Source organism: Triturus cristatus, chromosome 2_1 (assembly GCF_964204655.1).
Source record: "Triturus cristatus chromosome 2_1, aTriCri1.1, whole genome shotgun sequence".
Classification (NCBI taxonomy): Eukaryota; Metazoa; Chordata; class Amphibia; order Caudata; family Salamandridae; genus Triturus; species Triturus cristatus.
Window position 1 is genome coordinate 534,072,403 of NC_140581.1, and position 72,089 is coordinate 534,144,491.

Below are 72,089 nucleotides of genomic sequence, written 5' to 3' on the forward strand. Positions count from 1 at the left end.
CCTGTATTATCTTGGCTTTCCCTTAGAACGGTGCAATGTGGGATCATTTGCACTAAGGCAACTGTGAAGTAGTACAAAAGTTGGAAGGGGTGGCAGACAGAACACTTTCCTGTTTGGTTATGACGTGTCAAGGTGTCATCTCCACCCACTGGTTAATACACCTTCAAAGCTACCACCTCACCCACAGCACCTCAAAAAACGTCCTGGATCTGCTGAAGTTTAGGAGAGAACTGGATCTACTGTATATGACCTGAGAAGAGCACTAAAGGACTGGACCTGATCCCTCTTGTACCCAGGAGAAAGAAGTAGAGTCCAGGGTACAGCTGTCAGATCTCATGTGGCCAAACACAAACTGGAGAGGGACTAGAGAGTGAGCCTTCCTCGTTCTCCAACCAGACTATTAAACTCACAAACCGGGAAGGACTGAAAAAAGAAAAGAAAATAGGAATTATATTCTCAACTACCAATTGCCTGAATCGGGACATAGGAAACTAGGGTATACAAAAGGTCTGGGGGAAGAACTAACTGGAAAACCCCTGACTGCCCACTGCCCATTCGCTGATCCTGCCTCCCGCCTCCCAGCTGCTCCTCCCTCCCATCTCCCCATATATGCCAGATGCTGCGCGGTGAGGAGAGCGACCCCTGACCCTCCTGGTAGGTCGCTCCCCCTCAGCACAGCTCCGCCTGTGTGCCTCTGCCCCAGCTGCCGCTGCTAAAGATCTCGCCGTAAGTGTACCTCCTCCGCTTCTGTGCCCCGTTGTTTTCGCCTCCTGTGCCACTGTTTTCCCCCCTTTGTGTGCTCTGATTCTTGCCTTCTGTGTCACTGTTTTCCCCCCTTTTCTGTGCCCCGATATTGACTTCTGTACCACTGTTTCCCCCCTTTTTGTGCCCCCATTTTGCCTTTTGTGCCACTGTTTTCCCCCCTTTTCTGTGCCCCGATATTGACTTCTGTGCCACTGTTTTCCCCCTTTTGTGCCCCATTATTCTTTCTGTACCCTCGTCTCCCCGCCACTGTGCACCCTGCGGCCCCGCCCCCTGACTGCCCACTGCTTATTCGCTGATACCGCCTCCCGCCTCCCAGCTGCTCCTCCTTCCCACCTCCTCATATATGCCGGACGCTGCGCGGCCGCGCCGCTGGCGCGCCAAAGGCACGCTTAAGGCAAGCCCGTCTGCGCCCGTCCGCGCCTGGATCGTGCCCAGCGCCAGGAACCCTGGCCCCCGCACACACCACGATGCCCACCTCTGCTATGACTCCAGCACCCTCCATGCACTCAATGCTGGGCGATCACGCACCTGCTGCCTGGCTGACCTGAAGCGCACCCAAGGACCCTTCTCCTGTTGGAACTGCAGCTTCACCAGCATCCGGCCCGCCATCCCGCCCAACATGGAAACCAGCTTCTTCAGCTGTATCCTGCTCAACACCCACTCCGCCCGCAAACACGCCATCAAACTCTGGGACCTACTCGACTCCACCTCCCCAGACGTCACCTTCCTGACGGAGACCTGGCTGACCCCCTCCTCGGCACCCAACATCACCATAGCCATCCCGGAAGGCTACAAGATCACCCGCAAGGACCGCACCAACGGAACAGGAGGAGGAATCGCCATCGTCCACAGGAACACTCGCAAAATCTCGAAACACGCCGACGACACCCTCAGCACTGCCGAACACCTGTACTTCCAGATCCACACCGACCCCAACACCACCCTCAGAGGTACCCTCATCTACAGACCCCCCGTACCCTGACCGCAGTTCAGCGACTCCATCACCGACCTCGTCAGCACACACGCCCTTGCCTCCATGAACTACATCCTCCTCGGGGACCTGAGCTTCCACCTCGAGAACAACAACGACCCCAACTCCTCCACCCTGATTGACAACCTCAGCAACCTCGGACTCAGACAACTCATCACAGCATCCACACAATCTGCCGGCCACACGCTTGACCCCATCTTCTCAGCAAGCACCCACGTCTTCTTCGACCACACCACTGAACTTCACTGGACCGACCACCGCTGCATCCACTTCACCTTCCGAAACCCACAACACACCACCACACCCAGCAGATGCCTCGCCGGAGAAGGGGCAAGATAACCGAGGACCAGCTAATCGCCGCCTTCACCCAGAGCCCACCCACAGACCAAACCGACCCCGACGCTGCAGCCCGCACCCTCAAACAATGGATCAACGACTGCGCCAACACTCTCACCCCGCTCAAGAAACCCCCGAACACCCACACCAGCAAGAGAGTCAGCTGGTTCACCAAAGACCTCCAGGCCTCCAAGCGAACCTGCCGAAAACTAGAAAAAAACTGGACCCACGAAAGAACACCAGAAAGCTACACAGCCCTCAGGAAAGCCACCCACCTACATTACCAACTCATCAGATCTGTTAAAAGGTCTGCCTTCAGAGACCGCCTCGACAACAACGCACACAACAGCAAAGAGCTCTTCAGCATCGTGAAGGAACTCTCCAACCCCAACTCCAACACCAACGACATCCCACCGTCACAAGAACTGTGCGACTCGCTGGCCACCTTCTTCCACCGCAAGATCGCAGACATCCACGACAGCTTCGATGCCGTCACCAACCCGACAACAGCCGACACCCCGCTCCCACGACCACCACCCGCACCAACCGCCTGCTCGCCTGGACCAACACTAACGACGACAACACCATCAAGATCATGAACACCGGTCACTCCGGATCCCCAGAAGACCCCTGCCCACACCACATTTTCAACAAAGCCAGTAGGACCATCGCACCCCATCTTCAGAAAACCATCAACATTTCCTTCGAGACAGCGACCTTCCCGGAGAGCTGGAAGCACGCAGAGATCAACGCCTTACTAAAGAATCCCAAGGCGGACCCCAAGGACCTCAATAACTTTTGACCCATCTCCCTGCTCCCGTTCCTGGTGAAAGTTATCGAAAAGGCCGTCAACAAACAACTGACCAGCTTCCTCGAAGAGAACAACATCCTAGACCCATCCCAGTCAGGGTTCCGCAGCAACCACAGCACCAAAACTGCCCTCATTGCCGCCACCAACGACATCTAAATCACGCTCAACAATGGAGAAACCGTGGCCCTGATCCTCCTGGACCTGTCAGCTGCCTTCGACACAGTCTGCCACCGCACACTAAGCGAATGCCTCCACGACGCCGGAATCCAAGAGAAGGCCCTGGACCGGACCACCTCCTTCCTCTCCGGAAGAACCCAGAGCGTCCACCTGCCCCCCTTCCGCTCCAAAGCCACCGAGATCATCTGCCGCGTACCTCAAGGCTCATCTCTCAACCCAACGTTATTCAACGTCTACATGGCACCACTCGCCCACGTCGCCCGACTGCACGGCCTAAATATCATCTCCTACGCCGACGACACCCAGCTGATCCTCTCACTCACCAAGGACCCCCACACCGCCAAAACCAACCTCCACGAAGGAATGAAGGCCGTCGCCGACTGGATGAGGAACAGCCGATTGAAGCTGAACTCGGACAAGACAGAGGTCTTCATCCTCGGCTCCACCCCCTCGACCTGGGACGACTCCTGGTGGCCGACAGCACTAGGAGCACCCCCTACACCCACCAACCACGCACGAAACCTAGGGGTCATCCTCGACTCCACACTCTCCATGACAAAGCAGGTCAACGCCGTCTCCTCCTCCTGCTTCAACACCCTCCGCATGCTTCGCAGGATCCCCACTGAAACTAGAAGGACGGTCACCCAGGCCCTCGTCAGCAGCAGACTGGACTACGGCAATGCACTCTATGCAGGAGCCCCTGCCAAACTCCTGAAATGTCTCCAACGCATCCAGAACACCTCCGCTCGCCTGATCCTGGACATCCCCCACCGCAGCCACATCACACCCCACTTGAAAGACCTACACTGGCTCCCCATCAACAAGAGGATAACCTTCAAGCTCCTCACCCACGCACACAAGGCACTCCACGACACCGGACCAGCGTACCTCAACAGACGACTCAGCCTCTACACCCCCGCCCCGCCAGCTCCACAGACAATGCCCTCGCCACCATCCCCCGCATCCGAAGAATGACCGCCGACGGCAGATCATTCTCCCACCTCACCGCCAAGACCTGGAACACCCTCCCCATCCGCCTACGGCATACCGAAGACCTTCTATCCTTCAGGAGACTCCTCAAGACCTGGCTCTTCGAACAGTAGTAGCTTCCCCCCCTCCAGCGCCTTGAGACCCTCCCGGGGATGTAGTACGCTTGACAAATGCTATGATTGATTGATTGATTGATTGATAGAGTTATTAAAATTGCCCTCACCCACTAAGTAGCGGCATGATTTATCATAGGGCAGCTTCTACACCAAGACGTACACCAACGCTCGAGGTGGAGCGCATGTATGAAAGAAAGAATATTAAAACTGTCGAAGTGGGTGCCCCTCTAACTATTTATTCCGCCCCCCCCCCTTGGCAGGATTGTAATGTTTTATAGAGCGGTTGTATCGGAAAGTCTAAATCTCCATCACCCTATCCGCTAGTATCAACATGTTTCGGGCTGTTTTTTTCTCCCTTGTGTGTAGTCGGCCTTCTTCAGGATAGAGATCCCTTAAGAAACACTTATACTCCCTTCTAATTTCATCCTCAATGGTAGGGATAGATACACTGCAGTACTTGCCTATGGAGGCACACTCTTGCAAGGTACATACAAAGAAAGGGTGTAAATCCCGGCATTAGTTTTGCATTCTTTCATTAGTCAGGATCTCCTCCTAAGTTATCAGTATTAACCTTCACATATCATTAATAAAAATATAAATTATATAAACCTATCACCGTAATGTGGCACAAAACACACAAAGTGAGACACTCATCATAAATGTAAATGAAAACTATTCTGTTTGTCTTTGAAAGTGCAGATAAAAGCATAGGAAAACATTCCTTACCCCAACTTCATTATTGCCATTCCAACCCTGGGGCCAGAGTGGGAACGTCGCCCTATAGTCAAACTCTACAAACAAAGCCATAAAAAACTGCTTGTTTATAAAAATTGTACCAAACTATACGACTTGCTCTTGCATCAACTCTCCTTTTTATGAGCATCTGCCCGCCCACTTTATGCCGATCTAGTGCCCTTCAATCTCTCGTATCTGCGAGCGTTTTATTTAAACATGTAAGACGATCGAAGTTCAGGGAGTAGCGTAATTCTCATACTCCTCCATCGCCATGGGTCATTGCTAAACCTCTCTACCACACACAATCACCTGGCCCGCCATCATAGGTTAGTGTACTGAGTTCTTTTTTTAGCCCTGCTCTGTTATTGTAAATATAGGAACCCATCCAAACTCCTAACTCCTCTTCTTTTCGTATACTCATTGGAATAATTTTAACTCTGCAGTCTCGTATTCAAGGAGGTCCATCTTAATTTTATAAGTAAACCTCGCAAACCTAGCCCCGCAGGTGTTGCACTTAATTCTGCAAGGTGCAGGGTGCAAGATCTCCATGTAGACCACTCGACACCCTCCGACGTTGAAGTTGCTTGGTCTGTGCATCATTTAAGAGCCATCTGTGGCTGCCAGCAGTCTCCTTTGGGACTTCCTGCTTGCAGTCCTGGCTACGGTGTTAGAGCGGGACCCTAGTTTCCTGTATGGGAACTATGACGGCCATTTTGAGAGGGTTGGGGAAGTGTTTTTTTAGAACTGTGAGTCACTAGGTGTTTGCGAGTCAACTGTTGTTATGATCATTTCCACTATGCTAAACAGGGGATTTATCCCAAATTGTGCACATTTAACCCTTAGTTGTCATAATACGTGCTCTCTGTGTTATGTATGCCCATTATAACTACTAAAGTTTGATCCGTTTTCATCCAGTTACTGGGTCTACTATTCACACATATAAGCATGTGCATCCACTTAGCTGTGAACAGCTCTTATCCTATGAAAATATATGTCATCAGAAGATGTGTTTTAATTATAGATGACTTTACAGTCAAGGCTCCTCTTCTACTACCAGCACAGTTAAGATGGTGCCAAGGAATTGAGTCATTCTCTTTCACTGCTTTGGATCCTATGTACTCATCTTTGCTCTCGCTGGAACAAGAAATGTGTAACATCTCTAATTATAGTGGGAATATATGGTTGGTCTATAACTACCCATCGAATGTCTCCTTTTAGGTGTTCTTTTTCGTGAAAGTGCGTAGTAAACTTTGTCATCATTTTTTTCACCTGATATTACTAGAATTCTAGTAGTCATACCTACATATTGGTAACCACATGGGCATTTAATCAAGTAAATCACGTTTTCTGAGTTACAAGTTGTGTGATTCCTTAGTTGCCCTGGGTACTTCAGTCCAAGATCCACTGTTTTTGTTGTCAATGCGCAGGCTTTACATGCTCCACAGGCGTAATGTCCTATGATGGAAGGTAGGCCCCAAGGTCAGTTCTAACCTTTGGTTTCTTATTCTGAGGTCTAGTGTGAACCAGAGCATCTCTGATACTATACCTCTTTTTAAAGGAGAAAAGTGGGCTTTTCATATTCAATTCATTCAAATTCAAGATGTGCCAATTTCTCAAAATGATTTTAGTGCTAAAAGTGGTGACGCATATGTTTATAAAATCTCTCTCTCTTTCATGCGTCTCCAAGATGTTGTTTTTAGCTCTCTTCATTGCCATCCTTACCCCATGCTCTGGGTAGTCCCATTCCTGATCTCATCTGGCTACAGAGGAAAAACAAGCTGCAAGAAGCCTTTTTCCCAAAATGATCAGTTGACCAGTTCCAACTGGATCTGGACTGAACCTTGCTAGTGGGCTCTGCTGGAGTGAGCCCTGTTGCCTTAGTGCTGGCCCTGAGGTAGTTCATTAGAAGTAATATATAGGAGCTTCTTTAGAAACCCTGGAAAGCTGGGACTTAGAAAACATTTTGGACTTCCAAGAACTCTGGAGCCATCAGCGGGGCCTAGAGGCAAAAGTGTAAAATTTCAATGCATCCTTATCGGATACAGCTTCACACTTACTCTGCCGAAGGGGTTTGAGCTCTATGAAAAAGGCCAATGGCCTGATTTCCAGTTTGGCGGTGTGGTGTGGAACGGGACAGCCCAGCGCCCACATCACCAAACAGGTAATTGAACTGCCTGCAAGATTAGGAGTTTTCTCCTGGTCTGGTGGGCAGTTCCTTGGCGTTCCCATCGTGGGCACTGCAATGGCAACATCAAAATCAGTAGCTGCACTGCATAGACTGTTGCTATCCATGCCATGCAGGTACTGAGGTGCATGCACACAGAGGGGCACACATGTGCTCCCCTGCATGCACCCTATGGCAATGAAAATCGAGACAGAGAGGAAACTCCTAATATGCTTGGTGGGACAGCGGAGGTCCCACCAAGCATATTGCGGCCTCAAGACCATTTTTATTTTATTTATTTATTTAATGCGTTTTTATATAGCGCGGACTTTACCCGAAGGTGTCAGAGCGCTTCACAATAGGAACAGTAATGATACATAAGGAGAAACATTACAACTGAGCATGTTACAAAATCAAACGGTACGTTACATGAGGCAATAGTGACAATTGTGCAAGTATCAAGAGCAAACAAAATACAAGAGGTAGCAAACAATACGTTACAAAAGGAAAAAGTGACGTGTGCAGGTTACAAGAGCATACAAAGTACATGTAGAGGTAAAAAAATTGCAATACATGGCAGACACTCAAAACATTAAAAACACAGTTACATTACAGGAGGCAGTGGTGGCCGTTGTGCATGTATCAAAAGCAAACAAAATACAAGAGGTAGCAAACGATACGTTACAAAAGGAGAGGTGACGTGTGCATGTTACAAAAGAGTAAAAAGTACAAGTAGAGGTATAATACTGCACTAAATGGCAGACACTCAAAACACAAAAACACACTGGGAAGGCACATATATAGGCATGGAGAACAGAATTTCCCTATAATGGAAGGACTTCCTTCAGAAAATAGAGGGCGTGAATTACATTTGGAAGTGTCTTTGAAGGAGGAGAGCTTTGAGGTCAGTTTTGAAGGCCTGGGAAGAGCTGGTGGTCCGGAGCTGAGGCAGAAGTGAGTTCCAGATTCTCACCGCGTTACCTGAAAAGGATTGGGCCATCGATATTTCCTTCTTGAAAGTGGGAGGTTCAAGCAATACATTTTCTGCATTACGTGATGGTCTGGAGCCTCCAGAGAGTTTCAGTTTATTCACCAGGTAGCGAGGGGAGGAGGAGTGCAAGGCTTTGTGGGTGATACAGGCAGTCTTGTAGATAGATCTTGCCTCTATGGGAAGCCAACGGAGGGTGGATAAAATGGGTGTGATGTGGTCGCTTCTTTTGGCCCCATATATGAAACGAGCTGCTGAATGGAGAACAGACTTCAGGGGGGACAGGTGGGATTTGGGGAGGCCAGTAAGAAGAGAATTGCAGTAGTCCAATCTGGAGAGAACCAGCGATTGGACCAGGGTTTTAAGGTCGTGCTCCGGGAAGAAGCGACGAATCCCCCAAAGAAGGCGCAGTTGGTATCGAGCAGACTTTGCAATGGAATCGATGTGGGAGAGTAGATTGAGTTTTCTGTTGAGTATGAAACCAAGGGATTTTGCGCTCTCGACAATGATGGGTTTATTGTTCAGTAGATTAATCTGATCCATCCATGATTGCACTAAGGGGGGAGAAAGTGAGGAGGAGAGGAGGAGGAATTCGGTTTTGGAGGGATTCAGGATCAGTTGATGAGTTAACATCCAGTTTTGAATGGAGTCGAGAGTAGAGCTTAGGAAGGAGAGATCGTGGGTGGAGGCCACCTTAAGGTAGATTTGAGTGTCGTCCGCATATAGATAATAGTGGATCCCGGATTTACTCAGGAGATTTCCCAACGGTTCTAAATAGAGATTGAACAGTGTGGGTGCAAGTATAGAGCTTTGAGGAACACCTTGACCGACCGCTAAAGGAGATGAAAGACTGTTCGCTATTTTGATCATTTGGGATCTATCAGAGAGGAAGGAGGCAAACCATTTGAGCACAGTGCCCTCCATGCCCATTCTCTGTTGAAGAGTGTTAAGGAGAGTGTTGTGATTGACAGTGTCAAAGGCTGCAGAAAGGTCAAGAAGAATTAGAAGACAAGACTCCCCTGAATCGAGTATCCGCAGCGCGTCATCAATCACTAGCAGCAGGGCTGTTTCAGTGCTGCAGTTTTGAATGAAGCCGGACTGGACTGGAAATTGTCCAGAAGATCATTGTCCTTGATATGGCGAGAGAGTTGTTTCGCTACACATTTTTCTGTGATTTTCGCAAGAAAGGGTAGGTTAGTGATGGGACGGTAGTTGTTGGGGTCGTTTGCATCAGCGGTGGGTTTTTTAAGCAGAGGGGTGACCTGCCCAGTTTTGAAGGAAACAGGAAGGGAGCCTTGACTGAGGGAGAGGTTGACCAGAGTGGCCCAATAGGAAAGAGAATGGGTATAGAAGTCAATGGCAATGGCACTAGGGATGGGGTCAAGAGAATGGTTAGAGGGCTTTGTATCGAGGATGCATTTAAGGAGGGCATCATCACAGATGGGGTCAAAGTTTTGCCAAATGGTTAAGGATTTGCGCTCCTCTGTAGGGGTAGGATGAATGACCTGATCTACAAGTGATTTCACCTTTTCGTCAAAGAATATAGCGAATTCCGCTGCTTTCTTTGTGGAATCCTCCAATTTGGAGGTTGGGGGAGAGCTGTTTGGGTTCTTGATGAGGTCGAATAGTTTTTTGGGTCTATTTTTGGCTGAGTCAAGGAGGGATTTGAAGTGCAATGCTTTTCCAAGGAAGATGTGCTTGTGGTACTTGGATCTTGCTGAACGAAGCGTGGCCAAATTTTCGGTGGAGGGCGCTTGTCTCCATTGTTTCTCAAGGACTCTTAGGTACTTCCTTTCTTCATAGAGGGATTTGTTGAACCAAGGTGTTGAGTTAGTGGGCCTTTTCTTTTTGCTTTGGAGAGGAGCGACATTATTGATTTCGACTGCAAGGACTGTGAGGCATTGGGAGGTGAGTTCGTTAACATCTAGGTCCGGGTCTAGCCTTGGAAGTGATAGCAAAGCAGAATCACAGAGGGTACTGAGGTCAATATTTTTAGTGTCACGGAACCAGGAAGTAGCCCTCTTAGGCTGGCCAAGCGTTATAGAGTGTGATAAGTGAATTCAAAAGTGTGAAAGAAGCTGTTAGGAAGAGCCTTAAGTTGAAGGGAGTTTCTAAAGATTACTGCAACACCTCCCCCAACTTTGTCAATTCTGTCATTTCTAAGTATAGAATAGCCTGTGGGTACAAGGAGATCAAACATAGAGTGAGAGGTATCATTGAACCAGGTCTCTGTGAGGAAGAGCATGTCAATATTGCGCAAGTTGATGGTATCGGAGATTTCAAGTTTGTGTTTTATTGCAGATCTGCAGTTGTGGAGCATACAGCGCAGTTCTGTCGCAACTGTTTTGGTAACGGGGGCACTTGGGCTATGAGGAGTGATGGGGATATTGTACTTATATGAGGGCGCTCAGGAGGGTTTAGGTGGATGAGTGGTTCTGACAGAGGAGATGGTCGGAATAGTGTAGATAACAGGGTCACTGGGAAGTGAAAGTGGAAGAAGGGTGGCGTTCGAGTGCTTGTGTGAATTTGCCGACGACAGGTTATGCTTAGCTATTATGGGGTGTGGGGGCAAGGTGCATCTCGTGGGAGGGTGAGTGTTTTCCAAAGGAATTGAGGTGTATGGAAAAGTCGAGATCTTGGAGCTTAAGACTAAAATGGTAGCTTCAAGTTTGGAGATGGAGGTGATTAGAGAGCCTAGCTTATTTTCCAGAGAGAGTAAGGCAGAGCACGGCATGTTGAGTGGCTCGATGGAAACAGGAGGGGGTGCACTTGGCGGTGGGAGGCAGGGAGAGTGGGGGAACGGGAGGGGAGTAGGGGTATAGGGTTCAGAGGTGGGGAAAGGTTTTGGATGAGAGCAGGAGTTGGTGCACCAGGGGTGAGAGGAGAGTTGTCGTTGTTGGCATTGCAAGAAGGATAGGAATTAAGGCCAAAATTAGGGGGTGCAAGGAGAGGAGTGGGGTGGTGGGGCAGAAGGAGAGTGGAGGAGTATTTGGAGTCATAGGGATAAAGGAGGTTTGGCAGGAAGAGAGGGGAGGAGGTTTGAGAGGTCCTGGCAGCTAGGTGAGGTGGCTGTGAGGGAGCGGGGATCAGGCAGAGTGGGGGGATTAGGAGATAGGGAAGTTGAAGAAAGGAAGTGGTTCTGCTCGGTCCGAGGGAGGGAAAGGGTTACCAGGGGGGGCAAGGGGGTAGCACAGCATTGCTGGAGGAGTGTGGGGAAGGAGAGAGATGGAATGTATTTGTGGGGAAATTGGGATACATAGTGAGGGGAGGAGTGGGAGAAAAAGCAGAGAGGAGGAGGGAATAAGGGGAACGTAAGGAAAGTTAACTAGGGGAGAGGGCTGGAGGAGAGGTGGTCTAAGGAGGGGGGTGGCCGGTAGGGATAGGGGGAGGAGATGAGAATGGAGTGCCGGGACGGTGCAGAATGGACGAGGCACGTGTTAGCTAGAGGTAAGGCTGAAGTGAAGAGTGGGGGCATACTGTGAGGGGGGAAGAATGGGAGGGGATTGCAGAGGGGAGAGAAGAGGGTTGACCTGTGCCTCCCAAGGGTGCAGCCTATTGGAGAGTGGGGGGTTCAGGTGAGGAGAAAGGGAGTAATTGGTGGAGCTAGATGAAGAGTCAAGGGATAGCCCGGTCGCAGGGGAGGGGAGTAGGGAAGGGAAGAGGTGGTCAAAGAGAGAGACAGGTGTCTTTGGCTTGGATCATGACAGTACTGTTGTTATAGAGTGAGATAGTGAGGGAGCCGTTAAAACCCGCAGAGGGGGACATTTTTAGCTGTTTCCCATGAGGGATAGAGGAGGAGGAGGTGACGTTAAGGGAGTTGTAAAAGCTGGTAGACCAAGAGGTTATGTCATGCGTGAAAAAAATGAGATCGTTTTTGAGCCTCCCATAACGACCATTGTAAAACTGATCAACAAAAAGGGAATCAGGGAAACATTCAATGGTGTTATGCATCAAGCCACCGCCATTGATCTCTGATCCTCAGTGGATGCTGGGGTCCCATGGTTGCACGACAGCCCTTGTTGTCATAGGGCTGTCGAAAGTCCGCCGCACCCCTGAGAGTCTGCGGGTCCATGGACCGCCAGACTCATAATTATCCTCTAAGTCAGAGGTAAAATCTTTGAGTAGGACTAACCCCCTTTGTTTTTTCTGAGCAGCACTCCATCTTGGTTGGGCTGAAATTCTCCCTGAGTCTCGGACTACTGCTCCCATGACTATCCTTGGCACTCAGTGCTTTCCAGTATTATTTTTACTTACACATTTTAAAAATTCATATTTTAGGATTACCTTATTTTAATTTTTGTGATTTTGATACTGTTTTGTTTGTTGAAATTTACACTGCTTTTCTAAATTGGAGTGGGATATGTATTACTTAAAGGTTTTGATTTTTGAACTGTTTTGTTACTTCCAAATGTTTTGCACATTTTCACTAAGTTATGCCTGTCTGCATTGTTCCAGAGGTAGCAGGGGCACCCACGGCCCTTGCAGGTAAGAGTGGTGGAGCTGGGTGATGGGGGGGTTCGATAGACCACAACAAGGGGAAATTAAATAAATAATTAATAATTAATTTTCCCTTGTCGAAATCCCCCTCCACCCGGCCCCACCACTCTTACCTGCAAGGGCCACGGCTGAGAAGGAGTTTAGCTCAGATTTAAATGAATTAAACTTTTGCCTGCTCCTAATAGGTTTGTGACTTTATGGACTATGATCCACCCCAATGAATAATTCATTTTTTAGACAAGCCCTTACTTCAGTGGACTTAATGTGCTTTTATTAACATCAAAGGTGGATCCAACTGTAAGTCTCACTGTGATATTTGCATGTACCTCACACACTGCTGTCTGCTATACACATATGAGTGATAGTGGATGTCAGTAGTAGCACAATGAATATTGTATTAAATTAACATGACATTGCAGCTCTAATTTACAGCAGTCAATGACTGCAGGTCTTTTCCAGGCAGGTGATTATAAATTCATAATGCACACTAAGCTATCTCTCTGCATGCTGTGTTGTCTGCTGATCACATACTGACACCTCACCATACAGATGTCATGTAGACAGACCTGCAAAATATTGTTGTGGCATATTTGCTGCTGTTAGAGATGTTGTCTTGGTTGTGCTAAGGCATGACAGCTTTATGGGATGTTAGTTCGACGCTGCTGTGACCATGGACTTTGAAGATGACAGCAATCTAACAATATATTGATGATATGCATATTAAGGTGGTAGAAGGTCAATAGGTTTGACAAGGTTGTCGTCAGGAATACCGAATGTGATGGACCAACATATCTTAATTTCAAATCTTTATACTTTGATGATATGTCTATCATCAAGGTACATATATGTGGATTAGGTACAGAAAATCTTTATATTCTTAATTGTCTTTGCCTTCGGCATTTGGGTTGTGATATTTGGTTATAACAATATTGTCTACATATTTGGGAACTACACCGTTAGACAACACATCAACTGGAACAATGGTATCTGACAAGTGTGCAATTTGAAACATTAAATGGGCAATAAATGAGTGTCAGAAACATCACTTTGAATTCTTAAAGCACAAGTTCAGTTGATTTTAGTACTGGAGCCTACAGATGTTCAAATAGTATGTTGACTCACTGTATGTTTTTGGAAAACCCCTGGCAGTTATCTAAACCCCACCTAATAAATGTGCTTCTGAATGGAGATACGAGTTAGTGTTACTGCCAAATGTGTCATTTGGAAACTTTGAAGTGATATTTAATATTTTGATAAGAGTGAAATGAGCATGCAGAACAGACATATGCGCTCTGAGCTTGTACAGTGTCAGCTGCACAGTAATCGTGGACTCCAGTGGAAGTTTCTGAAAGGTAAAGCCTCTAGTTGCATTAGCCAATATATTTCTTTGATACAATGATTCTCAGCTTGACATGTTGGGAACTTATTTACACATCATCGACTCACTTGTAAAATAATTAATCGTGTCATCATGGTTGCCTAAAGTTTATGCTTACCAAGGGGAGGGAAGAAAGTGAAGCATGGTTATTGACTGCAAAACACACCATGATATGCACCCACCCCTTCCAGCACTCCAGCAGTGTTTTCTGTGTTCTAATATTGGCAGCTCGGAGCTGTTTTTTAGCAATTTCTTTTTCACACTTCTAGGCCTTATTATAGAAGGTGTCCCTGGGACACAATGTGTATGTGCACCCACGGGGCACTTTGGTATTACAGAAGGGGGCACAGACAATTATGCACCCCGTTCTGTAATAATGATGGCACTGGCACACATGTGGCACAAGCGCTATCTTGAGAGGGTGTTCCCTCATATGCACAGGGGTGTTGCGCCATGGAAATGAGGGAATCACTTTGCCTTTGCACCCATGGCATATTACCGACATTGGCACAAAGGCAAACATGCCTTTAGGAGGCACGCTGAAAGTGCCTCTCCTAAAGGCAGCCCTCTGGGGATGAAATGGGGGTCCCATGGATCCCCACAGAAATGCAGGCAGGTGCAGTCACTCACTAAATCAGTTTGCAAGGGATCTCTAGTCTCCTTAAAAGCGCAGGCTGGTTGCCGTCTTCACTGTGAAACAAAGAGCAGCTTTTGAACTGCTCTGTATTCAATGTGAATATGCTGTCCCCAAGGCTAAGGGCAGCGCATTCTTGGAAATATGGTGCACTGTGTTGTTTGCGCGCGGTATTCCTTTTGAAAGGAGCGCCATGGTGCAAACACGAAAAGTGTGCCTTATTCAAAGTGCGGCCCTTGGTTTGTCGTGCATTACTCACAACGTACTAATGTATTTCAGAAGACATACACACATATTTTGCATGTTTATTTTAAAGACAGCATTTAAAGACCCATTTAGTCTAATTCCCAATAAAATCTAACCCATAAGGATTCTGTGTATTGCTTTCCTGAATAAACAACTGTGCACCAGTATGGACTGTGAGAACATGTGATGTATGTCACACCACAGAAGAAAGAAGGAAGCATTTAAAAGAATAAGAGGAATATTTATCAAGGTTTTACATTGCCCTTGTGCCATTCAAGGTAATGAAAAACCTGGAATGATATTTACCAAGCCACGGGAACTTGCATGTCTTGGTAAATCTTGAGTAACCCAAGGCAGTGTAAGTCACAGCCTTGGTTACCCTGCCGTGGGAAGGCGTTCCATGGGTGGGGTGTGGGCATTCCCACAAATCCACCCATGGATAAGGGTGCATTCCCAGATTTACCAAGACTGGTGAATCTGGGAATGCATCAAAATACTATGCCTTCCCTGGGAGGCATACTGAGGAGAAATATCTTTGATTCCCCTCATTCTTTTCTATTTCTATGTGTACTGCAGACAGTTTTTGTGAAGGAAGTTCCCCTTCCTGCACAAAAACAATCCTGTGTGCAACACAGGTACTCTTGCAGCATAGTGCGAGGTTGCCTACATTGGCATTAGGCAGCACTTTGTGTGCCAGTGTAGGCAGAGAGTAGGATTGCACCATGTCTTGATAGATATGGAGCATTCCTGCCCTCACACTTCACGCAGTGCAGCACAGCACAGTTTCTTTCTGCATTGCGTGAAATAAGTATAAATATAGCCCTAAGTGCGAGTCCCATTGAAAATCCTTTTTTATGTGTAGAAAGAGCTTGAGAGGAGGCAACAATCTGATTTCCTAACTTCTGGTCAGGGAATTATGGATGAGAGAGGGTCGGTGAAATTAAGGGAGTACATTACTAAATTCATAAGACTCCAAAGTACGAGATGGATAGGGGGATGAATGGGAAGGGTGTATTTAGGCAAGTGGGGGGGGCACTCAAAGAGTGAAAATGTAGGCAGTGAGACATGTTTGTTGGCATTTTAGTGGATATCTTTTAGGTTTGAAAGATTGGCGGAAGGATTAAACAGAAGGTGAAAGACAGTGGAGAGGGATGATTGCTCTTAGTGGGGAACTTTTAAAACTCTTAATTTGGATTGTATATAGCCTTCACAACAGACAAAAGAAAACCTTAGTTTTTAATTATCATTCAGTATTAAAGCACACAATGCGTTTGCTGCAGGAGACACCTGTTCAGATGCATTTATTAGGTCAACCTTCTGAGCAGATTGGATAGTGGATCCAGTGCTCTCATCTGAATCCTTAACCATCAAGGTTGCATCAATTCTAGTAGTCTAAAGATAAGCAATAATATTCTCAAGCATCTGAAAAGATCGCTGTGGAGAGAGAAAGAGAGTGAGCGAAAGCACTGGTAGATATAGGGTAAGGAAGGGGGTTAGAGGGAAGAAGGGTGGTTGCTGCTGGTGGCCGCTTGGGTTCCTTCATCTTTCTGGGCAAAGCCCTGCTTCTGGATGGGCTTCTACATGTGTCTGGCTGCATGGCTCAAGGAAACAAAACTCCACACACCTTTATTATGCATTTTTTGATGATCACATGTTTGTGCCTATCTTAGCACGTATTGTGGAATCATCAATGTAGAGACACTACTATTTTCCTAAAAGAGTCTTATTACTCCCTTTGTTTAGGCCATATTTGTGCAAAGGTCTGAAGATACTACGGGGATATTCTCAAGAACGTGTGATAATTATCGCAAAATTAGCTTAACGCAACTTTACATATCGCAGTCTATCGTGGGAAAATAACACAGTGTTTACGTTGTATTCTCATCCTAGCGGCACTATGTGATAGTCTCACAATAACGTGCCAAATAACCGCAATAAAATCAACGCAAGGCCGAAAAAATGAGAAATATGAACGCGAAAAAAGTTGCGATGCCCCAAATCGGGATACAAAAATCTGCGATAACCAGCAACAGGCCTGCAATTCCCTCGTGTCATGCGGGAAAATGCACTATAAAAGTAACAAAAAAAACACAACTAAAGCAGAAGAAACTGTGTAGCACCATTGATGCATCTGCACCGAGTGCAGAGGGCAACTCGAACCTCACAAGCCCCACAGAGGACCAGCCAGGAACCCCGTGGCTGGGCAAGGGCAAGGAGAAAAGGAAGAGGAAGACGAGGTTCAGTCTGCAGGAAAACCGGATCATCGTCACTGCGGTGATAGAACACTGCCAACAACTGTTCGTCGTCTCCACTGTGTCATTGGCAACACAAACGGCAATATGGCAGTCCATCGTGAACAACGTGAATGCAGACGGAGTGTCGAGGAGGTCAATAGAGGAGGTCAAGAGGCGCGGGCATGACGTGAATAGCCAAACCAAGCAGAAGCTCGCTGCCAACTGGAAGGCAGCAACGGCGACTGGAGGTGGGAGTCCTGCGCCACAGGAGGAGCTGGATGAGCTGGATGAAATGGTGGCCACAGTCATCAGTGTAGAGACGGTGGCAGAAGTTGGGGGTCCGGACACAGCTCTATATGACCTGACCCAACATCAACAGGGTGAGTAACGATCTGGGTCTGGGGGGACGGTGGGAGATGGGCACCATGGCACACATGCGCTGCAGCAGACATAAAAACACCAAATAGGCCTCTGTCCACCATGTGCACAAAGGGGCCCCCCTTCCCTATCACCAATCTCACAACCTACCCATGCACATGTGCTGAGTCCAGCAAAGCAGCGGCTATGTGACCCACACTGACAATGCAAGTGATACTGCATGACCAATAGCATGGCTGCAGTCAAAATACATGAGATGGTGCACGACACGACACTGAGGTGGCCCAGTGTGGATCACATCCTCAAAGGAGCAGGTCACACTCTGACACATCCACGTGCACATACAACCCCTGACGTCAACTACACATCTGCAGACAAACAATGCACAAGAGTACAAAAACCGTCCAAGAGCACAAATGACCCAAGTCGCCAACATTTCAGCACCGTAAAAGCACACAAGTCAAACGCACACCACCTCAAAGGGATAAGGGGCCCCTATTCATAGCTGCAGGGGCGACTCTCCCACAATGCAGCACACACACATAGCAATCACAGCACATCAACATTGACGACAATGTGGTACAAAGTGCAACACTCTCACTACAGGACAGTGGACACAAATGGTGACGCCTGTGCGTATAAACTGGTCAATCACTTCTGGCATAGCAGGAAATTGTGATATTAGAATGTACAAGTACAACCTCACATCCGTCATGTAGTCGAAATGTCCACTGTCTCCCATCAAATAGCCAGCTCCTCCAAAACAGTCACAATGTACATTGTCATGCAGTCTGTATGTAAACATGTAGAATGTGTCAACATACATGGGACACACTGTTAACCTGCACCTCCCATTTAGATTGCAGAGGGACAGTCAACACCTCCTGCAGAGCATACCAGACATTTCTTCAGTGATGATGAAGAAGACCGCCTGGCCATCTGCCCCGACACTCTCCAAATGCTCAAGGACAGCCTCCGCACATCACGTCCAGGAGCAAGGCAGCCCAGCTGCCTCAAGGTGACCCCACCCCCTGCACAGCCCACACAGCAGGAAGCACCCATCACCACGGCTGGCTTCCAGCACCTTGTGGAAAAACACATGGCATTCGAACGCTGTGTGTTAGACTCCCAAAGGGGCTGGCTGAACAGGTGCGGGTGGGTTTTGACCTCATGGCAGCCAAACATGATGCCATACGTGGGTGTATGAGTCCCATCAGGGACCACTTACAGTCCTTAACGAACACCCACAGTCTGTACCATGCTCTACAACACTCCTTGGCTGACCTCGCTGGAGCCTATACTCAGATACAAGAACTGTCTAGTCAGACATGCTCCAGCGATTTCAGCCGGGAGTTGGGGCACATGCGGAGGACAATGGAGAACATGGAGTGGATGCAGGCTGGAAGGATGGCTGCCACGGCTGTACACCAGCAAGATGTAGCTGGGATCTTCCATGCCCTGCAGAACCTCATCTTGCCATTGCTGCCACAGAGCCTGTCCCAGATGACTGCTGCAAGAACTTCGACGAGAAGGTGCCAGGCTACATAACCTTGTGACGGAGTGATGTCACACAGACCAGGGAACACATTGCAAGGAGGGGAAGGGAGGCAGGAGAGCACTGCAATACTGTGGGTAACGGGATCTGCACAGCACCATTAAACCCTGGCAGTGCATCCATGGAACAGTGCACTTACAAATGCTGGTGAAACACAACAAACACACATGTACCTACCCCCTTCCTGCTGCTGCATCTCCTGTAAGCGCCTGTCCAAGTCTGGAAATACCACCGCCAGCACACGCTTGTGGATGTGGGAGAGACGGCGGCGCCCGCGGTTCTTATGGCTCTCAGGTGAGTCCCCCAGCAGGACCCATGCGATCCTCCGCGTCCAGCACCGGATATCCTGCCAGCGTTTCCTCACATGGGACAGGCTCCGCCTCCGACCATCCGCACCCCTCACGGCACTGACGGCGGTCAGCCAGATCTGCTCCTTGGCAGAGGCGCCTACCTGTGAGGATGAACAAGTGACACTACATCAATACACCTGCAACATGTCACAGAGACACATATGGGAACAAATTAGCTGGTTACAACAAGGCATGTCATGCAGCCAACGCATTGCACCTTTGCCATAGGGACATACTCCTCTGGGGAAGGGCAAAAGCAGTACGTGCCAGTGAAAGTACACAGGTGGAATGAGGGCAAATACACAATCAATTATCAAGGCTCACACTGTGCATCACACCCACCCCTCCTGTTTCTGGGCACTACTGGGAGGACTCTGCACCCACCCCTCCTGTCTCTGGGCACTGCTGGGAGGACTCTGCACACACCCCTCCTATGTCTGGGCACTGCTGGGAGGACTCTGCACACACCCCTCCTGTCTCTGGGCACTGGTGGGAGTGATAGGCACCCACCCCTCCTGTGTCTGGGCACTGCTGGGAGGACTCTGCACACACCCCTCCTGCCTCTGGTCACTGCTGGGAGGACTCTGCACCCACCCCTCCTGTCTCTGGGCACTGCTGGGAGGACTCTACACACACCCCTCCTGACTCTGGGCACTGCTGGGAGTGATAGGCACCCACCCCTCCTGCCTCTGGGCACTGCTGGGAGGACTCTGCACACACCCCTCCTGCCTCTGGTCACTGCTGGGAGGACTCTGCACCCACCCCTCCTGTCTCTGGGCACTGCTGGGATGACTATACACACACCCCTCCTGACTCTGGGCACTGCTGGGAGTGATAGGCACCCACCCCTCCTGCCTCTGGGCACTGCTGGGAGGACTCTGCACCCACCCCTCCTGTCTCTGGGCACTGCTGGGAGGACTCTACACACACCCCTCCTGACTCTGGGCACTGCTGGGAGTGATAGGCACCCACCCCTCCTGTCTCTGGGCACTGCTGGGAGGACTATACACACACCCCTCCTGACTCTGGGCACTGCTGGGAGGACTCTGCACCCACCCCTCCTGTCTCTGGGCACTGCTGGGAGGACTCTGCACCCACCCCTCCTGTCTCTGGGCACTGCTGGGAGGACTCTGCACCCACCCCTCCTGTCTCTGGGCACTGCTGGGAGGACTCTACACACACCCCTCCTGCCTCTGGGCACTGCTGGGAGGACTCAGCACCCACCCCTCCTGCCTCTGGGCACTGCTGGGAGGACTCTGCACCCACCCCTCCTGACTCTGGGCACTGCTGGGAGTGATAGGCACCCACCCCTCCTGCCTCTGGGCACTGCTGGGAGGACCCTGCACCCACCCCTCCTGACTCTGGGCACTGCTGGGAGTGATAGGCACCCACCCCTCCTGCCTCTGGGCAATGCTGGGAGGACCCTGCACACACCCCTCCTGTCTCTGGGCACTGCTGGGAGACATCAGGCATTCCCCCCCTGGGACCCCACTACAGTACATAGCATGTGTGTCACACCTGGACACAATGGCAGAAGTCACTGTCACAAAAGAAGGGACACAGTCTGTGCTAGTAGCTCTGCACTCACCTGATACCCTGGTCGCCCATACAGCAGGGGGTACTGTGGGAGGATCACATCCAGCAATGCCAGGTTCTCCTCCAGGGTGAATGGCTGTGACCTCTCCACAGACCTTGACATGGTTCCAGGGAATCACGAGCAGCAGCAGTGTGTTAGATAGGAAATATGTGCAGGCAAGTGCTCCCTCATGGGACCTGTCTGCCTTATATCTGCCTTGCTGGCCTGTTTCATGCACAGGAGTACAGAGTGATTGGTCACTCACATTTGCATCCTATGTTTCCTCCAATACCTTCAAACCTAGCACAGTCAGTGGGTTCTCATTGTGTTTTTTTCTTCAGCATGATGTCAACCCCACAAACACATTGCAACAAAGTAGATTCATTCCAACTGACTTCTGCTGTGCACCTTCCAGAACAAATTCAAACTTGAAACTTGGGCTCCATGACAACCAGCATGCATGTAGGCCTTAATACTTGTCCCTCATGTGTCCCCTATGTAAAATTGAGCTTCACCCACAGGTACGGTGCGTTCCGGGCCCCTAGGGCACCCCAAATGCATAGCAACGGCCCGTACACGCGTGCGTACGTTCACTATCACTATGGGTGTCCTCGCGTATGAGTACTCGTAGTGATAGTGAGCGTACAGGCGTGTGTACGGGCCGTGCCACTGTGGGTGTCCTCGCGTATGCGTACTCGTACTGGTACGGCCCGTGCACACGCCTGTACGTTCACTATCACTATGGGTGTCCTCGCGTATGCGTACTCGTAGTAATAGTGAGCGTACAGGCGTGTGTACGGGCCGTACTAGTACGAGTACGCATACGCGAGGACACCCATAGTGATAGTGAACGTACAGGCGTGTGTACGGGCCGTACCACTATGGGTGTTCTCGCGTATGCGTACTTACTGACCGTACACATGCCTGTACGCTCACCATCACTATGGGTACACATACGGCAGCACTCCCATAGTGATATGGGAACGTACACAGGCCCTCTTAGCAGCAGTACGGCGGTTTTCACACATCACAGTGGTGACAGGCAGCACACAGGAAGGAATAGGGCAGACATACTGATGAATACAGGCCCCAGCTAGGCCCGCAGAGTACAAGGGTTCGCTCTCCTGTAACAAAAACTGGAAGGAAGTTGGCACGGAAACTGCAAAGTACAAAGACAGAGTTTATTAACCCTTAAGGGTGGTCCTACAACCTATACAACACTCTTCAGTATTGCATAGGGTAGCACAAAGAACTTGCGTACATGGTCCCCTTTTATACACAAAAGAGGGGCTCATAAGTGGGTGGATACAACATGAAGCGAAATTCATTACCTTTTATGGGCATTTTCGATACAGAATCAATATGTGGGCGGAGTAACTAATTTCCTGAGCCCGCGAAAACATGTTCAAGCAAGGACTAACTGATTACAGATGTGGTCAAGTCTGGGCATGCGCCAGACGGACAAAGGAGCTATTTATAGACTGTTACTAGGCAGATTACAAGAACAACTAGCAAAGAGGTAGGACTCTTCTCGTGCTGAGCACGTGGAGACACGACAATACAAAATGGAGTCCGGACATTAGTCAACATAAGACTAGAAACATGTTTCAACTAGAGAGAATTCATGTCTTCAGTGAATGCTTCATCATATCGCTGTTTTAGTTTTCAACAGACGACCCTTTCAGCATTTACTGAAGACATTCGGCTTATTAGGATAATCATCATATATGTCAATTTTCATCATCTCTTCTACCTCTTTAGTTAAATGTTTCTGATAGGTGACATTGGCGATAGCTTTCTTATCAGGAATACAGAATGAGACACATAGGGAACAAAGTAAAGGACCACATTGGACACAAATGCAACAAGAAAACAGAATTGCTACAATAATACAAAGACCAGTCAAAACCTTCCACCCCATGTGGTGATCATTGCCCAAAACCATCCAGACAACGTCCAAGTGCCATTTTCTGTATGGATTTCAGCTGCAATCTTATGCAACCTATTGATAGCATTATAAACTGATGGCGTATGGTCAGGAATAAACACACAACAACTACTTCCGATAATTTTACACGCTCCACCTCGGTCAGCTAACATAACATCTAATACCATACGATTCTGTAATGCAACAATTCTAGTAATTTGCAATTCTTCCGTAAGATTCCCAAGAGCAGCAGCGGTCTGATTTGTCACAGCCTCTACAACTCTTGTTAATCTTCGAACTTTCCTACTATTTAGGGCAGCTCCAACAAAGAAAAACAATCCTAAATTAAAATCAATATACTGCTGTAAGCTAGTATCAGTTTGGTCAACGTCATCAATAGATAGAGTACGTTTATACCTATTTACAGTCACATTATTCAACAACTTCAAATCTTTATGATAAGATGCAGGTGCTAAGAATACGGGAGGTAATAAGAATGCTACATAGCATACTCCGGACCAACCGGCCGGTAAACGATAGTAACCCTTATTCCCACATACGAAGTATGTGTTATGGGAAGCTAAGAAAGTACTGTTATTTAACCCGTCAATGTTCATGATAATGATACAGTCACTAACACCAACAGGAATATAACCTACACTCTGGACACACAGGTCCGCTTGAGCTTGTGCCACTTGAATCACAAAGCGCTCTTGTCCTGTAGTGTCTCTGGTGTTCGTGAAGATGTAGGGAATTGATTCATTGTCCGGTCGATACTCTTCCCATTCCCATATTGTCCCATTCGCTTGTGGATAACCATCCTTATCTTGATGACACTCCCTATTAAGTCTAAAAAGTAATCGTCCCACTGTAGGTTTCCGTGTGGCAAACAGCAAAGTGTACCATGCTCTACAGGAGCCATTATGGGAAAAAGGAAGAGGTATGAATGGCGTTCCTCCTTTCTTCTGATGAGCTGGCATCATACCACATATCCAACAGTTCGTAGCATTCGTGGCAACGTGGGTATGATGCAACATCTGGATGAAAGTGTTATTCAAATAAGACTGACGATGCTTCAGTTCTTGATACGGAAGTGTATAAAAGTAGTGCTCCTCAGGCACTGGAGTAGTCAAAACAAGAAACTCCCGGGCAGGAGTCACATCCTCAACAAACCATGTGGTTATACCAACAATAGCTACTGTAATGATAAAACCTGTTTCGCAAAGAATCTTCTTCTTCTCCATCTTAGAGTAAAAAGTCAATATCTTCCTGAAACTAAAAAGGTTGTCAGAACTCTTCCCCTTAGGCAGCGGTTGATTTCTTCACCAGCGGGCCATGACGGGTGTCGCTACACTAATGCAGGGCTGATCCCCCCTCCTTGCCACATTGGCTCTCCGTTTCACTAACCTAAGGGCCGTTCTGACAACTTTGGATACAGCAGTCACTTCCTCGGTCTGAGGTGATATCTCCTTCCTCCAGGAATCGCTTGGTCCGGAAAGAGCTCCTCAGTGTCGTTCGGTTCCACAGCACGGCCTTTCTCCGCAGTCAGAATTTCTCGATGGTCGGTCAATACAGCAGGCTCCACCAATCCGGGCGGCACTTTGCGATTGGAAACTCGCACAGCTGTCCTCGTTGCGAGCAAGACTTGCTCAGGGCCAACCCATCTCGGCTCCAGACTGTTCGACCTTTCGAAAACCTTCAGCATCACCTGGTCCCTAGGTCGGAGATTATGACCTTCACCTGTGGACCGATCAGGGAGCGCTTCTCGAACCTGTTGATGAATAGAAACCAAATTATCCGTTAACTGTGCCAGATAATCATTCATCATTACACAAGGTACATCATGCAGTGACTTAGGTTTTGGTGAACCCCAAATATTCATTGGGCGTCCAAAGACGATCTCATAAGGTGTGAGACCGGTCCGAGAATGCGGTATCGATCTAATTGACAATAATGCCAGCGGTAAAGCATCTGGCCAAGTCAAAGAAGTCGAAGCTTGGATCTTAGCGATCTTAAGCTTCAGAGTACCGTTATATTTCTCTACCAATCCCGCAGACTGAGTGTGAAATACTGCATGGAACTTCTGGGTAATGCCTAGACCCTTCAGGATATACTTTATAACATCTGCTATAAAATGAGGTCCGTTATCACTCCATAGCAATCTGCAAACACCGTACCGAGGGAAGAACTCCTTCAATAGCATTTTGGCTGTAGTCATTGCAGTATTGTCTTTCGTAGGGTATGCCTCAACCCATTTGCTGAAGGCACAAACCACTACTAGAACATACTTCAGATTGTTACAGCGCTCAAGCTGAATGTAATCCATCTGTAAAACCTCAAAGGGCGCAGTAGGTGTTGCAAATCCTCCTGCTGGAGTTCGTGTACCCTTTCCTGGGTTATACCTCAGGCAAATCATGCAAGTCTGCACTACCCTCTTTGCCGTACTAGCGATCTCCGGATGCTCCCAAACTCGTGTGAGTAGTTTAACAATTGCGGAAGCTCCGACATGCGCTAGTCCATGTGCCATCTGAACCATAGGTTGTACGAAGGCTTTGGGTAACTTCCATTTATCCATCTGCTTATTTCTCCAACATCCTTCGTCATCTAATTCTCCATCATTGGACCATTGCTCCCGTTCCTTATCGGAAGCGGTCCTCTGTATTTCCAGCACCTCTCTCCTAGCATCGTGCCATCTTTCTGCCTGTGACTTCACAACATACATTGCAGTAGCACCAGGCTGCATCGCAGTCTCTCGTGCCGCCCGGTCTGCCAAAGCATTCCCTTCTCCAATTTTATCAACCACTTTCTTATGGGCACTACATTTAATTATAGCAATCTTCTTTGGATATGTTAATGCAGTCAAGAGGTTGTGGACTAACTCCCCATACATTATCTGTGCTCCATGTGACGTTAGAAACCCTCTCTCCTTCCAAAGTAGGCCGAAATCGTGCACTACTCCGAAGGCATAGCGGCTATCTGTATAAACATTCACACACAATCCTGCACTGAGCTCACATGCTCGTGTTAATGCTATCAGTTCCGCTGCTTGAGCTGATTTCTGTGGTATGCGTGCTGTCTCCACTATTGTTTGCAGTGTGGTGATTGCATACGCTGCTGAAGTCGTACCATCTGGTAGCTTCAGGCATGATCCGTCCACCCACAGTTCTCCATCTACATCTGTAAAGGGCGTATCCTGGAGATCAATACAACCCTTTGTCTGTCCCTCAGTCACAAGAATACAGTCGTGTGCCTTCCGTGCTTCAGACTGAGTTTCCGAGAACGGCAACAATGTGGCCGGGTTTAACGTTACACACCTCTTTAACGTAATATGAGGAGCCAAAAGCGTCAACTCATATCCCGTTAAACGGGCACTGGTCAAATCCTGCGTCTTTGTCTGATTAAGCAGGGCATCAACAGCATGGGGGACTAATACCAACAGTTTGTGAGATAACACAATTCCCTCACTTTGACGTATTGACACAGCTGTCGCCGCAACCGAGCGAAAACAACCAGGCAATGCTCGGGCAACAGGATCAAGTACGGCTGAAAAATATGCACAAGGCCGCTGCTTGTCGCCGTGCATCTGCACTGAAACTGATAATGCACATCCATCTTTCTCATGCACATACAGTGAAAAGGGCATCGTATAGTCAGGGGTCCCTAACACTGGTGCTGAACAAAGGGCCTGTCGCAATTTCTGAAATGCAATTTCACACTCATTCGACCAGGGAAGAGGAATTGGTGTGTCCTTTGTCAAAAGGGCTAACAATGGTTTAGCTATGTGTGAAAACCCCAATATCCATTGCCTACAAAAAGAAACAAAAATGCACGCACGTCCTTCTGTGTGGAAGGCACTGGCGTGTCCAAAATTGCTTGAATACGATCTGACGTAAGTGCACGCCCCTCCTTAGACAAAAGGTGACCCAAATAAGTCACCTTTGGTCTACAGAATTGCAATTTCTTCTTCGACACCTTGTGATTGTGAGATGCCAAAAAGGAAAGCAAGGATAACGTACTCTTCTCACACAGCTCAGGAGTGTCAGCCGCCAACAAGATGTCATCGACATATTGTATAAGGGCGACACCCTCGGGCAGAACAAAGGAATCCAATTGCCTTTTCAATGATTGACTGTAAATACTAGGGCTTTCTGTATAGCCCTGAGGGACTCTACAAAATCTATAAGACCTATTATTCAGAGTAAAACCGAAAAGGTATCGGCTATCAGGGTGAATAGGGATCGAAAAGAAGGCATTTTTCAAATCGATAACTGAAAACGTGGTCGCTGTTGGTGGGACCAAAGTGAGTAACGTCGTGATGTCAGAAACCACTGGATACTGAGGTATCACAATCTTGTTCACTTCCCTTAAATCAATGATAAACCGATAAACCCTGGTATCCGTATCTTTCTTCAAAATGGGTAGGATAGGACTGTTACAAACATTATAGGGAACTTCTTCCACTACTCCCGCCTTAATCAAATCCTGCACAATCTGTATGAGTGCCTCCTCCCCCTCCTGGGAAATACGATACTGAGGGAGGCGTGGTAGCACCGCACCCTCCTGGACACTAATGTGGACAGGCGGAATCACCATCTGTCCCACATCAGTATCCGAAGTGGCCCACAAAGAACGAGGGACGGAAGCTAATGCAGTCTCCTCCGCAACCACACACATCCGGTCTGTCATCGGGTGATTATCATTTAATATCACACGTACTCCAGCGGGGGAGCAGCGGATCGTAGCTCTGAAGTGCTTGAGCATATCAAGACCCATAATGTTATCAGGCGTGTTCGGGGCAAGCAGAAACGGACAGGGTGCAGAAAAGGGATCAACATGGAATGCAAGGGGTCGGGAAAGAGGGCTTCGAGAGAGTGTACCATCAAACCCTACCGATGTAACCATTAAGCCAGATGGGGGAGCCCTCGGAACCAATTGTTTGGATAGCGCACTGCGGGTCGCCCCTGTATCAACTAGGAACCGATCAGTAGAACCCAAAACCTCTGCTGAAACATAAGGACCCTTCTGATCAACCAGCACTTCAACTGATTCCAACCCCCATCCAACGCATTCCTATGCATGCCGCGAATCATGGTACCCAGAGCTGTCAATCCCTGACATTTGGTACTGGTGCTGTCGATCAAATACATTGGGTCTATTTCGCTGCTGCGCGTTAGGTTCAAAGCGAGCACGATCATTAGAGTTCCCTCTATAATTCGAAAAGCCCCCTCTTCCTCTCGGCGGTCCCTGACCACGTCCCGGACGAGATGCATACAACACTGGACAATCTCTGGCCCAATGACCCGACTGTTTACAATACGCACATTGATTTCTATTTACATCTGACCGACCCGAAGGGGGACCATAGAATCCTCCCCTACCTCTATCGACACCCCGACGAGGCAGACCATACACTTGCGCTAACATCACCTTTGTTTTCAAATCTTTCGATTTCTTCTCCTCCTGCCCCCTCGCTTCTTGTTCCTGACGCTCATAATACTGAGCCATAGTCAGGAGGGATGCCGGAGACGAAGTGGGCCAGGAACTTTCACTCGCTTTTAAACGAACTGCTATTCCCGGTAATAAATTCGCCACATATTTATCCACAAAAAGATGTCTACCCGTATCATCCGTAAGTGACTGACCACTAAAGTCGTGAAATGTCTCCTCAAAACGCGTAAAGAAATCTGAGACTGATTCATCAACCTTCTGTTTACACGATGCTAACATATTCCAGTCAATCTTTTTAGGGGGAATAATCGTTTTCAACTTAGTCAAGATAGCAACGGGAAGATCTAAAATAATCTGCGGTGGTTTTTGCACGGGTTTTCTTTCCCTATCCTCATCCTCAATTTCAGACCACTTAGCCTTAAAAGCGGGAACATCATCCACCTTCCGCACAGATCTCCACATATCTGGTGGTAATATGAGCCCAAAGAACAAATCTATATCTGCTAAAGTCATAGCACAAGAATTCAAGGCCCCTTCGACCTCTTCATAAAAGGCCGCTGGGTTTTTGCGGGGGTCAGGTAAAGCATTCTTCAATGCCATAACATCAGCCCTATGCCAGGGAGTATAGACCCAATTATACACAAAATATCCCTTAGCATCAGCGGAAGTAATATCCGAACTAGTTCCCGCTCCTTTAGGAGGAACATACAAAGGTGCTGCCTCTCGCATCGGTTTAGCATGCACTAGTTCGCTCTTATCTGAGTGGGAGGTAGATGACTGGTCGTCGCCGACACATGGATTCGACTGCTCCTGTTCCCCTGCCTTTTGGCGCGCTCTCTCCTTAAGGTCACTCGCCGCGTCCCGTAATGCAAACCGCCTCAGGTGCCTTAGAGGGAGAAAAAACACCGTTACGCAATGCTTTAGCATCTAATACCACATCATCAGGCTCAAAAACTTCTGAATATTTCCGAAAGGCAGAAATCACTTCATCAGAAAAATGTCCCAAAAAATACAACTTCTCTCTATCCTGCCACTTTTCCCAAGAGTCCAACAATTCAGTGAGGGATAACTTGCCCTTAAGTGCACGGAGAGAAATTTTCCGAAGCTCACTCATACGACTGACAACATAGATCGCGTGTCTACCTTATCCGAAACCAATCCAGACTCCTGCGATCTCGGGGCGGACGCGCCAACATAAGGGGGCGGAGAACGATCTAATAAAGAAAAATCATCTTCAAGATTAGTAAGGACAGGATAAAGTGGCTGGCGGACAGCATATTGACCCGAGACTTGCAACCTACGCTCTTTCTCTTGTCTCTCCGCCAGTTCTCTTTCCTCCCGACGCTTCGCTTCCTGTGCTCGCACATGATCATTCTTCCGTTGCTCTTTATCAAACAGCGCTTTCTCACGTTTCTCTCGCTCACGCACTTCCTTCACCCATAACCGTACACATTCAAACATGTCTTGCCGAGCACGCCGTTTACACATACACTGTTCCACATACTCAATCTTACGCATATCAAACGATCCATACAAAGGCCAGCGCAACTCAGGATCCTTTTTGGTGTATTTCCTCCATACTGTGCTGTACATTATAGAAGAAAGACCATGCTTCACATACATATCCCTATTAGGAGTCCCCTCTGGGGGGGCTGGAGCAGATCCCTCGAGGTTTAACCGGTTTCCAAAACAGCAGCACCACTTACGGAGTGCGCTAAAAGCAGGTATGCTCAAAAATAATGCAAAATGTGCAGTATTATCAAAAATGGCACTTAAACGTTGCGCCGTTCAAATTTACACAGCTCCGGAGAAATATCTCCACATTACCTGCCTATATGTGTTGCAACGCATATATTCCCACAGTAATCAATACAAAATATGACCGGTCATCACAAAAACAAACTCAAATAGCCAACCCAGGCTTCAAAACTCGGAGCAAGTACCTTACAACGGTTCTTACCAATCAAGAGGATCCAGATTCCAACTGCCAAGCTCCAAAATTCGCCCAAACGGCTGTCACGGCAAAACCGACAGAAGAGGTCTCAGTCGAGGACCGGCGCCACCCAGAAGGTCAGTTCGGAAGGAGAGGAAGAAAACCTCGGGATGCCAGGGCTAAAAGACGCCACTGGCAGTGATCACATCCCTGGCCAAATTCCTCACCTTCCTCACGACCAGTCCTTCGAGCATCCGAGTCGCCGATGAGCCCCACGTGACGGGCGCCAATTGATGAATACAGGCCCCAGCTAGGCCCTCAGAGTACAAGGGTTCGCTCTCCTGTAACAAAAACTGGAAGGAAGTTGGCACGGAAACTGCAAAGTACAAAGACAGAGTTTATTAACCCTTAAGGGTGGTCCTACAACCTATACAACACTCTTCAGTATTGCATAGGGTAGCACAAAGAACTTGCGTACATGGTCCCCTTTTATACACAAAAGAGGGGCTCATAAGTGGGTGGATACAACATGAAGCGAAATTCATTACCTTTTATGGGCATTTTCGATACAGAATCAATATGTGGGCGGAGTAACTAATTTCCTGAGCCCGCGAAAACATGTTCAAGCAAGGACTAACTGATTACAGATGTGGTCAAGTCTGGGCATGCGCCAGACGGACAAAGGAGCTATTTATAGACTGTTACTAGGCAGATTACAAGAACAACTAGCAAAGAGGTAGGACTCTTCTCGTGCTGAGCACGTGGAGACACGACAATACAAAATGGAGTCCGGACATTAGTCAACATAAGACTAGAAACATGTTTCAACTAGAGAGAATTCATGTCTTCAGTGAATGCTTAATCATATCGCTGTTTTAGTTTTCAACAATACTTGTCCATGGATGGACATCAAGGCATTGTCTGTGCAGTACTACATGTGTGGGGCACAGGTGTGACAGGCTGTGATGTGGCACATTACTCCTGAGTCGAGAAGGCACCAGATGTATGATGAGATGTGTACAGATGTAATGTGTGACGGTGCAATGTGTGCCAGGCATGCCCTTGACTCCTTGGACATGTGCGCATGTCGTACTGCACACTTGGGATGACCGACACTGGCATGGCACGGACACCAACACACGGAAGTGTCCCCTGATGCCCGGTACAGGGGTTACACACCTGACTTGTCACTACCCACGGTGCACGATGTGACTATGTCATGTATGTGTGGGGGTTTCCCATTAGGTTGATGTTGGAGCACCCTCAAAAGCTGCAGCTGTTGCAGCAACCAACATGTGTCTGTGTGCAGATTGACATTGCACACTGTTCCGCACACCATGCCACATGTGGTATCGGATGTGAGGTGCGTATGTATGCATGTGACACGGAGTAGCGTAACAAGGACATGTCTGCATCCTCTCAATGAATGTGTGGTGAGTCATGACATGTGCACCTTCATGGCAAGGTGTGTGGGCTGTCCTAGTGTAATGTCATGTGACCTGTGGCTCTAGTGTTCCGCTACCAGTCTCTGCAATCGGCATCCTACTTCTGCTGATGTGTGGGTGTATGTCACTCCTGTCTTGCGTCTGGCTGTTCACTTGCACTGGGACACAGCTAATCCCATGGCATGGCATGTGGAGGTTCTCAATCTCCGTGTGTAGCTGGCTCTTGGTAGGAGTGTCACCTGGCAGCCATACATGTCCAGGGCATGTGGCACATACCTGGCTCCGTATGTAGCATATGTGTAGAGAAAGATTAACATGTGCTCAGTACAAATTATTTGTTGTTGTGGTGCACTCACTCTTCCTTGTCACTTCCAAATTACTGCAGAGCGCCGCCTCTTCCCCGAGCAATTCCGGACTTGGCTGCCATGCGGGAGAATGATCGTATCCGGTGCTACCGCTTCCCCCAACAGTTGATTCTGGAGTTGACGGCGAGACTGGCACCACACCTGCAACCGCTGCACAGGTATCCTACGGCACTGACACCCAAGCTGAACGTAATGGCAGCCCTACATTTTCTAGCCACGGGTACCTTTCAAAATACCATAGCTCATGTTGGTGGCATGTCCCAGAGCATGTTCTGCCGTTTGCTGCATGATTTCTTAGAGGCCATGTTGATTCACCTGGATGACTTCATCCATTTCCCAACCCCTGAAATGTTGACTGGGGTCAAGCGTGGATTCTATGCCCTGGGAGGGATGCCCCATGTCATTCGGTCCATAGATGGGACACATGTTGCTTTGGTACCACCACAGGCACAGGAGGTAGCGTACCGGAATAGCAAGCACTACCACTCCATCAATGCCCTTGTGGTGTGTCTGTCCAACATGGTGATTTCACATGTCTGTGCTCGTTTTCCAGGATCAGCACACGATGCCCACATCATGAGGCGTAGCAGGGTGCCTGAAATGATGACGCAGCTGCGCAACGAACGAGCATGTGTTGTTGGTGGGTACAGTCTGTCTGTCCTGTATTTTGCGTAGACTACCGGCACGACCGCTTCTCCAGTTCTAACGATGTCCATGTGCTTCCCATGTAGGGGACGCTGGCTATCCCAACATGCCATGGCTGATCACACCTCTCCGCAACCCCATCACGCCGGCCCAGCTCCGCTACAACACCGCCCATGGCCGGACAAGGCGAGTGATAGAGAGGACGTTTGGCCTGCTGAAGAGCCGATTCAGGTGCCTACACAAAACCGGCGGCGCGCTCCCATATGCCCCTGCGAAGGTCTGCAAAATCTTCATGGTCTGCTGCATGCTGCACAACATGGCAGTTGAGAAAGCTGTGCCACTCATCCTGGATCAAGATGACGAGGACCATCCACCCGTGGAGGATGAAGGGCTTGGCAATGGGGCTAGTGATGTGGAGGATGTGGAGCCGCAAGAGGACATCTGGACTCGGCTCATACGCGACTTCTTTGCTTAGTGGTGAGTACCAGTGTCTGAGTGTGCACACATTGCTCCCCGTGTGGCATGTGTTGTGATGTGTGTCTCCACCTGCATGTATGGCACGTGAGTCAGAGGTGTGTGTGGGTGTGTCACTGGAGTGATGGTGGCAGTGATGGTTGTATTTCCCCAGTCATAATTGTGACCTAGCATGTTGTCATCCATACATGTGTCGAGTACATGCACATGCAAGTGGCTGTGCTTTTTGTGGCTGACTTCTTGTGTGTCTCTCTTCCCCAGGTACTTGCGCATGCCGTCTGCTGCTTGCATTGTTGTGGCACTGCTATTCCTCATGGACACGTCATCATGTGCTGACTCAGCGTTACAGGAACGGACACGTTTGGAAGTCACCTTGGGGTAAGGGATGCATCAGGGGTGTATTGGGTGTGGCAGTTGTTCACGATGTATGCACACTGCCCCTGTCGATGTTTGGTTCCTCTGCAGCCATGTTGCATCACCATGGTACACATGACATGCAGCTGTGTACACCTGAATAGATGGTCTGACTTGTTGACAGTCACCAGTGATGGGATAGTGGATTGTGATGATGGCATCAATGTGTGTAACACTGCCCTCGGACACATACGGTTTGCATTGGCTTGACATGGTGTGGGACTTCTACATCAGCGGATCAATGGTGTATGGCAGTCTCTCCGTGAGCAGCTGTGGGTGTTTAGCTGTTAGCCCACAATTGTGTGCCAGTTCCATGGCTATCACGCATTTGTGCTGCAGAAGGGGGGTGCCAGTGTTGGACCCACATGTTACTCCACATGAAGTGTTCATGTGTACTTCAAGTTGCCTCTGCAATCCCGAAAACATGACTAATAAAGGTGTCCCTATGCCTCCAAGGTGCCTCTTCTCAGTCAATGCTGGTGTGTTGCCACGGTGCATCCAGCATGTCTGGCATGGTTTTCCCTGATAGTGGCTATGTGTCTATGTGTCGAGTAGCAAGATGCAAGCTGTGTGTGTGGGATGAGACTGTGTATTGTGCATGATGTCCATGACTGTGTGGGTTTTGTGACATGTGCCATCCCCATGCATCCAACGTTGGCCAGGCCCCCATTCTCTGCATCCACCGGACTCAAGCTTGCAGGACATGGTTCTGCCACCTGTCTACACATACCTGGGTGCCCCCCAGGACACTGGACAGGATCCCTGACCTCTGCGCATGACTGTTGCTGTACTCAATGTGTCTCTCAGCACGGTTGTGCGGCCACCCCCTCAGCTGGTTGGGTCCATCACGGGTGTGTATGGTGCTCCATGTCTGTCTTGCCTAATACACTGTGACCCGTGTGTCCTGTGCCAGACTCAGGCCCCAGGGTGTGGATGGTTGAAGTCAAAAGAGAACTCAGGCATGTTTAGACTTTACAAGACACATGTAAGGTAATAATGCAACCAGCAGGCATCTTCTCTTCATGGTGTGAATTATTATTTTTGTGGGGGGGTGGGGGGGTATGACGTGAGGGGCTTTCCGGGAGTTTGGAATCCAAAGTTCAGTAGGGGAGTTGGTGTCCTTGCCATTGGAAATCCTCAGAGTCCATGCCACAGTCTTTGTCAACATTGGTCAGACAGTGACCAGCAAGGCCATGTGGCAGAGAATGTCTCTTGATGTTGTGATGCTGTTGCTCCAGTGGGCCAGGTGCCAGGCCAGGTGTCCTGGGAGATGGTGATGTTGCGCCGACCCTCACGGTCCTTTCCGTGGATGACCCGGCCTCCTGCGGGGACCCTCAGAAGCAGGCCATGACGATGTTTGGGATGCTCTATCGGATGTTTCCTCCTCCTCCTGATCCCTCCCTGTGGGTGGTGATGTTCTACGCCTTCTGGCACAGGGAGGGTTGCCCATGTTGTCGGCCATCCGACGGAGTGTATTGTGAATCCCCTGGAACACCGTCACGAGCTCAGCCTGTCTGTCCTCCATCCTCTGTTGGTGTTGCAGTAGACAGGCATGTTGCTGGGCCTGCTGGGTCTTTATCTCATCGAGGGTCCCCTTCATCTCATTGAGGGTGGACACAACCTGGGCCATGCCCGTGGTGTCCTGCCGGTATGTGTCCAGGATGTTACGGACATGGGAATATACCGGTTCCCCAGCCAACTGGTCAGGCTGGCGCCTCCGCCGTCCTCCACTCCCACCACCCCTGCCCACTTGCACCTGGCCTGCCCTTGTGGGCACATCCGGTCTCCGGGACCCCTGAGGGGTGGCATTGGCGTTGTCACCTGCCTCCTCCTGGGTGCCCGGGACACCGTGTCCCTCCTGGCCAGCCTGGCTGCTTTGTGGTGGTGGGGCAGGGATCCAGGGTGTCTCCTGGGATGTGGCAGGAGTGGGGGTGGTGGTTGGCCCCGTTGTACCTGACGCAGGTGCTGCAGGTCGTTGGACACCAGAGGGGCCAGGTTGGTCGGGGTCGTCCACAGAGTGGTGAGAGCCGTCGCTGCCGGTGGGATCGGCCTCCCGCAGAGCCGGGTCCTGTGAGTCTTCCCCCCCAGTGTTGGGGGGTGAACCACGAGGTTGACCTGTGTGTGAGAGAGACAATGTTAATTTTGGTCCATGCAACATCCATGTTTCATCAGTTTCAAAGTTGGCACATTTCCTCTTGGAATTAGGATCTGTCTTGCATTCCACTCACAGTGCACTTGTGCATGGGTGTGTCCCTTGGGCACCACTTTGGCGCCTTTAACTATGTGTGGCACAGTCTTACTTGCTGCGTCAAGTGTGACTGCAGTCAGCAGTGGAGTGGGCAGGTGTGGCGAGCCATGCATTGGCGCCTTCCGTGTAGCACTGTACATGTGCACATGGAGTGGATCCACACACTTATATAATGCAGGTAGCTGTCGTTGTGCTCGTGCACAGGTTGTGACATGGCCCTGTGTTTTGCCATGGAGAAGAGGGGGGGTTCTGGCACTGGCCACCCTTGTCTACATGCACGCAGTCCACCTGCTGACAAGCAGACATTCCCACACACCACAAGGCTGATTTGCTCTCCCTGTGTCTCCCTCCCTCTCTGTCCCCCTCTCCCTCCCTCTCTGTCCCCCTTTCCCTCCCTCTGTGTGTCAGCCTCCTCCCTCTGTCCATCTCCCTGTGTCTCCCTCCCTCTGTGTCCCCCTGTCCCTCCCTCTGTGTGTCAGCCTCCTCCCTCTGTCCGTCTCCCTGTGTCTCCCTCCCTCTGTGTCCCCCTGTCCCTCCCTCTGTGTGTCAGCCTCCTCCCTCTGTCCATCTCCCTGTGTCTCCCTCCCTCTCTTTCCCCCTCTCCCTCCCTCTGTGTCCCCCTGTCCCTCCCTCTGTGTGTCAGCCTCCTCCCTCTGTCCGTCTCCCTGTGTCTCCCTCCCTCTGTGTCCCCCTGTCCCTCCCTCTGTGTGTCAGCCTCCTCCCTCTGTCCGTCTTCCCGTGTCTCCCTCCCTCTCTGTCCCCCTCTCCCTCCCTCTGTGTCCCCCTGTCCCTCCCTCTGTGTGTCAGCCTCCTCCCTTTGTCCGTCTCCCTGTGTCTCCCTCCCTCTCTGTCCCCCTCTCCCTCCCTCTGTGTCCCCCTGTCCCTCCCTCTGTGTGTCAGCCTCCTCCCTCTGTCCGTCTTCCCGTGTCTCCCTCCCTCTCTGTCCCCCTCTCCCTCCCTCTTTGTGTCACCCTCTGTCACCTAAACCCAGCTTCCTGGGCACACACTGTTAGCAGATGTTTGAATGGCTCTTGGCTTGTTGCTGTGAGTTTGTTTCTGATCTCCAGGCACCCATTGGGTGTAGTGTGTGTGTCTGCGCTGCTGCTGTGGTGGTGTGTGCTGCCACTCTTTCACAGTGTTGGCTGTTCATTAGCTGCTGTCATGTGCAAGAATGTGCCTTCACCCCCATGTGTTAATGCAAGGTGTCCGCCATTTGCTGGCGAGTCTTTCCTGTGTGGGGACACAGTGTTAGTCTGGCTGTGACCTAGGCCATATGGGCAGAGGGCATTGTTGTCTGCTTCTGAGTTGCACTATGTGATTTTTGGGGCCCATCCTCCCGCCATCTGGCTTATCGTGTCATGTGTTGGTGTCTTCTGTGGCCTGTGACTTGACATTGTCCAGCTGGGTGCATGGGGCATGGTGGCGCCAGTGGCATGTGCGTGTTCATGGAGTGTGGTTGAGTCATGCGATAGCTTGGGGTGGTTGCGTGCTTGTTTGTGGGTTTGGTTGTGGATGACGTTCCCCCCATGTGAGGTGCGTTGTTTGTGTACTCACCCGGGTCTCGGAGTCCTCCTAATCCTTCGACTGCCTCCACCGGCAGTATGGCCATCACCCTCTCCTCCCAGGGATGGTAGTGTACGGGGCTGCGGGACGGCCCTCCTCCAGTGACGTTGGCCTGGTTGTGTTTGTCCGTCATCTTGGCTCGGACCCTCCTCCGCAGATCGTACCACCTGGCTTGGCATTCCTGCTTGTTCCTTCTGGTGTCCGCAACAGCATTCACAGCATCGACGATGGTCTGCCACATGGCTGTTTTTTCTGACATGCTGGTCTGTATGACCAATGTTCCAAAGAGGTGTGGCTCGACTCTGAGGATTTCATCGACAAAGACCTCCAACTCTCGGTTACTGAACTTTGGATTCTTGTTAGTGGGCATGGTGAGGGTGGATGGGGGGGTGTGGATGGTTGTGGGTGTGTGGGTGTGGTTGTGCAGGTGTGTGTGTGTGTGAATGTGATGAGGGGGTGTTTGTGAAGGTGGTTGTGTGAAGGTGTGCAAGTGTAAGGTGTGGTGAAGCTTGTAGTATGGTGCTGTAGGTTGTCTGGGGGGTCTGGCAGCAGTGAGTCTGGTGCAAAGGCTCATGGTTTGTGTGTGTGGGCCCTTTTATTGGTCCATTGGTGGGTATGGCTGTGTTTGAAGTTTGGGTGGGTGTGTTATAAGGAGTGGTGGTGTTTTGGGCCTCTGTTTGTTTTTGGCAGTTGCAGGTCAGTGAATGTGTTGTTTTCATGGTTGTTGGACATGTTTAGTGGCTTTGTGCCATTCGAATGGTGTATTCTTGTGTTGTTTTGTTTTGTCCTGTTGTGTACATGCGTTTTTAGCGTGTGTACGGTGTGTACATGGGCCATTTTGTTGTACAGTGCTGTCCTTGTGTCTGGCTTGGTACGACTCGTACATGCGGTTGTGATGTTGGGGCCTGGGGTGCGCTCCGTACTTAGGAGGTTGTGGTGGGGGTGCGACGCTGACGTACACGGGTGCACATACACGGGTGGGGGTACGACACGTACAGGGGTGTACATACAAGGGGGGTACGACACGTACACGGGTGTACATACACGGGGGTACGACACGTACAGGGGTGTACATACACGGGGGTACGACACGTACAGGGGTGTACATACACGGGGGTACGACACATACACGGTGTACATACACGGGGGTACGACACGTACACGGGTGTGCATTCACTGGGGGGTACAACACATACAGGGGTGTACATACACGGGGGTACGACACGTACAGGGGTGTACATACACAGGGGGTAGGACACGTACACGGGTGTACATACACGGGGGTAGGACACGTACACGGGTGTACATACATGGGGGGTACGACACGTACACGGGTGTACATACACGGGGGTACGACACGTACAGGGGTGTATATACACGGGGGGTACGACACGTACAGGGGTGTACATACATGGGGGTACGACACGTACACTGGTGTACATACAGGGGGGTAGGACACGTACAGGGGTGTACATACACGGGGGTACGACACGTACAGGGGTGTACATACACGGGGGTAGGACACGTACACGGGTGTACATACACGGGGGGTACGACACGTACACGGGTGTACATACACGGGGGTACGACACGTACAGGGGTGTACATACACTGGGGTACGACACGTACACGGGTGCACATACACGGGTGGGGGTACGACACGTACAGGGGTGTACATACACGGGGGCACGACACGTACACGGGTGTACATACACAGGGGGTACGACACGTACAGGGGTGTACATACACGGGGGGTACGACACGTACACGGGTGTACATACACGGGGGTAGGACACGTACACGGGTGTACATACACGGGGGTACGACATGTACACGGGTGTACATACACGGGGGGTACGACATGTACAGGGGTGTACATACACGGGGGTACGACACGTACAGGGGTGTACATACACGGGGGTACGACACGTACACGGGTGTACATACAGGGGGGGTACGACACGTACAGGGGTGTACATACACGGGGGTATGACACGTACAGGGGTATACATACACGGGGGTACGACACGTACAGGGGTGTACATACACGGGTGGTACGACATGTACCGACACGTACAGGGGTGTACATACATGGGGGGTACGACACGTACAGGGGTGTACATACACGGGGGTACGACACGTACAGGGGTGTACATACACGGGGGTACGACACGTACACGGGTGTACATACACGGGGGGTAGGACACGTACACGGGTGTACATACACGGGGGGTAGGACACGTACACGGGTGTACATACACGGGTGGGTATGACGCGTACAGGGGTGTACATACACGGGGGGTACGACACGTACAGGGGTGTACATACACGGGGGGTACGACACGTACACGGGTGTACATACAGGGGGGGTACGACACGTACAGGGGTGTACATACACGGGGGTACGACACGTACAGGGGTGTACATACACGGGGGTATGACACGTACACGGGTGTACATACAGGGGGGGGTACGACACGTACAGGGGTGTACATACACGGGGGGTACGACACGTACATGGGTGCACATACACGGGGGTAGGACACGTACACGGGTGTACATACACGGGGGGTAGGACACGTACACGGGTGTACATACACGGGGGTATGACACGTACACGGGTGTACATACACGGGGGGGTATAACACGTACAGGGGTGTACATACACGGGGTACGACACGTACACGGGTGTACATACACGGGGGTAGGACACGTACACGGGTGTAGATACACGGGGGGTAGGACACGTACACGGGTGTACATACACGGGGGGTACGACACGTACACTGGTGTACATACACGGGGGTACGACACGTACAGGGGTGTACATACACGGGTGGGGGTGTACATACACGGGGGGTACGTCTCGGACGTTAGGGGGCTGGGGGAGTGTTGGGCGCGTATGCGGGCACATGTCTCCATGGTTGCTATGGGAGTTCGGTGCGGACGGTGTTTTTTCCATACGGTTGTAACATCGGACGCACGGAATGGATCGTGATTCCTCGGTCGGACTTCACTTTTCACATTTGTACGGTAAATCGTCCGAGGACGTGTCGGACACATTTTCCGACCCGAGAATGTGTGGGGAATAATTCCCAATGCGGTTCGTATAGACTTTTTACCATGCGAATCGTGATTGGCAGTTTATACGGCACTTGTATGATTCTTACGGTAAAAAGACCGGATACGAGTCGTACGGGGAATTTCTTTACCGGATCGTAATCAGCACCTAGGTGTCCCTGAGCATCGTCCAGTTCAAACCGGTTGCAGGGGCTACCTGCCCCTGCTCTGGTGCAAAACTGAACAAAGGAAATGGGTGTAACCACCCTTCTTTCCAAACCCTCCCATAGGTGGGTCCCTAGAGTATGTCCAACCCCCAAACTTTGTATAAGTATTGGAACCCAGTCCTTGCGACTTTAGATTACCCTGGATGAAACTCTGCAACATGGATCACTGACAAAATATCGAGAAGGAGAGTATTGAACTACCAAAATATAGAAGGAAAAATATAGAATGCCAAAATATCGAATGCCTATCTCCAAACAGGTAAGTACAAAAATATCGAATCCAAAATATCGTTGTAAAAAATATAGTTAGTCAAAATATCGAATTTTTAAAATGTCTTAAACGTAATGTAAAATTAATGAAATAATACATATAATTAATTGAAACATACTTAAAAATACTTAAATAACTTTAACATTAATAAATAATTAATGTAAGTAAAAAAAATAATAATACATATATTAACGTAATATTAATTAAAAATATTCAATATTTTTTGCGTAGGATAGCGGGCGGGTTAAATTTACTAATACTACTCCAGTAAGTGCAATAGTAGAGAAAGCGTTGGATAGCGTAGGGGTAAAAATTACTATTCCCACTCCAAAGAGTGCAACAGTAGGGAATGCGTTGGATAGCGTAGGGGTAAAAAATACTATTCCCACTCCAGAGAGTGCAACAGTAGGGAAAGCGTTGGATAGCGGGAGGGTAAAATTTACTGTTCCCACTCCAGTGAGTGCAACTGTAGGGAAAGCGTTGGATAGCATAGGGGTAAAAATTACTATTCCCACTCCAAAGAGCGCAACAGTAGGGAAAGCGTTGGATAGCGTAGGGGTAAAAATTATTATTCCCACTCCAGTGAGTGCAATAGTAGGGAAAGTGTTGGATAGTGTAGGGGTAAAAATTACTATTCCCACTCCAGTGAGTGCAATAGTAGGGAAAATAATAATTTAATATTTTATTAATAATAAATTAATTATTCATACCAAAAAAAGTATTACAATTAATTACCAATTACACAATATGTAATAATTAATTTATTATAAATACAATTTTTTTTATTCATTACCTATTAATAATTAATTAACACCCAATTAATTTGCAATACCAAAAATTAATAAATACAATTAATACCAATTAATAATTAATTAATAATAAATTGATTATCAATATACAAAAATTATTTCTATAATTAATTATTTACAATTAAATTACTTCCCACCATATTCCCCTATAAACCCACAACCCGCTACAAATAATAAATTAATACAATTAACATAATTATCAATTAAACAATTAATACAAATTAATTACCAATTAATACAAATTATTTAACAATTAATAATTAATCAACAACCAATTAATTTTCAATACCAATTAATAATTACGTCATAATAACTACATTACTTCCCACCCTATTCCCCTATAAACCCACAACCCGCTACAGAAGTAAAACGCCAAATTACATTAAAAATAATTAACAATTCCTAAAAATTAATATTTTATGTACTATAATTAAATTACTTCCCACCCTATTCCCCTATAAACCCACAACCCGCTACGGAATTAAATTACACTAAAATTAAATAACATAAAATTAATTACTTTAAAAATATTCACACATACATTCCAAAATTAATACATACTTTTAACACATATACTAACACTTAAAACACTATAAAAAATTCGATATTTTTAACAACTATATTATTACTGTCGATATTACTTACTTCGATATTATTGATATTTCTTACCTGATTTTCGATATTCTTCACCACTATATTTTGGCAATTCGGTATTCTGTCCATTCTATATTAAAAACTCGATATTCTGTCCTGTCGATATTTTTATTTCGATATTATGTCTGTTTACCCTGCAACATATATCCTGGACCTTCGATGTTCTACTTTAACTAGAAGACTGCAGAAATCTCCCTTGGGGTCAAGGAGTGACTCCCTGCTTGGCAGGCACCAAAGAAGCAACTGTCCGGTCTACAATTCTGAAGCTCCCGCCGGATGCCAAAGTCTCTGCATCCCCAGAGGTGGATTTCCAGACGTCCCTGAGGCTACCCTGAGTCCCCAGCAAAGCTGCGGCCCGTGGCTATTGTGGGTGACGAAGAACCGGGACCCCTGGACATCATGAACTTTTGCAGCTCCATCATCTTTCTGGTCTTCCTCAAAGTTGTGCTTTGGGCTCTGAGTAGCCCCAGCCTTGAGCACCTCCTGCACTGAAGATTGCTGGCCTCCCCTCCACGAGTGACCCTTGGGCCAGTTTCAAGTGAGACCGCTTGAGGCTCCTTTGCGATCACTAGCCCATTGGCTCCTCTTCTGATTGGGCTTTCCTGGTTGCTCTAGACGTGTCCCGACTTACCCTCGCTGGGTGAGTCCCCCAGATCTTGCTTTTCAGCACCGACGTCCTTTCTCTGTTTCCCAGTGACTTGCCGTTGCCAAGGCTTGTTGGGTCCAATCTGGTCGCCGACACCGCAGCACTCTACAGACTTTCTGGGACAGCTCGATTCAAGGTCCTGGTCATCGTCGATGCTTCCTGGACCTCGTAGTTGAAGAGTCAAGACACCCGTCAACTCACCTGAAGCACCCGACATCTGTGGGCATTGGACTATCGTGCCCTTGGTCACTGGTAAGTGACCCAGACTCTGTCCCCTCTGCTTTCAGGCTCCTTCCATCCTAGATCCAGGCTTGGATTGCTTCAGACACTTCTCCTCTTCACGGCAGCAGCACTTTCTGAGCAGCTTCCATTGAAAACAGCGACGCAACCCGACACCATTTGACACCTATGCACCCGGCTTCCATGGGTGAGGTAACGAGTACTCTGGTGCTCCCATGGGTGTTGGCCCTAGACACCTCTAAGTCCAAAAGGGTTCGCTCGTAGTTATCCTCTAAGTGTCCTTAAACTCTAAATTTCCAACCGCGACTTTCCCCATAGAAGTTAACGGCGATTCGCGGCTGTGTTCTCACACTGCACGCGTCCCCCGTGGGTCCCCTGTGTCACTACCTTGGGTGGTTTCTTGTGGTCCAAGCACTTCTACAGGCTTTAGGCCTTGTGTCTAGTTCAGTCGTGGTTCTTATACCACTTTATTGGTATATGGTTTGGTACGCCCCTAGGGCCCAAACGTGTGTTTGTGCTTTTCCTGTTGAATACTGACTTGTAACTTAAGTACTTCGAACTCCAGCCTCATAAAGAGACTGGAGGGGTGTGTTTTATCTTAAATACATATATTTTAAATATATACATGGTGTGGTTGTCTTTTCATTTGATCATTCAAGAGATTATAGACTATATATATAAGCTGCTTTACATTCCTTCAAGACTTAGCATGAAGGCTGCTCTCCATACCTACCACTAGGATAGCTTTCAATAAAGGTTGTCTTTAACCTATCACCATAAGGGGTTGTTTGGACTGATACAAGGTGCCCACTATAACTATTGGAAAGCCTATATCAGGCCAACTTCTCACAACAGGTCTCCCAGCAACTATCCCAACCACAATGTCTGGCTCACAGAGGTGGAGCTGCCAACAGGGACTCACCCCCAAGTGAAATGCATCAATAGCGATACACACACAAAAGTTGGCATGTATGAGCCAGAAGCATGAGCGGCCTTGCGCTCCATGTACAGTCTCTCTTCCTCTTTCTCTCCCTCTCTCCCTCCCTCTCTTCCTTTCACTGTTTCTCTCTCTTTCTCTCTCTTTCTCTCTCTGTCTCTCTCTTCCTTTCACTGTCTCTCTCTTTCTCTCTCTGTCTCTCTCTTCCTTTCGCTGTCTCTCTCTTCCTCTCTCTTTTTTTCTCTCTCTCCCACTCTTCCTTCCACTCTCTCATTTTCTCTCTCCCTTTCTTGCTCTCTCTCTTTCTCTCTCTCTCTGTCCTTCGATGAGCGCATGACACACCTTCTTATCTTGAATTTTGTCTTGCAGGCTGTGACTTATAGATTGTCCATAGAAGACCCGCTATGACTCTTCCAAATAGTTGTATTGAGTTTAATTTGAATAAAATATTTTGTTTGGAAATTCTAAGATGAATGATTGATTCTCCTTTTTCTGACCACACATGAATGTTAATTGTTGTAATTGTGCGATATCAGGCAAATTGTTTTGTTCATGACTTCGTAAATGTGATGTGCAGTATCTTTGTCCAGGGTGGGGGGGGTGCCTGGGGTAGGGCCTGGGGGGGACCTGTGGGTGGTGGCGGTGGGTGTTGTGGCCCTCTTGGGTGTCCTAGCTGCTTGATCAGTGGCTCCATGGCATCTGTTGTACTTCAGGTGCGGCTCTGGGCTGGGCTCCCTTTCATGGTGCAGGTTGTCATCTGACTTAAAACTAGGTAGGAGCTGGTGTTAAATCCCTGCTGCTAACGCGCCTTATCTCATGCTTTGTGACCTTATCGCTGATCTGGCTGGTCGTTGAGAATGTTGCGAAGTGATATTGTCACAGCTTTTTGCATGGGAACGCCTACTCTACATATCATTAGCGTTAGTTGCCGATGTCATCTGTGGCGATGTTTTTTGCGGCTGCTATCATGTGAATACTGTTGACATCGGTTGTTAGCACTTGCTTTTGAGTGAGTGAGTACATTCTTATAAAGCGCATGGCTACCCTAGAGCATCCCAGCGCTGTCAGACCGGAAAAGACGTTTAGAAGACATAGAAACAGAAATGTCTTTAGTTGCTTCCTGAAAGCGATATGATTTGGTTCATGCCTGATGTTGTCGGGGAGTTTATTCCATCTTTTGGCCACTTGGACTGAGAGCCGGCGGCCACCCATCCGGGCCAACTTCACCCTAGGAACTACAAGCAGATTTCGTTGGTTGGATCTGAGGGATCTGACCGATTGATGGCGGCAGAACAGGGGGTCCAGAATGGACGGGCCAACATTGTGGATAGACTTTCCTGAATTGGAAGCCAATGAAGGAAACGTAATGCGGCCTTTGCTGAGCATCGTTTGGGGACTTTCATAAGCAGGCAAGCTGCGCAATTCTGCACAGCTTGCAGAGTTTTTATGGTAGCTGATGATGTCCCCATATAGATAGCATTTGCATAGTCCAGTCGCGAAAGAATCAACGACTGGACCAAAACGCGTCTAGCTTCAAAGGGAAGAAGGTCTAGGACTTTTTTTAAAGCTCTCAACAAACCATAGCAGGTCGCGGCCACTTTATTAGCCTGATGTTGGAAGTTCAGGGCGGAGTCCAGCCAGACACCCAGGCTTTTTATTTTGGTCTTAGGCTTCGGGGGAAGTCCCAAACAGTGCGGCTACCAGGGATCAAGGTTAATTGGAGCTTTATATCCCAACAGCATAATATCCGTTTTGGCTCCATTGAGCTTTAGACAAGACGAGGTCATCCATTCAAGGACTTTAGTCAGATTATTGGTCCTCTGAGTTAAGGCATCATCCCTTACTAAAGAAACAACCAGCTGCGTGTCATCGGCATAGGTGACAAGCTGAATTCCCCAAGGAAGCACCACCACAGCCAAAGGTCTCATGTAAATGTTAAACAACGTAGGGCTGAGCGATGATCCTTGGGGAACGCCGTGACTCAATTGCAGCTGGCTCGATGACACCTCATCCTCAAAGACGGAGAAAAGTCTGTCCGATAAAAAGGAGTGAAGCCATTTAAGGGCCAGTCCTGAGACCCCTACAAGGCGAAGCCGATGCAGCAGGAGAGAGTGGTTGACAGTATCGAAGGCTGCGCTGAGGTCCAATAGGACCACCGCAGCGCAGCCTCCCGCATCCACAATATTCCTAGTCACCTCCACTACTGCCACCAGCACTGTTTCTGTTCCTTGATTAGCTTTAAATCCAGTCTGGGTGGAATGTAATGAACCTGAAGATTCAACTAATGAGGAGAGGACCTGGTTAACGTGTTTTTCAGCTATTTTGCTAAGACTCGGGAGCAGCGAAATAGGTCTATAATTAGACAGATCTTCAGGGTCCAAATTAGGTTTTTTTAACAGGGCCCAGACCTTAGCCTTCTTCCAGTTAGGAGGTACTACTCCCGAGTCCAGCGACACGTTAATGACCTGCATTATCACCGGGCATACTGTGTCCGAAACCTGCTTAAGAGCTGTCGGAGGGGCAGCATCCTGGGGAGAGCCTGATTTTAAGTTATTAAGGAGCCTTACAACATTAACAAGATCTAACGGCGGAAAGGCTTTGAGTTCTCCAGATAGATTAGGATTTACCACCTCCGACCTTTCATAACCACTTTCCACTTGTGAATGGGGCGATACATTTATCACCACTTTGGCTGAGATAAAGTGCCGATAACTCGGCGATAAATCCTTGAGAATATGCCTCTACGAATTTCTAGTGCTTAATTTTCTCATCTGAAACATACGCTTTCTGATTTTTTGTAAAGACTGGATTCTTCCCAACTCACCTTTTAAAGCTTCGTTACTTATGATGGCCTTTATGGGCAGCAGTCCTAGCTCTGTCACGTTCATTAGACACTCATTTGGTCAGGCATGTCAGTGGAAATTCTATATTTTTCATTGTGTCCTCCCCTAATGCAGAGCCTCGTTGAACGTGTAGATAAAGGCAGAAGAGCACATTCTGCATTCGAGTACAGAAATAAGAATGCTTGGGGAGTTTCCAAATAAGCAGCCTAGTAAAACCATGAGTGGACAGTGAACTGTTCATTGCAGTTTCGGCAGCATTGGGTTCCGCAAGAGTGCAACACTATTTTTAATAAAGCGTGCATTTGGTACTTGGTGGCTCTTAGATCATCCCAAGCGACCGAAAAGTGAAACTTTTCTAAAGGGCTACCAAAACACCAGTGACAGTAAAATGCGACATGAAAATAATTGGCAGCTGGCAGAACATTACATGGATGAATAGTGCACATGTTAAAAGTTACACCCTTTGTTGAACCAAGTATTACATTCCAAAATCCAGAATAGATTAGTCACAGGTATCAGATTTGAACCAAACGATGCACAATTGAATAATTGCCAAGCACCAGTTCACTCTCATTTGCATAAAATATACTACTAGTGTTCCAGATAAGACTTAACACAAGAAAGGTACTTTGCGAAGGCGAGCGCCCTGGAAAGCAGACAAACAAGCTTCAATGTGAGGCATGAGGAATCGGAAATATTTGCATGCATTCATTCATTCATTCCAATTCATTTAAAAAAGGAAACATGTTATCTTATTGTTAATGTTGGAATAAAATATAGGTCATAACGTGATATCAAAAGACAGATGTCCTTGTCAATTCTATGCTAATTATGCAGGTGGAATGACTTTAATCACAGGTTTGCAGCATGAACTTGAAAAATTCCCTCTATGTAGCTTCAATTGGTTGCTGATTTACGTACCCACAAATTCCAGACTGCTGCTGAATGGAGCAGTCATCACTTGCTCCTTCAAAGCAGTGGATGTGATCGCGAGGCCATTGTTATTAAACACTCCCTGGTAGCAGATTTAATGAACTATTAAAGTCTGCATATATTACTGTTAATTATATCACAACTGCTCAGAGAACATACCTGCGGCTAATTCCATGGCTTTTAGCAGCAGCCCCCACCAAGATCAATATTCAGTTTATATGCTTCAGTTCCAGCTGCTGGGCACGAATGATTAATTCACCAGCATATCACATAATTTTAGCTAATGGATTTAAAACGGGACCATTTTGGGTCATGGGGAATAGACAGCAGTTTCACAGTTCAGATGATGTCCTTAATGGAATTCAGTTAATACATTAAAATTGCTTAGTAATAGGAAGAAGCTATTGATTTTTAGGCACCTTTCCCACTTTAAACAATTTAAAAGTGAAAAGTTTGGGACGTGTGTTCTTATGAAATTGCTCACTTGTGAATCTTTTTTCGCTTCCATTATATAGAACCACGGGGCATATTATCAAGAGATATATCGCCGCGTTTTCGGCACAAAGCGTTGAAAAAGCGGCGATTTTATTATCTTAATATTAGCAAGGAGTTGCAAACATACATTAGCGCATGTTAGCGGCCGAATTTCCAACGCATCTCATGACAGTGATAGGTATCGTTAATGAGATGCAAAGTAGGCGTTCCCTCCTAGGACAACATGTGAAATGATCGCAAAACCAACTTCGCGGTATTAACAACGCTGCCCCTGAACAGCGAAGCGATGACAAAAGGCAGCGCTAAGCCCCCATTATCGCATTATTCTAACACCTGAATAAAACCTGACTTAGCATTATTGCCTCTGGGAGGTGGATTGTATGGTTAGGTACACACTCCCCTATTACCAGGCTTTTCATTAGCGCTGTGAAATTATTTCACACGCTAATGATCATTATCGCAGTCTATCGCTGGATTCTACTTCGCATGTTAGCAAAGCGTTGCTAATACGCCTCTAACACAGCGATGTAATTCAGCGATAGAGGGCGAAAAGGAAAAACACGCTAAGCACGATTTGCGATATTTATCGCATGTTCTTGATAATATGGCCCCACGTCTTTAAACCTTAAGCCCTTGCATGAAAAAGGTGATCCTTGAGGTACCAGTTAATAAAGTAGAGGCCAAGAGGGTGCATTTTAAAAGAAACAATGACAGCATGTTTTACGATACTGACCATACACTTGGGGGTATATTCACAAGAACGTGTGCTAAACATCTCCAAAAAATGTTAACGCAACTTTACACATCACAGCTTATCGCGGGAAATTAACCCTGTCTCAAAGTGGAATTCACAACACGGCGGTACCATGCGATAGTCCGCCAAAAACTCTGCCAATGTCCGTGATACAACCACCGTGACGGAGATAAAAACACAAACCGCAACGCATAAAAAGACACGATGTGCCAAAACTCAATAAGAAAACAGTGACTACCAGCGAGAGGCCAGCAATACCCACTCGTAATGCGAGGAAAAGCACAAGAACAGCATACGGAAAAAGCCACTAAAAACGACATCAACTGCGGAGTACCATGTATGCACCCTGACCGACTGCAGAGGACAACATGAACCCCTCAATCCCCACGGAGGAACACCCAGGAATACAGGGCCCTTGGAAGGGCAATGAGAAGAGAAAGAGGAAGACGGGGTACAGTCGCCAGGAAAATTAGACATTGGTGAACTTTCCCCGGTGGTCCACTATTGCCTGCACATTGATGGAATGCGTGTGATTTCTGTTGCGGAAGTGGTGTGCGGTATCCGCAGGGGGCACAAGTAGAACATGTGTGCAGTCTATTGCCCCCAACGCTGCCGGGAATCCAGCTATGGCGTAGAACCCTTGCTTGGTCTCCTGCGCAGTGTGGGGGAAATGAAAGTACTGAGGAATGAAGCTGATGATGGCATCCAGGACAGGTGTGATGAACTTTGATAGGGCTGGCTGTGAGACCCCTCCGACTCTGGTAGTTGTTGTTTGGAAGGTACCAGAGGCCAACAGGTGCAGCACAGCCAGCAGCTTTGTCTGCGGAGGGATGTTGGTTCTCCGCAGTGTTGGGACCATCAACCTGTGGGCGATGTGGGTCATGATGCGGATGATGGTTGACCTTTTGAGCCTGTACTGGGCAATGACTTCCTCGAGCATTATGTCTGTGAGAGTGGTGCGTTTTCGGTAGGTCCGCTGTCTTACTCTGCGCTGCCTCTGTGGTGGTCCGGTGGGGAAGCGGGTCAGGGTCCTGGGGGTGGTGGTGGTGGGTGTTGTGGCCCTGTTGGGGCTACGAGCTGCATGGTGAGTAGCTCCATGATGTTGTTTGTTCTTCGGGTGTGGCTGTATGCTTGGCTCTATTGCCTACAGCAGGTAGTCGTCCGGCTTTACACCTGCAGGAGGCAGGTGTTAAATACCTGCTGCTACCACAGCTTATCGTGTGGTTTTGACTCGCATCGCGGAACTGGCAGTTCGTTGTGAAAGTGGTGTGTGTTTTTTGTGTGTTTTTGCACAGGCACACCTACTCTGCATCTCATTAGGGTTAGTTGGTGGTGTCCACCGTGGAGATACATTTTGGGGCAGTTATTGCCGGAATACTGGCAATATCTGCAGTTTGCACCGGCTTCTGAATGGGATGTTAAATCTATCTCCACTTTTGATGCGTTAAGGTGGGATAAATCCAAGATAAGTACCTGTGAATATCCCCCTCGTAGTCTGATTATATCAGAAATGCCAGAGGCGGCCCCAAGTAGTCCAAAGCTGTGCCTCATTTCAATAAAGGAGACATTTTTGCGAAATGAATATAAATAAAAATCGTTTACATATCGTGTTTCCTGAAAATATAGGAATTGCTTTGGTAGTTCTGGATTAAATAATCAAATTACATTTTGGAGTTATTGCACTTACCATTTACTTTCAGATATATCACCCCCATGTGCAGGCCTTACTGACCCCAGAGAAGAAATGACCGATTCCTAGTGTACACTTACTTGTCTCAGCTGTTGTTGGAACTCAAGAGTGTTCCCTGTTTTTTTGCAAGTGGTTCCAAGTGGTGAGCACCACGCACAATCATTTTTGGGGACCAGGACTTATTTAGCAGATGTATCAAAGAAGTGGGCGCTATGCACGCTGAGATATTTTTCATTGCTAGTGATGGTATGGTGAAATAAAAGCACAAATACGCAGTACAAGATGCACGATAGAATGTAATGGCAAAAGACAGATCTAAAATTGTAGCAATACTAGAGTAACACTAAAGCATGTAAATGTTGCAATTGTCATTGCACTGGTCTATTAATGTCACATAGATTTGCATTATTCTACTACCCGTACAATGCTTAAGTTTCTGTTTTCCTTGAGCCTACACCTACCACATAGTTTCGAGAAACAATAACCTAAACTGTGAACCCGGATGCGGGCTACCATTATTCACTATGAAACTTACAGAAACTGAAGAGAGGACAGGCACCCGGACCAGTATACGAGAATGTTTGTGCTCTTGAACGGATCTTGAAAAAGGGTTAACCCGCTTTGTGAAATTCCATATTTTCACAAATATGGAGAACCTCAGATCGCACACGTTCAAACTGCAGTTCTTGTGAGAAGTGTGAAAAAAACTATACGCCACTGACCTCTAATATAGGGACATATTCTCAAGGACTCATCGCCGATTTATCGGCGCTTAAGTGTCAATCTAGATTTATCGCCCCATTCTCAAGCTGGTGCAAACTGTCGATATTACCAGTTTTCCAGCGATAGCTAACGCTAATGATATGCAGAGTAGGCATTCCCGAGCAAAAACACACGAAAATAACACTTTCTGATATTCTCAATGACCAGCCAGATCTGCGATGCGACCCAAAAATAGGCAATAAGGCACGTTTGCAGCAGGGATTTAACACCTGCCTTTTACTGGTGTCAAGCAGGACGACAACCTAAAGTATGAAAGGGAGCCCGGCCCAGAGCCACATCTGAAGACCAACACATGTCATGGAGCTACTGATCATGTAGCTCGGAGACCCAAGAGGGCCACAACACCCACCGCCACCACCTGCAGGCCCCCCCGGACACCCTCCTGGACTACCACCGAGGCAGCGCAGAACAAGACAGCGGACCTTTCGAAAACGCACCAGCCTCACAGACTTAAAGCCAGAGGATGTCATTGCCCACTACAGGCTCAAAAGGACAACCATCCTCCGCATCCTGACTAGGGGTGGGCGGAATTTGCGAAATCCACTTTCGCAAATTATCGCGAAAATGTTAAAAATTATCGCAAACACGCGGAAATATCACGAAGATGCGGACGTTTTTTTCCCGCATGTTCGCGAGATTTTCTGCATGGTTGCGGCTCGCCAACTTACCCATGTGGTTGCTCGCGGGCGCAGCCATTTTGTTTTCAGTTGTCTGGCGGTGCATGATCGCGAGAAGAAAGACGTGATCGCGCGACGCATGACGTCACTGCGGGCGCGAACTGTCGCGAGACAGCGCAAATGGCTAAAAACAATACATCTCATGGAGAACGCGACCGGATCAAGAAAACTTGTCGGCGAACGCAGGGATTCAGGTAAGGCGATCGGGTGCGCGCGAGAATGTATTATTTTACAGCGCGAGCAAGAAACAAATTATCGCCAAGCTGCGGAATGCGGAAATTTTGACATTTTCGCGCTTTCCGCAGAACGCGAAAATGTCAAATTATCGCAATTTCCGCGAACGGAACGAAATTTTAGCCAAGGCCTAATCCTGACCCACATTGCCCACAGGCTGACAGTACCAACACAGCGGGCAACCAACATCCCTCCGCAGACGAAGCTGCTGGCTGTGCTGCACCTGTTGACCACTGGTACCTTCCAACCAACAACTGCCAGAGTCGGAGGAGTCTCACAGCCAGCCCTATCAAAGTTCCTCACACCTGTCCAGGATGCCCTCATCAGCTTGGTACCCCAGCATCTTCACTTCCCCCATACTGCACAGGAACAGCAAGAGACCAAGCAAGGCTTCTATGCCATAGCTGGATTCCCGCAGGTGTTGGAGGCAATTGACTGCACACATGTCCCACTTGTGCCCCCTGTCGACACTACACACAATTACCGCAACAGAAAGCACACGCATTCCATCAATGTGCAGGTAATAGTGGACCGCCGGGGACTCTTCACCAACATCGTAGCCTACTACCCAGGCAGTGTGCATGATTCCTACATCTTCTGACAGTCCATCATTAACCAGCACTTCGAGAATGGAGCCTATGGAAATGCACTGCTCATTGGTAAGTACCAAATGAACACACCACACACCTCAACTCCACAATCATGCAACTCACAACTGTGGGAATGCACATGTTACAAAATCACATACAATATGCCAAACAACATGCCCACCTACCAGACACAACAACACAAGTAACGGTGGTACCCGTGGCCAGCCATTTAGACAAACCATCTACGTCATGGCACCTCTGCCACACAATTGCAGTATGTGAGGAGAGGTGGGAACCAAGTCTGTGTGAAGGAGGCAAGTGACCCATGAATAAGAATGTACACAATGCCAAGTGTGGTGGTGATGTGCTGGACAGACTTCATTATGCAGAGCACAGACATATACTGCTGGTGTTTGTAGTGTTGTGGACAGTGGATGCAACTATGTTTCCCTAGGCAGTGGGGAAGACCTTAGACATGTAGCTGTGTCCCCCCCTGTAAGCGTAAGAGGAGTGGGCTGGGCCGGCGTACGCCAGTCCAGTGTAGGAGTGGGAATTAATAGCCTGGGGCACTGGGTGTGGTTCACTTCCGAGATGGCCACCAAAGTAACTACTGTGTGTGTCTCTGTGTCTGCCATATCTTGGCCACAGGCCTACACACACATGGCTGACCACCGTCAATGGCCAATATCACAGTGTCCGTGTTAGGCTTGTGGACGTGCGCAGACAGTCATGACAATGGTGTGTCTTAGGAGGGAAAGTGATGCAACCGCGCAGGGCACACAAGTAAATAGGCTCGGGGGGAGTGAGGAGCAGCTGTTAGGCAATGTAATACACATTGACGCCGCTCATTTGCCACAAGCAATACATGTCAAACATGAATCCCAAAGTTGCACACATCGCACACCACTAAACTAATAAGCCTGGCAACACACAATGCACAACCACCTATTGACACATATCTCTCTCCCCTTTCACGGGTGATCAAGGATATGCACTCTGCCCGTGGATGATGACACCGCTCCGAGACACGAACACCCAGGCCCAGAGGCAGTACAATGCGGCCCACAAACGCACCAGGGGCATTGTAGAGCACTCATTTGGCGTGTTAAAGTCACGTTTCAGGTGCCTGGACATCACAGGTGGAAGACTCCTGTACAGCCCAGAAATAGTGTGCAAGATGATCATTGCATGTTGTGTGTTGCACAACATATGTGTATGCACCAATGCCCCATGGATCCAAGTGCCAGATGCACCGGATAATGATGATGAAGATGAGGCAGGTGGACCACACACCAGTGCAGCTGCAGCAGGAATAGCCCGAAGGAACACAATCAATAACAATCATGGGACAGGACAAAATGACCACAGGCATAGCATTTGCAAATAAATTCATTCCAACACACATTCCCTGTGTGCATGTCACTCCTCTGCATAAGCACATCACTCTGACTAGTGTAAGTGCAACATTTAGTGCTAACAATCTCACAAATGGCAATTAGATGGTGGGTGTGTCACCTCTGTACAGAGAGGCTGGTTAGGGTGTCATGTATTCAAAATGACATTTCAGGGTGTCAAAGATAGTACGTAATCCCACTCAGCAGCATATCACATGTGCCCAAATTCATAACATAAAGGCTGTCATTTGTGACCAAGAAAAGACAACAGGGCGTCTTTTGGGGTCAAATATGTACCACCATGATGCAGAGAGGTGCACCCTGTGACTCAAGTCCCACAACATTAGCAACATGGACGTGAGGGGGAATCACTGCCTCTACATTCATCCATACTTTCATACCTGATTGATCATAGACATAACACAACTGTGTGAGTTAGAATGTTTTATTCACATTCGGAGGAGTGTTGAAGCTGGAGCAAGACAGGGCCGTGCAAATCCCTCTTTACATTGTTGCCGAGTGGAGGGCAAGCCAGAGTCCCTTAGAGATTAACAAGTTCTTCAGTAGAGGAAGTTTTCTGTCCGCAGTCTGATTGCTGTGTCATTGGTAACCAAACAGAATATGGCAGTCCAAGTCGAGGTCCAAGGTGGGTGTCGCAGAGTGTATCGGGGACAGTGGAAGGAGATGATGCAGAGAACAGAAACAGGCCATATGGCGGAGATGAATGCTATTGCTTCCTTCTTACCATTATGGAAGAAACATCTGCATCTTCATCCTCTGATGTCTCATGTGCCTTACATGTGGGTGGTGGCGATTTGTCTGCAGCACTGTGTGCACTGACACATCAGGGGCCGGAGTTGGAATGTCTGCCGCACTGTGTGGCAGTGACACATCAGGGGCCGGAGGTGGATTGTTTGCCGCACTGTGAGGCACTGACACTTCAGGGGGTGGAGATGTTGTTGGAGTAGTAGCAGCAGCATTCATTCGCGCCAGGTCTTGTGGCAACAATGCCATGATGAGGGTCTGCAGGGCATGGAAGATCCCAGCTACATCTCACTGGAGTGCAGCCGTGGCAGCCATTCTTTCTGCTTGCATCCGCTCCATGTTCTCCATGATCCTCCTGGGTGGCATCGCTGTCAGCCATGGAACATTGGTGAGCATGGAGCGAACTGTGGGTGTCTGTAAGGGACTGTAAGTGGTCCCTGATGGGACTTAGACACCCATGTATGGCATCTAGTTTGGCTGCCATGAGGTCGAACCCCACCCGCACCTGATCAGCCATCTTCTCCTGGCACCCTAACACACGGCATTGGAATGCCATGTGTTGTTCGTGGGGGTCCTGGGAGACATCCTTCATGGTGGGTGCTTCCGGCTGTGTGGTCTGTGCAGGGGTTGGGGTCTCCTCGATGCAGCTGGGCCTCCCTGCTCCTGGGTGTGGGGTGCCGAGGTTGTCCATGAGCTTTTGGAAGGCATCGGGTCGATGGTGGGGTGGTCCTCTTCATCATCAGTGAAGAGCTGTTCGGTCTGCTCTGCAGGAGGTGTTGATTCTCCCTCTGCAATGCAAAGGGGAGATGCAGTTTAACAATGTGTTCACATGTATGTTGACGCATTGTACAAGTTTACATACAATAATTATGAAAAACAGAGAGGTACCCCTTGTGAAGGCCAAGGGAAATAGGGTTATTCAACCTAGGTAAGAGAAAGGGTTCCCATAAGGCACAAATAAAAACAGGTATAAAATAATGTACCTTATGACTTAACAAATACATACAACAAAATATGGAAAAGTTAAAAGTTCATTTATTTGAATATATTTAAAAACAGTCATTAGGGATAACTAGACTAAATCCCTGAATTAAAACAAGATAAAATTAAGACAATATATATAATTGCGACCTGCACAATTACAAGCAGACAGAACAGTTACAACACACATTTGTTGGATACAGGTTTGTGTATTCTTTCTCCGCTCTAATGACACCAGAGTAGTATCACTACCAAATCGGCGTATCTATTATGGTGTTGGAGACTTGAATTATACGCTTTAGGTTGCGTCGATGCGTTTCGGTGATAACTCCTTCTTATAATCACCTTTATCAAGACATAAAATTTGTCTGCCAGAACCAGAGGGTATGTAAAATCGCCCCTGGGATAATATGGACGATCCTTTATAGGGATCACTTCACGTTTCCTAATTGGAGCGTGGGCTTCTGTAGTCGCCTTATACAATGCTGCTGGTAGAAGTATATTTCTGTTTCTGTTCTGAATAAATGCGATCTTTTGTTGACCCCCTGAACATGGAAGACCAAGGGAAATTGGTTGTGTTGTAGACCATAAGTGTTATATGCAATCAGGCCAAAATTGCCATGTATAAATATAAATATCACGAATTCTCCACTTCTGACTGGTTATGTTACAGGAGGTTGTGGTTATAATTCTCTTTTAGGCTTCACAAAGATAACCTATGATATATGGCCAAATATAATGAGAGTCTACCTAGTTAGTAGATAAGGGTTCTGCTCTCTATAAGGGTCCGAGTCGTGTGTCAACACAGAACAGAAACAGAAATATACTTCTACCAGCAGCATTGTATAAGGCGACTACAGAAGCCCACGCTCTAATTAGGAAACGTGAAGTGATCCCTATAAAGGATCGTCAATATTATCCCAGGGGCAATTTTACATACCCTCTGGTTCTGGCAGACAAATTTTATGTCTTGATAAAGGTGATTATAAGAAGGAGTTATCACCAAAACGCGTCGACGCAACCTAAAGCGTATAATTCAAGTCTCCAACACCATAATAGATACGCCCGTTTGGTAGTGATACTACTCTGGTGTCATTAGAGCGGAGAAAGAATACACAAACCTGTATCCAACAAATGGTGTTGTAACTGTTCTGTCTGCTTGTAATTGTGCAGGTCGCAATTATATATATTGTCTTAATTTTATCTTGTTTTAATTCAGGGATTTAGTCTAGTTATCCCTAATGACTGTTTTTAAATATATTCAAATAAATGAACTTTTAACTTTTCCATATTTTGTTGTATGTATTTGTTAAGTCATAAGGTACATTATTTTATACCTGTTTTTATTTGTGCCTTAAGGGAACCCTTTCTCTTACCCAAGTTTACATACAGACTGCATAAAAATTTACATTGTGACTGTTTGGGAGGAGCTCCTATTTGATGCGGGACAGTGGACATTTCGACAACATCACGGATGCGTGTTTTTACTTGTACATTCTCATCTCACATTTCCCTGCTATGCCAAATGTGATTGGCCAGTTTCTACACACAAGCGGCAGCAGTTGTGTCCTTTGTTCTGTTGTGAACATGTTGCAGTTTGTACCACATTGTTGCAATTGTTGCAGTATGTGCTCTGACTGTTATAGGTGTGTGCTGCATTTTGGGAGAGTCGCCCCTGCAGCTCTGATTTTGCTGCCCTTACTCCTTCCATGCAGTGTGCCTTTGACTTCTTTGCTTATACAGTGCTGAGATGTTGCATACTTGGGTAAATTGAGCTCTTGGTGGGAGTTGAGACTCTGGGGCTTGGTTTGTCCGCAGATGTGTTGTTGGCATCAGGGGGTGTGTGCGCATGTGGATGTGTCAGAGTGTGACTTGCTACTTTACGGATGTGGTCCACACTCAGCCACCACAGTGTCGTGGCGTGCAACATATCATGATATATTGACTGCAGTCATGCTATTCGTCATGCAGTGTCACTTGCATTGTCAGTGTGGCTCACAGACTCGCCGCTTTGCTGGGTTGGGCACATGTGCATGGGTTGGTTGTGAGATTGGTGATGTTTGGGGAGGGCCCCCTCTGGGCACATAGTCAACGGGGGCCTACTTGCTGTTTCTATGTGTGCTGCAGTGTGCCAAGGGGATCAGGGACATGATCCAAAGTCATTGTGGAAGTGCACTGTGCTATACTTAATTGTCCATATGTGCCATTGTGCCCATCTCCCCCGTCTACCCAGTCCCTGGTCGTTACTCACCCTGTTGCTGTTGTGCCAGGTCATGTTGAGCAGTGTCTGGTCCCCCAACTCCTGCCACCGTCTCCACACTGATGACTGTGGACACCATTTCCTCCATCTCCTACAGCTCCTCCTGGACTCCCACATCCAGTCTGCATTGCTGCCTTCTGGTTGTTGCAGAGTTTCTGCTTGGTTTTGCGCTTCACATCAATCGAGCGACTCTTGACCTCTTCCATTGTCCTCCTCAGCACTCTGACGGCATTCAGCTTGTCCATGATGGACTGCCATATTCCATTTTTTTGCCAATGGCACAGTGGAGGTGACGAAGAGTTGTTGATGGTGTTCTATCACCTCCGTTATCAGGATCCTGTTTTCCTGCGACCCGCGTCTTCCTCTTCTTCTTTTCCTTGCCCTTCCCTGACCCGAGGTTCCAGGCTGGTCCTCCATGGGGCTTGTGGGGTTCTGGTTGTACTTGCTCCGGCTACCTCCATTGTGATTCGCAGTTGTTTTGGTTTTGTTTGTGGGTTTTTTTCTGCTTTTATAGTGATTTTTCCCACCTGACATGTGTGAATTGCAGGCCTGGTGCAGCTTTAACGCAGATTTTTTTTATCACTGTTGGTCCCATTGCCACTTTATTCACATTTGGCTGGAGATTTTTATCGCCGTCCCCGTACTTTTATCGTGGACGTTTCACGCGTTATCGGGAAACTATCGCATGTTACTGCCTTTGCAGCAATTAAGTGAAGTGAAGACAGTTTTTGCAATAAACCAGCTTTGGCAGGAACCCAGTGAAGTTACCTCCTGTACAGATGGCTGATGGAAAATCCTAAGATGTCACTTCCTGTGCAGATGGCTGATGGTAAATCCAGTAAGACTAAGACGTGAGCAGATGAATGACAGGAAATGAGTCCTCTTGCTTGACTTCTTCGTTTAAAGTCAATTGTAGTATCCGCAAACACCCCAAATAATGAAACAGAATCAATTCCAAAGGCATGCAGCTTCACTCTCAGACAAACATGGCATGAAAATGTACCTATTTATTAAGAGCATGTGGCTGTTGTTTGTTACTCAGTAAGATCATCATGTAGACGGGACAATACTGGCCTGTTCAAAACAAACCTTGATTTTTAATTCTATGTAGTTGTTGGATCTCTTCCTTCAGTTCCACATTCCATAATTACATTGCATCAGTCTGCTTTATATAGCACTAGGTCTAGATGCATTTCATGCAAAGATTCATCTGAAGGAATGAGAGGACTCCTTTCGCAATCATTAACTGAAAGTCAGCACTTTTGTGAGGACTACAATAGAAGGAAAGGCACATATCAAGATGTTCCTATTCCTGAGCTTAGATGTAGGTTGCACACAATTGCTGGAATCATAGAAACGGGAAAATTGTCCTGGATTGCCACAAGGTAACCATAATCTCATTTGTTTATGTTCTTGCTTTGGAAAATGAGGTTAGGTATGCAGAGGTGAGTGTCCAGATCTTTCGGATCTACTTAACTATTCATCAGTAGTCTTCATTAGGGTTATTATTCCAATTTTACACTGTTAGGGGATCTTAATATTCACTTTGACGATGCCTCGGATCACATTGCCAAAGAACTGACCATGAGCCTCTCCGCACTACAACTTAAACAATTATTGTTCAAATACACCCACATCAAAGGCCACTTGCTTGATCCTGTTTTTAGTAATTGTGCAGATATCACAGCGGGAATCCCTTCCTGCTCCTGTGGTCAGACCACTTCCTGATCCCTCTTTCCTGGGCCATCCCCGAACACCACTTAGTCACCAACACGACCATTCATAGGGAGTGGAACTGGTCTAAACTTCCCCTGGATTGCTGGTTAACAGGCCCTTGAAACTTCAAGACCACCCAACAACCCCAATCCCATCCTAGCCAATGAGAACTACAACAGCTGGATCCATAACACCCTAGACTCCGTGCTCCCCATGAAATGCTCTGAAACAAAGGGCAGCACCACAACTGCACCCTGGTACTCCCCCCAATGACGGGAAAGTAAATGATATTGCAAAAAATTAGAGATGAAATGGCGACTGGATTATTCCCCTTCCAGCAAAACTGCTTACAGGGAGGCAATAAAAACTTGCTAAATTGAAATTAAAACCTCTCAATCCACTTTTTTCGAAGAAAAAATTAAAGCAGCTGCTTTCATGCCCAAGGAAATCTACCGAATCACAAAAACTCTCCTCAAACTCCTGCGAAACCACTGAACCCTATCGACGCCCAAACTCGCTGCAATAACCTGGCAGATTTCTTTTTCTAGAAAATACAAACTATTTACACCTCCTTTCCCCCCACCCAGCCCAACACAACCCCCACTAACTTCTCTAGTGCAGGAACCTGATCTTCAGCCACCCTGGATACCCTCCCCCCTCTCAAACCCACTACATTAGAATCCATTATGCACCAGGTGAAATCTGGCTCTCCACAAGACCCAGCACCCCCGCGCCCTGCTGCCAGCTATTGGCAACATTCTTCCCACCACACTTGACCTGCTCAATGCCTCCATCTCCTCCTGCATTGTCCCTCTCCCTTGTAAGCACGCCATGGTCAAGACTCTTTTAAAAAAAACTAACCTAGAACAAGACAACCCCAGCAATTACCGGCCAATTTCCCTGTTACCATGGCTGAGCAAGATCCTGGAGAAATATGTCAACTCGTTACTGGTAGAGTTTCTGGAGAACAACCACTTACTTGATCTCTCCCAGACAGGATTCTGTCCCATGCATGGGACCGAAACTGCTCTTCTCACAGTAACTGAAGAGGCCAGGAAGATCCTTGATCAAGGAGGCTCTGCAGCAATTATCCTGCTTGACTTAAGTGCCGCATTCGACACTGTAAACTATGACCTCCTAATACTGCGACTTACCAACCTAGGAGTTGCAGGAAATGCTATCACCTGGTTCACATCCTTCTTGGCAGATCGTTCCTTCCAGGTTTTCGAGGGCGATATCACCTCCCACAGCAAGCCTCTCAGCTGTGGTGTACCTCAGGATCCTCCCTGAGCCCCACACTATTCAACGTATATATGAGCCCACTAGCTGAGATTGTCCGTCCTTTCGGCATAAAAATAATCACTTATGCCAACGACACTCAGCTAGTGGTGGCCCTTAACCAACCAAATACTTCCTGTAACAACCTGAGTGGATGTCTGGAGGCGGTGGTCAAATGGATGACACTCTCCTGTTTAAAGTTGAACGGTGACAAAACTGAGCTCATGCTATTAGGTAAAACCCCCAATCTCAATATAAACTCACTGTGGCCCATCTGCCTAGGTCCTGCCCCAGTGCCAAAGGATACAATCAAGAGCCTGGGCATTTGGCTTGATAACTCTCTCAATTTCAACCATCAAGCAGCTAAACTCTCAGCCACTTGCTAGGGTCTATTAAGGTAACTTTGAAAAATTCTTCCCTTGCTTCCATTGTAGGCGAAACAGATCATGGTTCAGGGTCTCATCCTATCACGCCTGGACTTTGGGAACGCCCTCTATCTAGGGGCCCCTCAATCCACCTTGTGCAAACTCCAGGTCATCCAAAACTGTGCAGCCCGAACTCTCCTTCAGATTCCCTGCCGACTTCCAATCAATCCCGGTCTAAAGAGCCTTCATTGGCTCCCAGTTAGGGAAATAATGGAATTCAAGGTCCTGTGCATTGCTCATAGGGCCTTTTGGAAAACAGGGCCTACCAATCTCTGAATACCCCCTACCATCCGAACAGACAGCTTAGATCAGCATCTTCGTTCCTCGCTCTAGTGCCTAAGATCAAAAGAACTAGATGTGGTGGCCGCTCCTTTGCTTATAATTTGGCTAAACTCTGGAACTCTCTCCCCCTTCACTTGCAGGCGGAGCCCAACCTGCTCCCTTTTCGTAAGCTTTTAAAAACTCTGCTCTTCAACAAATCCGTATAGTTTCTAACTTTATTCCTGCACGCGTCTGTCCGCAGTGCTAGGACGCCTTAGGGTAGCTATCACGCTTAACAAATGGTCTTTTCATTTCATTTCATAGAACTGTATTGCAGTTCCTGTTTGATGATAACAGTATGAATGGAAAGTTTAAATTGAATTTGGAGCAATATTTAGATATCATGGAACACCATATGGAAAATAGTTTGAAGTAGCTAGAGTTTGCTGCTTTGAATCAAGATAGGAAGAGAAAATGTATCACCACAATTTAATCACTTCTATATCTTCCTTTCTGTAAGTGATTTATTTCAATTATGTTTTTTTTAATCAAATATTGTGTTTGCAGTTTTATTGAACTAAGTCGCGGCCATACCTAGAATGTCTCTCTTTCCTACTTGAACAAGTTGACGATTTCAATGAAAGACCTAGAAAGAGAGTGAATTGTATAGAGTCATTTTGAAAGCATCATTAGACGTTCTCTATGTGTTTAACTTAACAAAGGTGTCAGCTAAACTGCAAAGAACTAGTGGTAGTTTTTTGTACTTAGCCAGGCACCAACTGCCTTATTCAAAATACTTGGCTATGTTATAGCATAGGTGGCCTTCAAGAAAAGAAGCATGTCAGGTGATGCAGGAGGAGTCAGGAACATGTGTTTATATGCTGATATAGTGATTCAAAGAACTATTAGATGTTCTAAAAATGAAGGGGTCCTTTGAGAGACTCAGCATTCTCATGGATCTAAGTTCTCTTGAGGACTTGTAAAACCTTTACAAGCATCCTAATTTATGGCATAATACCAACCTAAATTTTGCCACCTTTGCTTCATAGCAATGTTCCATGACCCTATGAACTTTTAAGTCACTTCAGTTGGCTTTTTAATGCTGAAGAGGCTTCGTACATCACTTCAGTAATAATTGGTGACATACGCAAAGTGTATGTTTATTCTGTTTAAGTGCACCATTGATATAAAGGGTTAATAGATGCACTTATGTACTGAATATTGTTGATATCAGTGCATTGTGTTATGTACATTCACTATAAACATGGATATCACCAGGTATGGGGATGATCAGGGCACTATGGATTATGGTTGACTTTAGGAAAATGTCCCTTTTTGCATGATCACTCCCATTTTTTGGACCTATGCTGCTGTTTTTTTCACTGGGACTCAGCAAAACAGGCCCCGATCTGTGTGGTCCGTCCCTTAAAACATTTGAAAATTGGCTATACTCCTAATTGGCATATTTACTTACCTATAAGTCCCTAGTATAAGGTATATAGGATCTATAAGTTAAATGCCAATGTTGGGCTGCAGCATGCATTCTGCCATCACTAGAGTGACAGTGCAAAACATGATTGCAGGACTACTAGTGTTACCTGTCTGTGCAGTTTAAAACAGCGATTTTGACCTATCAAAATTCCCCTTTTGATAGGTCTAAACCCTCCTATTAATTATTGATAAGTCACCCCTAATTAGTTTGTAAACATGCATACTGTAAAGTGTATGGATTTTAAAGTAGTACATGTAAGATTTTAATGTTAAACATGTCTCTGCAGTGACACCCTAAATGCTAGGTTCACTGTAGCAGGGTGAGCTGTTCCATAGGAAAGCACTGATAAACAATATTAACATTAACAATGTTATCACTCCTGAGAAAACAACTACAAAGATCATTCTTGGATTTTTAAAATATTTATTAGAAGCCCAATTCACAGGAAATTTTGGATTTATAATGACATTTTACAAGGGGGACTTTTAAAATTTCAACTTTTACCTGCCTGAAGCCTCTAGAAGCCCATTTGTGTGAGCTTTCAGCTGTCACCAGATTAGCTGAATAGTACCCTGATGAGTTATGAACTTGCTCCCAGAGCTGAGACAAAGGCTTTGGATGTCGGGAGGTATTCTGTTTCTCTGAGACGCTGACAATATGGGCTGTGCTCAGGAACTTAAATAATTTACAAGAGGCCTACTATGTTGCAGGCAGATATAGCTAACACCTGGGCCTGCCCCATCTTATATGCACCATGTCAGCTCGGCACCAATCCCTGTGGGAGAGGAGCAGCCCCCATAACTGGGTTTTATTGACTACAGAGGAGAGGTTCCTCATTTCCATGGCCACACCTCTAGGGTGGACTCATGAGCTCTGCACAGAGGAAGAAAGGTTCTGCCATGGTGGATTTAGGTAGAGATAGGGACTGTGGGATTGTGTGCAGCAGTACACACTAGAGCCACTGCAAATGTGGCTGGGATTGCCCATGACAACCTTTTGCCTATTGGTTAGGGACTGACCAGGTGTCTCCAGTTCTCCTTATTGTTTTTTTGTTCTTTTGTTTCATTATGTTTATTACATTACCCTTTAATTTTATTAATTGGAGCGGGATTTCTACTCTACTGTTGTTAGAAGGTAGGATCCTTCTGCATGGTTACCTCCACTTTTTGCCTGATGCTAAGCTGTTTTTGACTGGTCGACTGGAATCCTGCTAATCAGGAACCCAGTCTCTCTGCTTTCTCCCTTAAATAGCTATGTTCAGTACTTAGGTATGTCCCAGATTGGATACTGGGGCACTGTAATGAATCTGTTTTTTGCAAAAAGGACAGATCCTAACTGCAACACCCCCTTAGGCTGAGGCAAGACCCAGCACTCACCCAAGACGTGGTACTTTTTACCACAGCACCCTTAAAAAATATACACTTTTGCTTACCACCCCTGGCTCAACAAGGACTTCAACACAAAACAAACAGACTCTCTCTCTTTTAGAATAAGGCTTGAGGTTTATTATGTAAAACTCTCTAAACATAGGCTGTCTCAGATGCCAAAGGCATTAGATTCAAATATATGTAGCAAGCTATAATCTAAATGCATGAATAATACTGATTAATACGCATTAAATGTATGAATAATACTGATTAATAAACACGCTGTAACTGATATAAGATAAAACACACTGGAAGTCCTGCAAGAGATCAGAAAGATATATATATATAGATATATAGTTAGCAGAGGATTACTCTGGATGTTCACCTCCCACACCACAAAGAAAACACCTCAAATGATCAAAGCCACTGGCCAAACATCACACTGGCAATAACCACAAAACTCAATAAATCTCCTGGCATCTTAGCCCACTTCCAGCCGGGGGAGTCACAGCCGGGGATCAGAGCTCAGGAACCAGGGTTCACTCCAAGATAGACACGTCTGCCCTCGCTCGGATTCCAGTTTCTCAGTCTGCAACCCTCAGCTTTAAACACACTAGAATATTCGCGAAAGACCTCCTCCCACCACCAGAGGAATTTTACCAGAACTGGCCAAATTCCAAGCAAGCATCCCCATAGCAGTAAGGAGCTCTCACGTCTCTTTCTCCATTCTCACATCTTCCAGCCTCTATCTTGACGAAGCTCTCACAAAGCCTTCCAGAGTACATTAAACAAAAACAATCACTAGAAAAACAGAAAGACCTTGAATGTGAATAACCCAAACAACTTGCAAGCACCTCTGTGCATGCAGCAGCAAGACAGAGACAGACAGCAAAGAGACATGAGGCCATGTCAAAGCCAATATTAAGCACGATTACAGGACAGAAGAGAATCAGGTATATGCAGGACAATCCTACATTAAGGCAAGGGTAAAATAACACACTAAAGTCAGTTAAAATGGTAGTGGTTGAGGGTCATCATAGGGTGCCAGAGTGGCTCTTTTAATACATTCCACCCCATGACCTTCGACCATCACCATTTACATACATCAAAAACTGAATCACTTAACTAAAGACACAACTGTGAATGAAAAACTGCATTCCTCAACTGAAAAACACAATTGTGAGCAAAGAACTACATTTCCTAAATACATGTTGAAGCAAGAACTCATGTGCCAAACTGAAAGCACAAGTCATATCTGGAATGGACACTCAGCAAGATGGATACACAAAATAAATGCAGCAAGCTTTTGAACCCAATAATGCTCCTATTGTCTTCTAATGGTTAATACTGGAACTTCTACTGCTAAAGCAGCCAAACATATCTGCTACAAAATAAAAGCAATATCAGATTTTCTTCAGTCTCTAGCTCAGAAACATCTGCTCAAATTGCGGCACAACGTTTCTGTTGGTCTCATTCATTTAAAAAATAAGCAGTCCTTCGGTGTGAAAGACACACAGCCCTCTTGCATTTTGTTTCAACCTTTAGTTTATAAACAACCATTAACTCATTATCAGTAGAAGTGAGGGATCTAAAAGCCTTAGTCGAAGATTTAAAAGCCTCCCTGGAAAGATTAGCATTGCACCACACTTCCCAAAATCTAGCGCCCTCCAGTCCCCAAATCTAAATTTAAATTTGTTACCAAAAAACTCCAAACAAATTGGTAGGACACGTCCCGCATCTAATCAACCAGTGTGTATTATTCCAAATCATAAGGTAGGGTCGCCTAGCGAGTCTGCGGCGATAACACAGTGTAGGAAGCCAACTGGCGCTTTACCGGCCTTAGCTCTTCCTAGACCCCAGGCAAATACATGTGATAGATTAGCGCCAGGAGTTCTGTCTGCTAGACGCTTTCCCTGCTCTATATCTCCAAAGCGGACAGTTCTTATGCTCAATGTTCCCAAGGTGGTGGGTCACGAACATGAGGATTCTGTTAAAATTAAGCTGCTTCCAAGGCTTGTAAATCTTTTCAAGGTTTAATGGTAAAGTAAAATGCAGTGGCACCAACACATTACTCGTCCACCTCCCAGCTCCACGAATCCCGAAGTCACGCTCCTACATTCTAATCCTGACGGCATCGCGTCCGCATTCTAGCAGAACATGAGCAGGCACAAGATCACAACACATCCCCCCCTTATAACAGAAATTTTAAAACCAACAAACCCAACATACCCCAACCATAACATGGACCAAATACTGATCCCAAGATAATTAAACATAAAGAAATAAAAACCCTCCCCCAACAATAAACAGACTACTAATTGACTATATGATTGATTACATATGTTCCATATTATTTCAAAACAAAATCATTGAATTTTGCTGGAATACGCCTATTCCTAGGACTCCTAACATTGACAATACCCCCGGCACTTGAGGCTTGGAATTCAGACATGGCGAAGAACCCAGAGATTTCTTTGTAACCTTCACCAATCTGGACATACTCCAAGTCGAACCTGAATCCACTCTCACCACATTTTTTTTATGGCAACAATAGTGAACGGACCTAAGAAAACACTCCTACCCTTCATAGTGTGGTTGGGATTCCTTACCATAACCTTGTCACCAACTTGCCACTTCTTCACACGCACACACATTCTAGAATCATAATACGATTTATATCTCTGTTGGTAGTCTGATATGCAGGCCCGCTTGGATTCAACCGAGACATGATCATCCAACCCTACAGGTAACCATACAGGATTCAGTTTGGAAACAGCCTTCCTACCCCTCAACGCCTCAAATGGCGAGATATGAGTAATCATGTTGGGAGTAGTACGATGTGCCCACCAAGTGTCTCTCAACACCCCGCTGAAGGAGACTTTACACTCAAGAGCTCGCTGAGCACAGCTCTTGACTACTCTATTCATTCTTTCAGTCAAGCCATTACTTTGCGGTGAGTACAGTGCAGTTTTCTGGTGAACTATGTTATGATCCCTCAAAAACTCACACATCTCATGAGACACAAATTGTACTCCATTATCCGTTAGCCAAAATTTGGGCACCCCCTCCAAAGCAAAAACTTCCTTAAGGAATTCGATCACAGCTTTCGTGCCCACAGAAGAAACACACTTAGTAACTACCCATTTCGAGGTGTAATCTACCAACAAAATTACAAACCGCTCATAGGATGGCAAAAGTTCAAACGGACCAGCAATATCTAATCCAAGTTTAGTCCATACAACGTCAGGAATAGTCTCCGGAGATAATGGGGCGACATTAGTCACACGAGACTTATCATTTGCAGCACACAACAGGCAATTCTTAACAATCTCCTCAGTCATGTGGTCCATATTAGGCCACCAATATCTTTCTCTCACTCTAGCCTTTGTAAGACTCCTCCCTAAATGTCCCTTGTGAGCTATGTTAATCAGCCTGTTCCTAAAATTGAGAGGATGAATCACTCTGTCCCCTCTCATGACATTTCCATCATAAAATGACAATTCCTCCCTTACTGACCAATAAGATTTCATCTCATGATCCAACGTCTGATAGTCAGGCCATCCTACCCTTATCCACATCATGAGAGAAGAAAGGACTTCATCTTTGACCACTTCATCTGACCATTCTTTACCAGACAAAGTTGGCTCGGATATCCAGCAAACATTTCCGGTTTCAGCTTCACCTAGATCTATGGTGTCTTCCACATCATGGTTAACAGGTAACCGTGAGAGACAATCAGCAGATTTATTCATGATCCCAGGTATGTAGTGTACTCGAAAATTAAACTCTTGGAGACCCTCGCTCCAACGCTTCAATCTAGGTGTCAGCTGTTCACTGCGTTGACATGAAAATATCTGGACTAACGGTCGATGATCTGTCTTAACCAGAAAAGGTATACCCCAAAGATAAAATTTAAAATGATGTACAGCCCAAAGCACACTCAATGCTTCCCTCTCTATACATGAATAATTTACTTCTGCTTCCCCGAGGGCCCTAGAAGCAAAAGCTATGGTTTTTCCCTCCCCATTCCTTACCTGCGAAAGAACTGCTCCCAATCCCTTAAGGCTAGCATCCGTAGTAAGGATAGTCTTCTGGTGAGCATCAAAATGTCCTAAGGTGGGTAACCTTCCAATTTCTTTTTTAATTACAGTAAAAGCCTCTTCACATTCTTGTGACCAAATGAAATGTGTCCCTTTTTTGAGTAATACTCTAATGGGCTCAGACACACTAGCAAACCCTTTCACACATTTAGAGTAGAATTCGGCTAAACGTAGAAATGATCTAACCTGATCCTTATCCACGGGAGCAGGAGCATTCACAATGCTTTCAGCAAGTTCCATTTTAGGTTGGATACCTTCTCCTGAAATCACATGACCCAAATATGTAACAGATCTCAGCCCCAACCGGCATTTCTGTTTTTTCAAAGTGAGACCTTTGTCCTTCAATCTCACCAATACACCCAACAAAGTGGAATTATGTTCTTGTTCATTTTTTCCATAAACTAAGATATCATCTTGGAAAAACATGATATTTGATATTCCTTTTAAAACCATTTTCATTACCCTCTGGAAACATGCTGCGGCGGATGCTAAACCAAAAGGCATCCTTATAAACCTATATGCTCCCAGAGGTGTAACAAACGATGTAAGGTGTTTAGAATCATTGTGGAGGAGAATCTGGTGATATGCAGAGGATAAGTCTAGCACACTAAAAACTTGTGCACCTTTAAGCATGCTAAGAGATTCCGAGATGTTAGGTAGAGGCTGACGGTCCACCCATATCCATTCATTTAGTGCTCTCAAGTCCACACACAACCTGACACTGTTTCCACCATCCTTGGGGGCCAAAACAATCGGGGATAACCACTCAGATCCTTCAATCTCTTCTATGACACCCAGATCTAAGAGTCTTTTAAGTTCTGACTCTAGTGGTGCCAACATCATATTCGGTACCCTTCTGACTTTATGTACACAAGGTATAGCTCTGTCTTTCAGAATTATTTTGTGCTCAAAACCTTTAAGGCACCCCAGGGAGTCAGTGAAGACTTCAGGAAACTTCACAAAATAATTGTTAACTTGACTACTTTCTGCAATGTCCACTAACATAACTTGATCCTTTGGATCAATGGCACTGGCATTAAGCATAATGCCCAAATCTCGCTGATGTCTCCAGCCTAGAAGGTTATCTCCTCTCTCCGCTATGTACACTTTACCTAATGTTTGTCTGTCTTTGAATTGGATGTTGGCCACCACATAACCCAGTACATTTATTCTGCTTCCATTATAACTTAATGGATTTATGTCCGGCGGCAATAACGACATGTTGTCAATACCGACAACTTCATCCCATTGCCTGTTCCCCACCATTGTGAAAGGCGACCCAGAATCAGCTAAAACTACAAATTTAAAACTATCAACTAAAATGTCACATTCTGGCATAACCACTTTTCCATTGTCAATTTCATTTCCATCATTCCCAACATTGAGAATGATTGTTCGTACACTCTCTGTGCTCTTTTCTGGATATTTTGACTTGACAGAGGATCTGCAAACTCTGGCATAATGTCCTTTGAGACCACACTTGTTACAAATGGAGTCTTTTGCAAAACAATGAGGATAGTTAGAGTAGTGCGTAAGACTTCCACACCTAAAACACTTTGGTTTAGAACCTTCTCCAGGGGTTTTATCACCATTTCCAAAAGGCATGGTGGAACGACCATCATGGTCTATTTTACCAGTTGTTCCTTTTGCGGGGTAACGTGACCGCGCATCTTTGTCGGGGATCTTTAGTCTCTCAGTGGAGGTAACTTTGGCAACACTATCATTACTTTCTTGGACAGACTTGTCACTTAACACATGAACATTTTCTTTGGTTTCTTTCTTTTCTCCTCGATCTTTCTTCATTTCCTCCACCCAGGAGGAAGTATTTTCTAAACCTTCTACAATGGCAATTGCTTCTGGCAACGACGGATTTTTAGATAGCAGTTTTCCTTGGACTCTTGTGCTATTGGTGCATCTCACCAGTTGGTCTCCCGATAAGTGAGTCTGTGAGTTCACCAAACTCACACGTTCGAGCCAGGGTTTTGAGAGCAGCAATATAGCTCTTAACTCTTTCTGCTGGACCTTGTGCTCTGGTGAAAATTTATGACGCTCTAACACCACATTTATACGGGGACCAAAATATTCTTCAAGCATAGTCATGGACATTTCAAATACGTCAGCAGGTTCTCCATCCCCACCACCTATGGGTAATGTGTCCATGCTGTCATAAACGTTTCTTCCTTCCACACCCAGATTATGTAGGAGGATGGCTTGTTTCCTCACCGCAGAAAACTTTTCCCCTCCAATTGTGGAAATATGGATTTTTCTGGTCAGTTATGTCCCCTATCTTGGACCCCAACGGTTCTATGTGCATGTTACAAGTACATGTATATCCCCTCCAGTTCCAGTCATGAAGACGCAAACACATGTGCGTCCACCGTCAACATGTCCTCTGTCAGATCCGCCATGAATAGGCCGGATATTCCATTCCTAAGTATGAAAAGCCACCGGCTTTATATGGTTCACCTATGCCATTTTACAGTCCAGGCAAGTAGGCCCTGATTCTGTCATCAAACTCTTCTTGCCTTCTGCCTCTGAAAACTCCAGTCTGTGCCTGCATCTGTGACCATGAACTTTGTCTCATTCTCTGCGCGGCTCACGAAGCCTGACATCAGCCTATTCTCTGCCAAGAACTGTATTTCACCTTCGAGTTATCTGCTTCACCCCTCAGCCGATGCATTCCTGTCTAGTAGTTTAAGTAAACATTCTTCCAGCTACCGAGCAAAAGGCCCGGCTTCTCTGTCTTCATGCAAGTAATTCATAGCCCTGTTACCATGGAATATTCCTACCCCCTCGCATTTAGTGTAGACACTTAGACGCTTGT